Source organism: Nuphar pumila, chromosome 1 (genome assembly GCF_984573655.1).
Source record: "Nuphar pumila chromosome 1, dmNupPumi1.hap1.1, whole genome shotgun sequence".
Classification (NCBI taxonomy): Eukaryota; Viridiplantae; Streptophyta; class Magnoliopsida; order Nymphaeales; family Nymphaeaceae; genus Nuphar; species Nuphar pumila.
Window position 1 is genome coordinate 27,129,235 of NC_143249.1, and position 72,089 is coordinate 27,201,323.

The 72,089-nt window shown below is 37.2% G+C and overlaps 1 protein-coding gene and 1 non-coding gene across 2 annotated transcripts; both read left to right on the top strand.

The window, feature by feature from the left end:
• Window positions 1–11,513: 11,513 nt before the first annotated feature.
• On the top strand, window positions 11,514–36,629 carry LOC149848479 (protein ROS1A-like). Its single transcript, XM_089995718.1, has 19 exons — window positions 11,514–12,234; window positions 12,323–14,692; window positions 15,515–15,605; window positions 15,701–16,397; window positions 16,963–17,556; window positions 18,440–18,519; window positions 18,596–18,680; window positions 18,771–18,862; window positions 18,964–19,032; window positions 19,207–19,243; window positions 19,333–19,415; window positions 24,678–25,133; window positions 25,221–25,257; window positions 25,358–25,415; window positions 25,502–25,641; window positions 25,802–25,867; window positions 27,262–27,376; window positions 27,486–27,524; window positions 36,168–36,629. Exons 1-19 carry the CDS (start codon window positions 11,628–11,630, stop codon window positions 36,290–36,292), a joined length of 5,841 nt encoding a protein of 1,946 aa, XP_089851844.1. The 5' UTR covers window positions 11,514–11,627; the 3' UTR covers window positions 36,293–36,629.
• Window positions 36,630–68,165: 31,536 nt separating this feature from the next.
• Window positions 68,166–68,268, top strand: LOC149848480 (small nucleolar RNA R71). The gene has a single exon (XR_016426506.1). It is a non-coding gene; the product is annotated as a small nucleolar RNA R71 (small nucleolar RNA).
• Window positions 68,269–72,089: the final 3,821 nt, after the last annotated feature.

Here is a 72,089-nt window from a genome sequence, read left to right on the forward strand (position 1 = left end):
CAAGAAGATGATGCAGAGGCGGATGTTAATTTACCTGCAGGCCATGTTGAGCAGGAAGAAGTTAGAGAACAACCTCTTCCAGAACCCCAACTGAGAAGATCTTTTAGAGAGTCACAACCTTCCAGAAGGTATTCTCCACATGAGTATACGATGCTTACTGATGCAGGTGAACCAAAGAGTTACTAGGAAGCATAAGAGTGTGAGCAGAAAAAGCAATGGCTAATAGCTATGCACGATGAAATGGATGCATTGCAGAAGAACTACACTTATGATTTGGTGGAACTACCAGAAGGCAGAAATGCCTTGAAGAACAAGTGGGTTTTCAGGTTGAAGACTCAAGAACAATGTTTTTAACCAAAGTGCAAAGCTAGATTGGTTGTGAAAGACTTTGGTCAAAAGAAGGTATTGACTTTGAAGAGATTTTCTCTCCTGTTGTTAAAATGTCTTCATTCATGTTGCTCTAATATTGTTGCTAGCCTGGACTTGGAGATTGAGCAGCTAGATGTGAAGACTGCTTTCCTTCATGGTGATTTGGAGGAGGAGATATACATGGAGCAACCAGAAGGCTTTAAAGTCAAAGGTAAAGAAAATCTTGTATGCAGGTTGAAAAAGAACTTGTATGGGCTGAAGCAAGCTTCAAGACAGTGTTACAAGAAATTTGATTCATTTATGGTTGAAAATGGATATAATAGATCGGCTGCAGATCATTGTGTCTACATAAAAAGGTTCTGTGAGAATTTTATTATTCTCTTGTTATATGTTGATGATATGCTTATCCTTAGAAAAGATTTGTCTATAATTGACAGGCTTAAGAAGGAACTGAGTAAGACCTTTGCAATGAAGGACATGGGGCCAACAAAGGAAATATTGGGCATGCAGATCTCTCGTGATAGAAAAACCAAGAAGATATGGTTATCACAGGAGAAATACATCGAAAAGGTGTTGGACAGGTTCAGTATAAACAATGCAAATCTAGTTGGTTCTCCTTTTGCAGATCACTTTAAGCTGAACTCGGAGCAGAGTCTATCAAGTGATGAGGAGAAGGAGAAAATGAAGAAAGTTTTATATGCTTCAGCAGTCGGAAGCTTGATGTACGTGATGGTATGTACGAGACCAGACATCGCATATGCAATAGGTGTTGCTAGCAGATTCCTTGCAAATCCAGGAAAATTGCATTGGGCAGCAGTAAAGTGGATCTTTAGATATCTCAGAGGGAGCTCCAAAGTTTGTTTAAGCTTTGGTGGTGGATCACCTGTCTTGACAGGTTACACAGATGCAGATATGGCTGGAGATATTGATACGAGGAAGTCCACATCTAGTTTTGTACTCACTTTTGCAGGGGGAGTTGTGTGATGACAGTCAAAATTGCAAAGGTGTATTGCTTTGTCTACTACTGAGGCAGAGTACATTACTCTTACAGAAGCTTGCAAAGAGATGTTGTGGATGAAAAGATTCTTGATGGAGTTGGGTTTTGAGCAAGACAAGTACTTGGTGTACTGCGACAGTCGGTGTGACATTCATCTCGCCAAGAATCCAAGTTTTCACTCAAAGTCAAAGCATATAGATATCAGGTACCATTGGATCCGAGATGTGTTTGAGAAAAAATTGATTCATCTTGCAAAGATCTCCATAAATGATAATGGTGCAGATATGCTGACAAAGGCCTTATCGATGGAGAAACAAAATACATGTCGACAACTGGCCGGCATAAACTTCAGTTGATTAGTTGAATTGGAGTATCCCCTTGGGCTGGAGAGGGAGATTGTTGGGTTCAGCCCTATCCCTCATTAATGGTGTAGGGAAGTGGAATAGTCACTCACTTCTCATTAATGCAGAAGAAGTTTAAGGGTCGGCCCTATCCCCTCATTAATGATGTGGGGAAGTGGAATAGCCACCTAACTCCCATTAATGCAGGAAGTTGAAGGGCTAAAACCCCTTCGGTTTCTGGAATGAGTCTAGAAGGCTCACTTCTAGAAGATTCATATCTAGAAGACTCTATGCCATCTATAAATAGGGGTGCAGAGGCTGTGTGCTGGAGGGAGAAGGGTAGAGTGGTTGTGTGCAGTGTGCAGAGAGAGAAGAAGTGAGAGAGAGAGAGAGTAGAAAGAAGAAAAGAAAGGAAGAAGGTTTGTCACCACGCATTGATCCTCAGAGAGAGGTGTTGGTTGTGGTGTGGGCTTTGACTCGGGTTGTGCACCCGAGAGGTAATCTTGTATTCATTTCTTCCTGTGATTTCTTTGTTGTTATTATCTTTAGCTTTGGGCAAGCTATTGGATGTTGTACTCTCTACATTGTACTCTTTACTTTCATTATAGTGGATTATTCTCTTCGTGCCCCGTGGATGTAGGTCGTGTTGACCGAACCACGTAAACCCTTGTGTTGTGATTTGATTGTGCCTTTGTTAGATCCTATATTGCTTCCGCATATTTTTTGTTATCTTAATTTCTCTACACAAGGTTTGGGCTTTTGTGACGAACGGCAGTGGGGCATGCTGCTATGACAAGTAGTCAGGGAGTGGAGAGACATCCTTCTAAAACCTTCCAACCATGAGTGGCTCGGACTATGGTGCGAGACACTCCGAGAATGCATTGATTCTCTCAGTACGGTTTTCGATGTGATTTTCCAAAAGTTTTTATGTTAGATTTTTTCGCAAGGAATTTGGCTTTTTTGGGGCGAAATTTGGAGAATTGGAGTTCTGGATTGAAGCAGTAGCAAAACATGTTTTTTTCTTTCCCATCAATTTGGATTTTTAATGGATATTTGCCTGTTTTGTTTGTTTTCTTGAGATTTTGATGATGTTTGTCCGGTGGATGAATCTAGATCTTCATTTTTTTTCTTTCTTTCTTTTTTAGTAGAGATTTCCTACGTGATGACTATATCTTCAGGTAGCTAGCTTTCTTTTGATGATGTCGAATTTTCATTTTATTTTGTATATAGTTAAACGATCGTCTGGTTCTTTATGTATTTTTCAGAATCGATTACATATAATTTTATTTATTTATGAAAGATAATAGCTAAATTTTTTTTATTTTACATATAGTTTTCATTTTACATATAATCGATTACATACAATCAATATATTTTTCAGAATCGATTACATATAATTTTATGAAACGATCATCTTCTTCGTCAGTCCATCGGCTGGTGCACAATCGGCAGTTTTTATTGAACGCGTGGGAGTCACGGCGAATCCATCCTGCAGCACCAGAATATTGTAAGGTGAAAATGGATCTTTAAATTAAAACGTCAAGTTGATGGCTCACTTGAATGGTACAAAGCTTGCATAGTAGCCAAATGATACACTCAAGAAGCGGGGGTTGATTATTTTGAAATTTTTATCCCGGTGATTAAACCCATCAGCATCCCCACCATTATTGCCATTGTTGTTTAGTTTGGTTAATTAGGACATTTGTCAGCTTGTTGTGCACAATGTCTTCCTTCATGGTTGTCTAAATTAAGAGGTTTATATGACCCAGCCACAGAAATTTGTGGATCTACAATATCCACACCACTTATGTAAGCTTAACAAAGCTCTTTGTGCTTGGTTTCATTGGCTCAACTAATTTTTTCAAGAACTTGGATTTGTGGGTGCTTGGTCTGACACTTTGTTGTTTATTTTATCAGCATGAATTACATTATCATTTATGTGGATGACATTTTTAATTATTATGAATTCTATGGCATTTACTAATCAACTTATTCCTCAACTCTAAAGGATCTTGGTTAATTATTTTTTGGGAATTGAAGTTATTCCAATTGAATGTGGCATTCTCCTTTTCTCAATTGAAATATTTGGTTGACCTTTTCAAGCGTACGGGCATGGATGGTGCGAAGCCTGTCTCCAGGCCACTCGCCTCAAATTGCATGTTAACATGTAGCCGGATCTCACTGAGATTATTAGGGCTCTTCAGTATCTTACCCTCACCAAGCTCTTCAGTATTCTGAGTTGTAATGTAATGATTTAATAATGAACCTCTCTCTCAAGCAAGGTGAATGTGAGAGCATTCGATGATTTAAAATCCTATTTTTGTTTTTTTCTGTGTTCTTTTCCATCTCTGGTGCTCGTTTAAGATAGGATCTGTGGAAGTGATGAGACTATCCAAAGGGTGCTTGTGACAAGTCAGTGTAACAATACCAGTGATCGTATAAATTCAAGGTTCATGGTACATTTTTCCTTTTTTCTTAAATATAATACTCTTTAAGGAATGCATATTAAATAAGATTAAACATGTTTTTGTTGGAGTTATTGAAAAATCTTTATTGCTTGGTTGTGGATTACATTGCTCTGCAATTCAATTCAATTCAATTCAACATGCTTATTTGTTTTCAAAATGAAAGACATCTTGCATTTTATATGTCGACAATAGACCTGTTGTTGTCGAGATTTGGAAGCCAATATGGGAAGTTGAGGCAAAATTAGCAATGGATCGCCTACATTATACCAACCAAAACTAAAGGTACGGTTTATGTTAAAATGAATATTAAAACTATTTAATTGTGTGACTATGTGACGCATAGATTATAAATACGAGTTTTTAACATTAAAGATAGTCATGCTCTTCTTCTTCTTTTTTGCTTTTTATATATATATATATATATATATATATATATATATATATATATATATATATATATATATATATATATATATATATATATATATATATATATATATATATATATATATATATGCTAATTCTTCATGATTTTAAAAGTAAAACTATATGCAAACACTCTGTGCTAATTCTATGTGCCTCGATGGCTCCAATTCTTTGAAAAATCCATCAGTATTATCTCAGGTGATGCTCTAGCTGATGGAGCACTATGATGATCTAAGATTTGTTGACACGAGGACACATGATGTGAATTCGACTCAAGTTCAATTTTTTTTAGAAAAATATGATGCAAAAAATTAATTAATTAAAAACTATTTTTATTAAAAATATCAACAAGTTTTAAAATACTATTTAAATTATTAAAGTAATCTCATACATTTCAGTGTTTGTGTCAGCGTATTCGCTGGTGTCACCATAGACACGCATCCAAAATGCCGTGTCCCTGTGACATGTTTCAAAGAAACGAGCAATGGTAGGAGAGAGAGAGAGAGATTAGAATTCAAAGGTCTCCCATTAATGGTTAAGAAAAAACCCATAGGTTGTTATGCAAATAATGAGAATTAGTTATTGGGAAAGCAAGGTTATTTAGAAAATCTAATTATGTCTTGCTGTCAAGAGCAAAGTTCACTAAATCAATCAGTTTATCAAAAAATGAATAAATATTGGTCTCAATTGAATTGAATCTAATCACTACTTCTGAATCCGACCATTTCAAAGATTATTTTCTATCTAATTTTATTTTTTACAAATACATTTTTTAAAACTATTACGTGAATTGATTGAGGTCAAAATGGGCTGATTTTTTGAGGGGCGCTTCATCATTATGGCAAAGGGCGGTGGCGGTGGCGGTGGCGGTGGCGGTGGCGGTGGCGGTGGCACGCCTTCCCGGCCTGACCATCGCCTGCGACCACCTCTTCGCCTCTACCCCGACTCCCACTGGCTTCTCGGGTCCGCCGCACCCGCTGGCTTTTTGGCCACTACCACCGATGCCTCCTTCTTGATGATGAACGCATCCTCGCCAGGCACCACCACCGATGCTGACTCGTCGAGTTCCTATGTATTCTGACGGTCGAAGCTCCTTCACCAGCCACCACCACCGACGTCACGGCAACCAGGTGCACGCCCGAATGATCAAAACCGGCCTCGGATGCGACTCTTTTGTGGCCAGTAGGGTCATCGTTTTCTCTGCAACCAGAGACTCCGGCAGCCTCGACTTACGCGAGGTTCATATTCTCCAGCATCAAAGAGCCCAATTCCTTTATTTGGCACACCATGCTCAGAGGGTTCATGAAGCACGGCCTCCCTGAAGACAGTTTCTTTCTTAGAATGATGGGCGGTGGTGTGGTGGGTGATAATTACACGTAACCACTTGTGTTGAAGAGTTGCAGCGGTTGGAAATATGGGTGTTGAAGAGTTGCAGTGGTTTCTTTCTTAGAATGGTGAGCGGTGGTGTTTGTGCTGAATTTGTTGATGCATTTGTACGCCTCAGTTGGAAATATGGGTGTTGCGCTCCAAGTGTTTGAACGGAGTTTCGAGAGAATATATCGAAGGGGAAATGTATATATCGAAAAAATAACAAAAATTAATAGTTTTCCAAAAAAAAAAGTTAGCCCTAGTTCCATGAGTACTGGCAACCTTATTCTGCATTTAGTTGTGATTTCAAGTTTGTCGATACAAAGCCTGAGCATTTTGTTTTCTTAGATCTCATTATAATTTTTCAACCATTATTTTTTGCTCATAGAACGCAACTTTTCAGATTCATCATGATGCAAAATTTGAAACATTAAGATGTTGTTGCCTAACTAGAAAACAGAATTAAAATTAATTTTAGTAAATACATATATAGATGATGTTATGTGTCTTAAGATGAGGTACCAAGCACATAAAGCATCCAAACCTTAGAAGTTACATTCCTCCAAGAAGCCATCTTTCTCTGAAGTTATTTTGCAAAATCATGATACCAAAGCTTTGTCACGAAAACTAGAAGTTTACAAGAAACACATGTAATCTTATTTGTTTGTTTAACTATTCAAATTCTAGAATTCACATCTATATTTTTGTTGTGGCAAAGACTACGGCTGTGTTGTGCAACTAATGAACGAAAATTCCATGTGCCCAGATTATCTTGAGCTTTTCTCTCATTGTCTTCAATATGGTTGCTTTTCTTCTATAGAAGAAATCATTGCACCAATTTTAGATGGTAATCCTTCTTTGCCTGCTAAAGATGATATGGTCTCACATTCAATCAATATGAATAACAAGTTTCCCAATTAGGCAAGCAAAATAAGAACCACCAACAGTTGATCTGCTCTCATGCAATACAAAGTTTGACAACAACTCGAGCGCTTGGAATGGACCTAGGAACAAAGCAATTTGTCCAAATGTTCGACATTACTAATTAATATACAAGCGCCCATATTCAGGGCAAAGCAAAAATTCATGATTTTAGATATAATTTCGTAATTGGATCTAACTATATCCAAGCAACAAACCATAATAAAACTTGTTAAAACATATAAAATGGTTGATGGATCAGGTCATACAATCCAAAATGAAGTAATTCGACCCAATATACATGACTGTCCAAGTTGTCTGCACATCATCATCAAACAACGGACATTTGGAACATAATATTTGAGTACTGTCCAAACAAACGTTGGACTTGGAACAGTTGTTACCGAATGAACAGCTAGACACGCTATCAAACATACTCTATAGGGTTTGGTCCGGGTTAGGTCCCGGCAAAACCTTCCAGTTGACACCCCTAGTGCACAGTTCCACACTTCATTCCGACAGTGGGAATGCAAATCAGCCTGAATCCGATTCGCATCTTATAATAAAAAAAAATGCAAAACTGTTTGTAAATAATTTTAAAATATTTTTTGTCATCTACTGGTTAAAAATTGGCCGATTCAGCTGATTCCCTGATCAATCATTTTCAAAATCGATTCAAGGTCCCGTAAGATTGCAACGATACTGTTCATTCCTCTTCGGAAGCGCGTGAAGCATAACTAATTAATTGTTGATGTGCCCACCCTTTTGAGGTCCTACGGAAGAACCGCCGCTAATCTTAATGTGTAGGTCAACGGCTGACCCTCTCAAGTAATGGCATTTTCACGAAAGTGCAATCATTTTTTTTTAAATAAATTGCCTTTTGTGATCAGATAAACCTAAAGTCCGAATGCAATTTTTATAAAGTAAAAAATAATGTATCATTATAATTTTATTCTTAAAAATGAGTAATATTTTTCTTACCTTAAAAAGTAAAGAACATTCAAAAGCCCAACTTTCACCTCATATTCTAAAATGAGCCATGCTTTTTGCGAAAACCTCTTAATTAGGGCCTATCCATATAAAATATCATTTTTAAGATTCAATAAAAATGTGGGTTTTTTGCCAATTTTTATTTTTTTAAAGGAAAGCTGGGGTTAGGCAGACCCCACAAGTTACTATTCAACGTACCACTGGGTTTTGAACCTGCAACATCTCACCACAAGAAGACGTGCACTGACAGCTCCTACCAACGCTGAGCCCTGTTGGTGTTTTTGTCGATTTTATTATGTAATATGAATAGTTTAGTAATTTTACTATATATCTATACAACGTACAAATAATCTGAGCTAGTCTGTTTGACTGAAAAGTTAAGTCTTGAGATGTCTGCTTGAAAACATGAGTTTTTTTTTTTCAAATATTAGGCTAAAGGTGGGACTGAATGGAGGTTATATATATATATATATATATATATATATATATATATATATATATATATATATATATATATTGCCACCATTTTGGTCATTTCCATCAATTGAGCGCCAATATTAATGTAAGTTTTGTTTGTTTTTTTTTGCAGAAAATGGCCTTCGCCTTTTTAGCGATTTGCAAATCGGTCCCTGCCTTATGGTGTGGTAAAACTTTGACTATGGTTAAATGTCACGTAAGATGACTATTTTGCAAGGGTTAATGAAAAGGCAAGATAGGTTATTTTGAGGAGAAAGAAAAGGAGTTTATAAATGACTGAATTATAAATAATATAGAAATCTCTCTCACCGTAATTGTGAGTGTGATAGAAGCCTTACCGTGGACGTAGATCTTAGCTGGATCGAATCACGTAAAAATCTTGTGTTCTTATCCGTTGTGTTAAGTGGTTTGATATCTAGTAAAATTTTTCCAAATAAGAAAGAAAAAACGTTCCATCCAGAAGAACAAACCAACCAACCATCAAACGCTCGATATCCGTTCTAGTTTTTTTTTTGTTATACCTCATCTTATAGGACACCATCAGCCGGAGGGGTCGACCCCTTTGTCTTTTGATGTCATTCATGATCTGAGTGGCGACCAACAGAAGAGTTTTAAACATGGACAGCTCCCAAAAGTGGCATGATCAGTTGCCATCGCATGGTACACTTTGAAGTGTGCCGCTGCACCTGATGCCTTTCATCTTTATCTGACAGTTGTGAGGCTCAATAGCGTGTAAGGCACACTCAAAGTGTGTCATGTGATGGCACCTGATCCGGGCTCTTGCCAAAAACCGGTCAAACAATATAAGGCATGTCTAGCTGCAAAAGCTGTAAAGGAGACCTTGAGTTGATATGTTCTCTTAAGGCATGTTGGAATAGTGGGATGCATCATATATATATATATATATATATATATATATATATATATATATATATACTCAAAATAGAATCATTATTGAAGTTTGGGTAAATTTCTAGTGGCACTTAGGGTACGTTCTGCTCAACTAGAATTAGAATCAGAGTGATTTCAAATCTTTTGAAATCCCAGAAATCTCACGAATTGCCCTGAATTCTGATTTGAAAATCACGGCTGCCTGAAATCTCATATTCTGTTGAACTGCTATTCAGGCTTCTTTTAAAATCACTCTCTCAAGGCCTTGAGAGAGTGATTCTAAAAGATGCAACCCAACATGCCCTTAAGCTCCTTTTAAAAAACACCCCATTTCAGAACAAATTGGAGATTGGATGGGGAATGCTGTTTATCTTGAGATGAGAAACTTACAAACCACCTTGGGTGAAAATGACCATTCTTTGGATGGGCTTCACTTCGGTGGTACGTTGAATAAATAACTGGTGGGGGTCCGGCTAACCCCAGCTTGCTTTTCAAAAAAAAAATGAAAGGCATGGAGAAGGACCCTTGAGGGTCGCTAAAACCTAAGCAATCAGACCATGATCGTTGGATGTCATTCCTCGCATGGCCATGTCAGGTCAGAGGTGCCTCGGATGCCGTTCAATCTCCAAGACCACCATTTTTTTTGTACTTTGGATGGCATCCATCTACAAGATGAATGGTTCTGAAAATTTTTGTGGGACCCATTTAAGAGGCAAAGTATCCAATCATGGTGTTTGGGTTGTCGTCCATTACATGGATGAACGGCATCCAATCCATCAGATGTGCCGTGATTCCAATAATAAAGGCTATCTCACTGTTGGGCCCTACAACTGAGCGGCAGCCAAGTGCAGCGGTATACTTTTAGTGTGCAATGTGATTGCACCTGATCCATCCTCGAGATTAGAGCAAACTGAAAGCAAGGCAAAAGAGTAGCCTTCACTCACGAAAACTGTGCCCTCGTGAAAAGACAACTTCCGCATGTGGGCGACAATTCTGTTACCCTGCGGAATGAGGGAAGGTTATTTGGTAGTACACAGCGCAGGACAATGGAAAACACAAAAGGAAGATATCCAACTGATGATGGTTAAGAGGCTGGAGATCCTCTTATTATTTCTCTAATTACTTTATAGTATGCACTTAAAATCTCAATCCCCACCAACAAATCCCCAATTTAACTCCAACAGATCGCAAACTAATCCCTGGATTATGCTACCAGATACCAATCTCATCGAACCAGTGTGCCAGATTTGGCCTCGAACTTAGATTCATCAGGTGGAGTTTAGAGAGAGAAAGTGAGATTTATGATCATCATCATTATTGATTACAATACTTAAAAAGAAAATTTTATATATAAACGAGCATGGACTTTCAAGTTCCAACGCCTTGATGCTTAACCTGTAACCGTAGGGTTGGGACTATGCTTAAGGACGTTCAGCGCACTTGCCAAGTGTCCAGAGAGTTCCGAATGGTCAAGGCAACGCACGACCTTGGGGTTTAGTCAAGTTGCTCGGTGACAAAACTCTCAGAGGATTCTTTTTTTTTAACGATAATCTTCTCGTTATCAATGCACTAATTAACTTGTAATCGTATTAAATATTTTGTTGAAGAGGGTGGTGAAGGTTTAAAGGAAAAAAAAACACAGAAAGATTACAGCATCCCACGTTAAAAGGACAACTACTGTTCCTTCAACGCTCTCTCTATCTCTCACACACAAAAGGTTGAGGAGAAGACGACGACTCTGCACGAGTCTCACACCCCACAAAGTATGATATGAACACATCTCAATTTTCTCAGCCTGCATTGTCTCTAAGCGGTAAGTAGTCTCTCTCTCTCTCTCTCTCTCTCTCTCTCTCTCTCTCTGTGTGTGTGTGTGTGTGTGTGTGTGTGTATGTGTGTGTTAGCATGGTTTTCATGTTTTGGCTGTTTGACTAAAACCCACACCGAGAATTTAGTTGCTTTTTCTATTTCCACCATTTCAAGAGCTTCTGAGCTTAGCTTTTTGAGTTCTGTTTCAGGAAGTGGTTGAGTTTTCGGGCCTTTTTTTTGGATCTTAACTTGTGGCTCTCTCAATTTTTTTGGGTTTTTGGTAGAGATCTGTTGGTTAGAGGAGAGGATGGTCAAGCCTTGGGTGTGATATCTCGCCTTTTATCTCTCCCCTCCTGGATATTTGTTCACATTGGCTACCGGAAAAGAACGAAAAGAGCATAATGGCGGTTTTTGAGAAACCAAGTTGAGAATTTTCAGGTGAGAGGTGGGAAGAAAAAAAAGAAATGAAAAAAGATTGTTATTTTGGACATTGTACAATTTGAGGATCTGCCAGCAAGATTAGATGCTGGAAAGATCTGAACTTTGGCAACAGACGAGTTCTTCTGTTTGGTGATGGACCTTGGAGGAGGAAGACTGCCCTTCTTGGAGGAGAATGGGACCAATGGGTTCCCGGCTTTGAATTTACAGGGCAGCTGGATTCCTGCGACGCCCGTGAAGCCTGTTCCGGCAAGGCCGCAGACAACTGAAGGTGATGGCCAATTGTCCTGGCTCAAAAGCCTGGGAATTTCTGCTACCCTCTACAATCCAGGGGTCTCTGTGCAGAATGCTGGTCCGGCAGAGTCTTCTGTTTCAGGATCCGCCGTGACGACAAGTTATCAGGATCAGCTTCTTAATGTTCCGGTGAGTGATGGTGCCAATTGGCAGAGGCAGGTCTATGGGAATGCAGCCGCAGCAGTGTTCATGGGGGACTCTCATGGAGCCATTGATGCCTATAGCTTCACAGATTCAGGTTCTGTTGTGACACAAATCAGCAGCAATTCCACGCAGCCGTCGTTGACCGCGACACCTCACCCTCAAAGCAGCAGCGGGTGGCACAGTAGCAATGTCCAGCATTCGTTTCCTGTCATGCCCCATTTTCTGTGCGACAGTTTGTCGCAGCAGAGATGCTTTCCTGTGACAAATAAGTGGAATAATGGTTACTCATCACAGATAACCCAATGTGAGCATTCAATCCATGAAACCCCTGTTTCTGTTTCCCCTTAATGTCTAGTTTGGTGTATACTGATTTTTTTTTGTTCTTTTTGCAGATGGTTTTCCTGTTCCCTACAAGACTCTGGTATATGGTATCCAATCTCCATCTGAGAGAGCAGCTAATTCGAGCACAAACAAAGCACTGTGTTCTCCTGTAGCCCCTGTAACACCAGAGAAGGCTTTAAGGAAAGAGATAGTAGTAGACAGCGGAGCAGTTGCACCTGTCGATCTCTGTACACCTGGTGATCTCTTCACAGATGAGAGGGTTCATCAGGAAAGGCAGCAGGATAATGCAATACCATCAAAGATCTCTGATGTTGATAACCAAAGTGAACTTGGTGTTAAGCAACAAGGTCTTAAGTGGCCTGTAGATTCTCAGCAGAGCGTCACACATTCACCAGTGGAGGAGAATATCGGCACTGGGAAGGTTGATGCTGATGGCATAGACCTGAACAAGACACCACCACAGAAACCCAAGAGAAAGAAGATAAGACCTAAGGTGGTTAGGGAGGACAAGCCCAAGAGAACTCCAAAGAAAGAGCAAGTGAAGCAGACACCAGCTGGAACTCCTGTACAAAGGAAGAGGCGGATATCTACAGGTAGAAGGAAAAGCAAACCTCCAATTTCCGGCTCAGTAGATGCAAGAGAATCTGATTGTTTGCCCCCCAATGCTACTAAGATCGCTTCATGCAAACGGTCACTGAATTTTGATACTGACGCTGAAGCATGCAATGGCCATGCTTGTGTGCAACCAGAATCTGATAAATTTGGTCCAGTGCATCAACACCCTGTGGAAAGAGAAAAATTGACTGCAGAAAACTCCAAAGAACCTATCATATTTGATCTCGATTATTCCTTGAATCACGTATTGGATTCACAACCTGCAATACCTGAGAATCCTTACACGCCTTCTCCACTCAAGAGAAAAGCTTCGTCGTTGGAAAATCCAAAGAACGCGTCTCGAAAGGGAAACAGTATAGAGAATCAAAGTATTAATGAAAAACATCAGGAACTTTTAGCAACCATGGTGTACAATCACATTCCTGCGGGCATGATGAGACCTAATCTCATACCTGTCTACAATGCCAGTCAGAAGGATGAAAGAATCATGTCAACCACACTGGAGAGCAGCAGCCAAGCACCTGCCACTTGCTCTGGTAATGTGGAGACCAATCTACAAGGACCATTAGCTGATGTTGGACCTGAAATTAGCCCAAAGTTTCCCATGGATCTGGTTCAGGCACATCCCTATGCGAGCCATACAGGGTCTCTTTTGGAGTTGCTTGAGGAGCATATGAGACAGAGTCAAGTAAAGAGTAACAGTTACAGAAGACATCTATTGCAAGAAAGTTTCGGGAACCAGAAGATGGAAATAAGGCCTGAGGAACTCCAACCATATGGGTTTTCTACCAGCGCTTCCAAAGATGATTGTGCTAGGAGTGTCAATACAAATCATCTCACAATAGAAACCTGTCATGAGGCATTGCTCTCACAGTCTGGTAGTACAGGGGAAAACCAAATAGTAACAGAACCAAATGAATGCATACATGATGAATTCCCTTTGCTAGAGAGCGAGAAACAGCACAATTATGCAAAACAGAGCTATCCGAGGGGGAAATGTTTTGGCATTCACAATGTGCTAGAATGCAAGGATATGCTTGTCTATATCGAAGGAAAGAGAAAACGAGGTCCAAAGAAAGCACCAAATCGCATTCATCATCTTACCACTCTTTTCTCTTCTGGTCATAGCCCAATGCCAGGTTGTACACAAGAAAACAATGGCTACAGACCTCATACATTCCAGGAAGCCTTGCTTGCAGACAGGCTTGCCCAAAAATCAACTACGAAGCGTACAAGAAAACGGATTTCTCGTGCCATGCAGTCTGCACCTTCCACTACTCTGGATAAACATGAAACTTGCACTTATCAGGGTCAAGGTTCTCAAGCAGTATCAAGCAGTAATCTTTTAAGGAAACCAGGGAGTCTGGAAATACCAGCCATGGATTCCATTCATGACTGTCATAGCAGCAGCAATTTGCAAGAAAATTTGCCCCCCAAGCCCCCATCACGAGCTGTATCAGTTATGGATCCTATAGATGAAATAATTCAGAGGCTAAGATGCCTAGACATTAGCAAAAAAGATGTTTGCACAACAGCAACAGTTCAGAATGCAATAGTGCCTTATGTTGGAGATGGAACGATGGTCCCTTATGCTGGAACTTTTGAACCGCTGAAGAAGAGGCGCCCACGACCAAAAGTTGACCTGGATGAAGAAACAAACAGGGTATGGAAGCTTCTGATGGGAAATGAAACCAGTGAGGGAATAGATGGAACAGATGCCAATAAAGAGAAGTGGTGGGAAGAGGAAAGAAGAGTATTTCGTGGAAGAGTAGATTCATTTATAGCTCGAATGCACCTCATACAAGGTACTCAACGATTGTGCTCCTTTATTGCAAATTGTCCGTAGATGGTAATGCATAACCCTGCACAGGATCTCTCTCTCTCTCTCTCTCTCTCTCTCTCTCTCTCTCTCTCTCTCTCTCTCTCTCTCTCTCTCTCTCTCTTGCACACAAAGTTACCTTTTATGTGTTAATCTTCTAGAAGAAACTCCCCCCAAACATTCAAACTAACAACTGGACTTGACTTAGCTGATCATTTATTCACATTAAACAAACTCCAGCTCCTCAGCATTCATATTCCTTTAAATCTGCCTACTGAGACATTCATGTTGCCAGCAGTCCCTTTGCAGTGGTGCAATACTTAAGAGCAGGCTATTAAGTTCTTGAATTAAACAACCAGAGATATTTCTTTAGCTCCTACAGAAAGTGAAAAATAAAATAAACTAGCAGAAAAGTTCAATAACAGATGCCAGTGTTAACAAGCTCCAGTGACTTCATCAAATTTAATTGGTTATAACATAGATCACAGTGTGCAATTTGGATACCAATGCTCTTAACTGGCTGGATATCCACATAAATAATAGAATTGGCCTACAGACAAACTTGTACACAAACTAACTTCCATAAATAAAAAGTCCAAAAGCTGAAAATCAAAATAGAATTAGTGCTTCTGGCACCATTCCAAAGCCAGGTTAACATATAGGACCCTGCCTTGGGACTAGCACAGAATCATTGCAGTTTATGATCATATCATTGAAAATCAAATTTATAATATATATCTTTACATCCGAAGCTTCATAACTTTTGCATACATTGTGACTACTGAAGGAGGATTGTATGTTTTTGCAGGTGACAGGCGTTTCTCCCAGTGGAAAGGATCTGTAGTGGACTCAGTTGTTGGTGTGTTTCTTACACAGAATGTTTCAGACCATCTCTCAAGGTGCATTGGCTGCTTTAAGATCATCTCCTGGAAGCCCATAACATGGAAAGTAAAAAAATAAATGCTAACCCTTGATATTCTCAATGTTTTTGCAGTTCTGCCTTCATGGCTCTTGCAGCACATTTTCCTCTGAAGGAAAAGAGAGAGTGTGCAACTCCTAGCAGGAATGAAATAATGACATCTGCTCAGGCGCAAGACTTCTTCACTAGAGATTTGCATGAAACAGTTATCTGCTTGGATAAATCACCCTCTAGAGACAATCCTGAGCGTGATTGCATTTCCTTGAAGATTCAAGATTCTGAACATAAAGAATCAATTCTTCTGGATATGAATAACAGAAGTGAATCTTGTGCAAGTAATGCAGCAGGCACAAGAGAAAACCACATAAAGGTCATAAATTCTATTGACAGCAAAACACTTCAAGACTCATCTGGCAGCATCAAATACTTCCCATCCAGTGCTGAGAGTGAGGGAAGATCAGCAGAATATGAGGATGGGAATTTGCTATCCTTTTCTGTAATTTCCTCTCAAAACTCGACTGACTCTACTATCCAGGCTACCGACCAAATTGCATCAAGTCTGGAATCCACCCCTTTGGTAGAGGAGCTTATCAACAAAGGTGAACAAGATTATTTTCAGCAGCCATCATTCTCAGAGCTTTTGCGCATGGCAGGATCACCCATGTTCAAAGATTTATATGCAACCGGGTGCCTTACCTTGTCACATGAAGATAAAGTTAGAAAAGCATCTGACAAGCTGCTACATGAAAACTTGAGAACCAACCTGGATAATGTAAGTAGGAATACTTCATGCTTGCATTCAATTCTTTTCCATCATATGCAACAATAGCACTAGAATTCAAAGAATTTAACCCCATGAAAGTTTCTGGGAGGTACTGAATGTAATCAGCCTTTTTACACTAAAATTAAGCCAGAGTGCTCTTGGATAATGGTAGGGGAAACTAATGGGCGTTTGGATACCAGTCTGATCTGGTATGGGACCCAAGCCAGATCAGAAGGCCTTGCAAATGAGAGATCTCAAACTGTGGTTTTGAGATCCTCCTAACAGCCCAAAATACATGAATCTCCAGCCTGATGGGGAGGGGACAGGCCAGAGATCTGTGCAATCTAAGATTCCCTCAGATCTCAGATCCTAGGCTATCAAACACACCCTAAGTATTCCTTGAATTTTATTGCTTCTGAAATCCCAGAGGGTACTATGCTTGACCATGGGAGAAAAGAAAAAGGTCACAAAAAGGGATGTGTACAGAGCCTACAGTTCCACTGGCACGACTAATTCCATTAAAACATGAAAATCCAACATATGTTGTAACTGAAAACCAACTAAATCCTTGCAGGGTTCAAAAGCAGGGCCTTCAGTTGAACTTGGCAATAGCATCATCACAAACAACATCACCAAGAGTTCATCGGCAGAAGCAACATCCTACATCACAACATTGCGCACTCTCGGATTCCCAGACGAATCCAGAGCAACAGATTTGCCAGTTAGAAGTCATCAAACTTTCAAACCAAGTAAACCCAGGGAACTATGGGGAGCAAATTGCATGGTGGAACAAGCTGGTAAACATTCACCTAGCAAATCAAAAGAGAGGGCCAATGTGGATTCCTTAGAGCACACAGTACCAGTGGATAACCAGAAACCAATGGAAAACCAGCTGGAAGTGAGTTCAAAGGACAAAACTGCTGGGAATGGAAACAAATCAATCAGAAAGGTCTTCAAGTCAAACAAAGGGAAAGGTGACATACTTGGTAGAAAGGAGAGATGGGATCCCTTAAGGGGGCAGGTGCTGAAGGAATTTGGCATTCAAGGAAGAAGTCCCGATAAAAATGATTCACTGGACTGGGAAGCAGTGAGGCGTGCAAATGTTAATGAAGTAGCCCAAACAATCAAAGAACGAGGAATGAACAACATGCTAGCTGCACGAATACAGGTACCGTTTAGAACACCAGCTTTTCAGGGATTTGAAATTTAGTGTTTCATTTTTCCGTTAAGCTTAAGCTGTGAAAGAGCCTTTTATATCTTTTGAGTTGACAGACAGCTTTAACCATCCTCTATGAGATCCAGTAGCTTTGAAATCAACCAATGCTTGTAGTTTGCTGACATCCATGTAGACTAAAGGATTGGAATACATTAAATTGCTAAAAATGTTGAAAAAAAAAACTGAAATAGATAAACTTTTCTTTAGCTAAAGCTAGGTATTCTATTGAAAATACTCACTATAGGCCCAGAAAGGATACGCTACCCTAGGCGATGACAGTGCAGGAACCATCTAGACTCCACATTGACAAAAGTACATGCACCCAAATCAAGCACCAAGGCCATAAGCTGCTGCCAAAAGCTGCACATCAGAATAACTATTATCAATGCTCATAGCACCTACATTGATCAGCTTCGTCTTTTGGTATTTGGCAATGTTTTGCAGCCAACTCCTAACTGATGTGAACCCTCTTGCATCCAAGCTTGGGACCTGCATAGAAGTATCTTGCATGAGGTTTTTGCATGACAAATTCAGTTTCAATCTGAAAAAACATGGCATTGTTACAAGGCATAAATCAAACATACATAAAGCATCACAATGAGCATCCATCAGTGCAACCAAATGATCTTGAATCAGATGCAAAGATGTTATGCTGGAACTGACATTATACCCAAATGAAAACCGTCCTCAGGGCATTAAGGAGTATAACCTCCAATAACATAGTACACCTTTTCTTCAGAATCTTGAATTGCTTAACAAAACTAATGGAAAAAACCACCTTCCGTATGGAAAACGTTTCTGCATCATTGACTGGCTACAATGGTTACCTGTGCAGGAATTCCTTGACAGACTGGTCGAAGATCATGAGAGCATAGACCTGGAGTGGCTAAGACTTGTTCCTCCTGACAAGGCAAAGTAAGCAAGTCAATATAATTCACCCTTTACCCCGCATGTACCAGAGCATAATTCTATTCCTTATCCTCACATGCAGGGATTTCTTGCTGAGCATAAATGGATTGGGACTCAAGAGTGTTGAGTGTGTACGCTTATTGACGCTTCACCAACTTGCATTTCCTGTAAAACACAATCCACATACCTTGATTAATTGTGACAGCATAACAAATAAAATAGGTCCTCATACAATCTATTTTTTTCTCTTTGACAAGGTTGATACAAATGTTGGTCGGATATGTGTTCGACTTGGGTGGGTACCACTGCAGCCACTACCAGAGTCCCTTCAACTGCATCTACTGGAACTGTAAGAACTTTTTGTCTTCACATAATCCTGACAATGGAACCTTCTTAAAGTATAAATTTAGCCACTTGGATAATCTTTTGTTTTACTTTCACATGTTCAAGGTACCCCATGCTGGAAACCATTCAGAAATATCTTTTCCCAAGGCTGTGCAAACTCGACCAGCGAACATTGTAATTGCAGAACATAACTGCTAGTCATACATTTTTGTAATGTCTAAATAGAATTAGTAGCATATGACTCCCAGAAAAAGTAATTTTGTTCACTATTTCCTGGATTTCAAACTGCTAGTTTGTTTCAACTTTCATATATGCCAGTTGCTCTCTAATTTTCATATCCGAACGCAGGTATGAACTCCATTATCAGCTAATAACCTTTGGGAAGGTATGGTTGTATAATCATCAAGTATGCATTTTCATGCAAATAGAACTATAAGTCACTGCTTGATAAAGTGACCGTGAGTGCTGGTGCAGGTCTTCTGTACAAAGAGCAGACCAAACTGCAATGCGTGCCCTATGCGAGGAGAGTGCAAACATTTTGCAAGTGCATTTGCAAGGTTAGTGAGTGTTCTATACCCCCACCCACAACCCACCTCATCATGTAAAAAATAAATTCAGACTATTCTACACTGACATGCATATCTGATCAGTGCACCAGTATCAGTTGCATGGGTCAAAATACTCAAGTATAGCAAAATGTATTCCTTCAAGTACAAGAAATAACTGAGAGATTCACCATAAAAAATAAAATAAACAGCGACAGACTGTGCACAGTACAATAATTAAAGTGAGAAAGCCATTACGTAGCATCATTCTTTTAACAGGAAAATGATGCATCTGATGGGCAATTGGAGAAACAACTTGCAAATTTGAAGTACTAAAGAATTTAGTCATGTTGTTTAAAGTGTGCAACACAACTATCCTGAACCACCATCAGACATAATAGAACACAACCAATTTGCCATGTGCCACAGAAATCTGGGAGTAATAATTAAAAGTTGATTAGATGTAGAACAGTTGGTCATGACAAGCAAAAACTCATTAATTGTGCCAGTTCAAGTCCCAAACCATTTCATCAGCTTGCAGAAAGTACTAAACTCTTTTATCCTTACTCAAGACCTGGTTCTCCATTTCAACAGTTTATCTGAATTTTCATATCAGTCCCAATTTTGAGGTAAACAAGGTCTGGAACTGCAAAATAGACCATTTTTTATTTGACAAGCAAATGCATACAAAAATCTCCTGGTTTTGCCAATAGAGTAAGTTTCTGAAAGTATGTTTTTACACAGACATTTGTACATACAATCCAGTAGAACACAATTTTTTTTCAAATAGTTTGTCAACATGTAAGCAAGTTTCTCAAGCTATGTCACATGGGTGTGGGTGCGGGTGCAGGGGTGCGGCACTTTCAAAAAACTTGGGTGCGAAGGTGCGGCAAAATATATATATATATATATATATATATATATATATATATATATATATATATATATATATATATATATATATATATATATATATATATATAATTTTTAAGTTTTAACCGTTAACAACATTAAACAATTATCACAATATCATCAAATCAATTCATCATCATGCATGCAATAAATCAAATTAACAATCTACAATTATATTCTAAATCATAAAAACCAACACCACAATTATAAAAACAATCAAAAAAGTAAAGCAGAAAAGAAGTAAATTATACAGTATATTAACAAAAGAAACAAAAAAATGCATAATTACATACCAAAATTATATCCTACACAACGTATATGACGATGAGGTAATGGATCCTAATAATTTTCTTCTTCATCATCAAATGCATCGGTAGAAGGAAGACTGGGCTCAGATAAATTCATGTTTGTAATGTTGAAATCATGCTCTCCCTCTAAGGCACACTCTTTTGGGTTTACATCTCAAAATTTGGATGATCCTTGTCTGCATTACAAACCCAATTTGAAAATGTTAAATACAAGTATATTTAAATGAAAAAACTAAAAAATAGTTAAATAACTAAGAGATCAAATTAGTACCTGTATTCATCATTGGTTTGCGAAATTAGTCGAAGATTTGAATGAACATATACTAAATCCTCTGCACGCTTGCTGGTGAGTTTGTTTCGCTTCATGTTATGGATTTGAGAATATGTGCTCTAATTTCTTTCACAACATGATGAACTAGCAGGCTGGGATAGCAATCTCAATGCAAGACGTTGGAGAAGAGGTGTTTCTGATCCAAATGTTGACCACCATGTAATATGATCTATATTATCCTCCTCTCTCGTGAGTAATGCTTGTCTATATAATCTCAAAGATGCAAATTTTTCAAACTCTTGTGTAACTTGATTTAGAACATGTGATTCTGGGTAAAGTTTTGTTATACACATATTTTTATGCCTTGATAGCTCTGGGTCTAAATTTGGAGGGACACCACCAATACCACATTTCTGCCACTTTTTGCATAATATTTTAGATTAAGAGAATGTGTCATATAATACAAAGGAGTGTTGCTCTTATCTCATCTTCTGACTAAAACTGAATGAATATGGTTAAAAAATTCTGAATCATCCAATGCAGGATTTTTTTCTTCATGCTTGAAAACTACAACTTATATTTTTTCATTCATATTATCCCATATTTCATAAACTTTATGAAGCATGGGCTTATCCTTATCAACTTCTCTCAACATTTCCTAAATAGGTTGAGTAAATTGAAGGAAATATACGACCCTGTCCCAAAACTCATCATCAACAATAAATTTATTAATTTCTTGAGTCTTGACATCATTATCAGCACGATAGAATGTCCAATCATCATCAGTCACCATGCTAACCAAAGCATTCTTCACTTCCTTAATCATCTTCACCATCACAATGATGGACGTAAAATGCGTTTCAGCGACCTTCAACAATTTCATGTCAGAATGCCTATTAAATATAGCATTAGCATGATGATGGTTGACAACAAAATTCCTAATGCTTTTGACATTTTTTCTAATTCTTTAATCCATGAACATAGAGCATATGTTGGTGAATTTTCTTCTTCTTTGGGGTTGCTGATGCTCTTGAGGGCCAAATTCAAGCTGTGTGCTACACAGGGAGTCCAAAAAATATGAGGATACTCACTCTCCAAACTCAATATTGCACTTTTACAAACTGGAGCATTGTTTATGATGATTTGTATTATTTTTTGATCACTCACTTTTTTATTACTTCTATAAACAACCCCTTCAAATACTCAGCATTTTTATATTCCCCCAATGCATCAACTGCTTCAAGAATATTGGACCACTAAGCGAAGAAGCAATGAAATTGATTAATGGACGCCTTTGAATATCTGTCCACCCATCAAAAACAATGGAAACTTCATTTTGCTCCTATGAATATTTTTTAATTTCTAGCAAACTCTCAACATTTTCCCTCTCTTCTGCAAGAAGTGTGGTTCATATTTTTTCTAAACTCAGAGGTACATAACCACTAAAATTATAATTTGCCAAAGAAGTAACTAAATCCTTCCAATAAGAATTTCTACCTGCATTAAATGGGAGTGAACTAGAATAAAAATACCCCACTACTTTTTTATCCATCTCCTCCCTTCCATATGTATTGAATGATGTTTGTATTGTTCCTCTTCCTGTACTTCCTATATTCACTTTTCTTTTCTTTTTTGAGCATCTTCTTGGTGGCTTAAAAATGACACACTAATTGCACAAGAATCACTCATTGTCTTCCTCTTCTCATATTCTTCCTATATTTTCTTATATTGGTTTCGTATTGCCTCATCAACTCATCGGCATCCTGAAATGCCATGTCATGGTGTCTTCAACAAATGAGCCTTAACTCTTGTATAAGACCCAACAAAATCTCTTTCACAGAGCTTGCATCGAAATCTCTTGTTTCCACCATTTTCTTCTCCAGTTTTTGCAAGCTTATCTATATGTACCCATAGTGGCCCCACATTATCACTCCTACTACAACTATCAGCAACACTAGCAACAAAACTCATATGTGAGGATGAAGATGACGCAAGTCCTTTCCCTTTATCCATCATTTTTGTTCTGAAAACACAAAAAAAAATTATATTAAAATCAATTATGCAGACAATCAAGATTTATCCATGCACCCTCTTTGTGCAGGGGAGAGGCCGAAGAGGAGAGCAGAGGGAGTCGGAGAGAAGAGAGAGTACCTAAGGAGGAGAGGTTCGGCGGAGCGGTCGGCGGCGGTGGCGGCGGGGTCTGGCGAGGAGGTCAATCGGCGTCAGCTTCAGGAGGAGAGGAAGGGAGGATTAGGGCAAAAAAAATTTGCCCTAATCCTCCCCTCCGCAGCATATTTCATCGGGCAGATTTTTTTTTTTAAGTCTAAAAATTGGACACAAATGACCCTGGGTGCATTGACCGCACCCAGGGTCAGGTTGACCGCACCAGGTGGCGCACCTGCATCGTGTCGCGTCGACGCAGGTGGGGCACCCGGTTTGCCGAGTCCCTGTGACATAGTTCTCAAGGGCTTCACAAATCAATGGTCTACTGCCAAAATTTCATGTCTCAAAAAAAACATATTTTTACATAAAAAAAATATGATAAAGGTGTGACTCCTAGCAAACAAACCATGTTGAACACATCTAGGAGGTCAGATTGCTTAGATACAACTTGCACCTATGATTTTTCAACTAGATTGTACATACTGTAAACAAAAGGCTGTATATATATATATATATACACACACACCATTTGGAACTCAAAACTTCCATTTCCCAAATTATTTCCTTGGTCTTTCATAAAAAAAATAAACCCTTGCTCTGAGTTATCTGAGATAAGACTAGCAAACTCTAGCAAATAAAGCAAAGCTGCAAAACATAAATCTTATACTAAAGTTTACAAGGGCATAAAGCTGCCACATCTTTACTCCAATGGTCAATAGAACATGCTATGGAGTCAACTAGAATGAATGCCTTGATGGTGTGTTAACAGAATCTACTATAGCATATTAAAAGTACAAATAAATAGGCTTGGCTTATTCTACATAGGTATTCTGGAATTCAGATCATTATAAAACGATACCTCACAGCACACCCAACTGACAAAAAAGGGGCCTATGCATTCTTAGTGTTGGGGGGATGGCAGGGTTCGTCTTTCTTTGATGCAGTTAAACTCTTTTTTTTTTGGATAATCGGGGAAAACCGCCTCACTCATTCACAAGCTGGTATAAAAACCTAAGTTCCCCTTTGCCCACCAGGGAGTACACCCAGCTTCAGCCTTGCAGCAAGGGATGCACACCCATGACTCTCAAACTCGAGACATCCCTTCAACTTGGTGACGCTCTTGTGATGCAGCTTAACATTTGAAAACTTGTGATGTATACATAAACTGTATACATTAGCAGCACCTTGGTGTTCTCTTTCTTTTTCCAAGTATTTAAGCATTCAACCTGTCACCTGGGTGCGGGTGCGAGTACGGAGGGTACAACACGGCAATTTCAAAAAATGATATATATATATATATCACATAAATACAAAATAAACTGAGTATAATCTAAATATATATGTTATATCTAAAATATATATTATATACTGAAAATATAAAGTTATAAACTGGAAATATAATTATAAATTAAATACAAATTTGTATGTGTAGAGGGTAAAATGGCGTGTCTGGGTGTTGAAGTGTGCCGACACGGGTACGGAGGGCAAAATGGAGTGTCCGGGTATCATAGCATTCAACACTCACCTTACAGTATTCCATTTTAGTACTGGTAGCCTTCCTTTCTGGATGACATTCAGTAGATAAATCAATGATATTAACGGCACAATATGTTGTTGCAGTGCAAGGCTTTCTCTCCCAGCTCCGGAGGAGAAAAGTTTAGTAAATTTATCTGTACCTATCATGGCTGAGCAAGAACAGAGAAAGGTTGCCATCCCTGCATTACCTCCACCAATTGAATTACCTCCATCAATTGAATGCCCACCAACACAAAGGCATTCCAGCATCAATACCTGTGAACCAATCATTGAAGAACCTGCAACACCAGAGCCAGAATATGTTGAAAGCTCAGAAAGTGCGATTGAGGACTTTAATTATGACGATCCTGATGAGATTCCCACAATCAAACTCAACCTTGATGAGCTTACATTGAATATAAAAAATTATATGCAAGACAAGAACATGGATCTCCAAGACTCGGATATGTCAAAGGCCTTGGTTGCCTTGACACCTGAGGCTGCTTCAATCCCAACAACCAAGCTGAAGAATGTGAGCAGGCTGCGAACAGAGCATCAAGTGTAAGTTAGACCCATTGTTGAATAGATGTAATGGCATCTTTCTCCACATGCTTTGCATTACAGCACTCCTATTCTCTTCTGCTGCAGCTACGAACTTCCAGATGATCACCCTCTTCTCAATGGGGTGAGCTAAATCCCTCTGAATATAACCTTTGGCTCTTCTTTCGTTCATTTACATCTTCAAAATTCTGGCTTAATTCATCAAAATGCTCATAAAAATGCAGTTGGACAAACGAGAACCAGATGACCCATGCTTCTATCTTCTTGCTATATGGACTCCAGGTGATCAAACAATGACCGTTGGTACTTATAATTCACATGGCCATTTTATCATCATAGTCTAATGCTTATCTATTATAACACATCAGGTGAGACTGCAGAATCTATTGAACCACCGAAGGCATGCTGTGATTTCCAATCTTCAGATGGACTGTGTGATAAGCAGGCATGCTTCTCATGCAATACTATTCGTGAGGCGAATTCTCAAATAGTCAGAGGCACATTACTGGTGGGTAACAGATAATACTGAAAATGATAAACATCCACTTCTAGGTCTCTTTTGTGCATCTGTGTACTGATACTATGGACAAGTAATTACACTTTACTGTTGAAAACCGTAATGCTGTACTTGCTGTCTAACATACTGGCAACAAATGTTGAATGTACAGATTCCTTGTAGAACTGCGATGAGAGGAAGTTTTCCACTCAATGGTACTTACTTCCAAGTAAATGAGGTAAAATCTCATCCACCTTCAAAAGTAAATCCCTGACAAAGGGAATTAGATAGCATGATAACCATCAAGACTTAAGAAAGCTCATACTTGTTAAAGTGATAATTATTGTTCATGATACATGAAAAAAATGGATGAGCACACACAGAAAGAGGCCCCAGACTAGATATGCTAGAGAAGACTTAGAGTTCTAGACATGACCCACAGCCTCAACTGCAGCTGCTACTGGAGCCAACATCACAAAATATGAAATTGACTTTGCCTTTGGTTTGCAATTTTTTGATTGATATGTTCAACCAAGGTTGTCTGTATTGTTACTTTTGGGGTTTGCGATACGATACATACTCGTATTGTGATACAAGTATGTATCGTACTCATATCTGGTATATCGTACGATACACTCATGTATCGTACAATACAGGGTGTATCGTACAATATACCTTCGGCGCAATTTATAAAGGCCAAAAAATAATTTTTTTTCATTTTGGGTTTTAAATACTTTTTTAGGGCCAACTTCTTCATTTGTCTAGAGACCATTAAAAGTGCATTTTCACTTAAGATAAAAAAAAATGCATTTTCACTATTTTTTCACTCAAGAAAATGGGTTCAGGTAAAAAAATCTTTATTATGAGTAAAATTACAAAGGTACTCTTCAAAAAAATTCTGCCTTGAGAGGGCGTTGCCCCCCTTAAACCCTGCCAACTTACTGCATGAAAATTAAAGATTTATATGAAGGTAGAAATCAAGCTTCACATTCCTCCAACAAAGATGACATTAGATGATCTGGCATAGCAATGAGGCACTCAAGTAATAAGTGAAAATCAAGTGCAATTATTGTCATAATATTTTTGTTTATATAGTATGAAAGTAGGAGTCTTGCGGCATGTTCTTAATTGCACAATATTTAATATTTTGCATTGTTCTTGTAAGATAGTTGATGTTTGATGATGTCTTATGCAGCTCATAGAGACAAATGCTTTATATATGATTTTATGGTTGTATTTTGTGAAAATCATCATTATTTGATGTGATATGATTTTTTTAGAATTTTTACTAATTTTTTCTGATTTTATAATTTTTTATTAAAAATTTATAATACGATATGATACAGTGTTACTATTAGCCCGACCGATACGCATAATGATACGCAACTTACAACCTTGTGTTCAACAACACAAAAGAGCATAATATGCTGGCACCTCAACATTTTGTAAAGAAGGATGAATCTTGTGGATGTCTGTGTGCACAAGTTTAGGAGTGTGCAGCTCTATGGTGTTGTGTGTGTGTGCAGCTAGTTTTGTCTTTTGAAAAGATTTTCTACATTCTCTCAACCAATTCTTTCATGTATTGGAAGCCACATCAACGGACTCACAAAATTGAAATTCTCCCTCATACAGGTATTTGCGGATCATGAATCTAGTTTAAACCCCATTGCTGTACCAAGAAAACTGATATGGGATCTACCAAGAAGGACAGTTTATTTTGGAACATCAGTTACAACAATTTTTAGAGGTAAAATTCATAGAAATAAATATTGGCATGTTTTCTACACAAGGCTAACCTTTTGATTATTCTCTGTGATAATAAACTAACATCTGTTAAACATGGATATCTTGGCAAGGTCTGACAACCGAGGGAATTCAATACTGCTTCTGGAGAGGTATGATATTTTTTCCTGCTTATTGGTGGAAGCATAAATGTTATAGCATTCATGCAAACGCTGAACATTAAATAGCAGTGATCTTCATTACCGGTCATGATGCCACAATGCATAGCGATCTTAATAATATAAGACAACACACAAGGGGGGGGGGGAAACGATTTTTAAATGCAATTTCGTGCATCTAGTAAGCATCATTAGTTCGTGTAACATCTACAAAACTCAAAAACATGGACTCTTCATAAAGTTCAAGCACAATCTAGCTTAGAGGAGTATAAGATATCGGTTATGCATGTCCACATATATTTTTTATGAAAGAAAAGAACATCCCAAAAGGGAAAAAAGCCAAAAACAATTTCATGCATCTATTAGGTATCATTAGTTTATGTTATATTACAAGATGTCAGAACTTAACCATGAACCCTTCGTGTAGTTCAACCACAATATTGACAGAATAGTTTTTTCAACTTAACCAGTTGAATCCTAATTAGGGATGGGCAGTGGGCCAGCCCAGCCTGGCCAAGTTTTTTGGACTGGCTGACCGGTGCATTGACAGGTATGTCTAGTGTCAAAACCCTGGCCCAAGCTCTACCCAAGCCGACTAGGCCATGGCCAGTAAATGGGCTTGCCTTATTTTTTTGGAAGCGAAAAACACAGGAGGCCCCTACCCATGCCTATTTTTTACCAGGTCGAATGACCCATTGATAAGCCTGGTCCGAGCAATGTTGTGACTCAAAAAGCTGGGCCATGAGAGGCCTGTGGGCATCCCAGCTTTAGCACACCTTTAGTCCTAGTAGGTTCTAGCTGATTCAAAAGGTTATAATTGCCAATGACATTTTGTAAATCAGATCATACAAATGCAATCCCTATGGTTCATTTAGTGAAAATATGAACTTTTTTGTCTTGACAGTAAATATATCCAAAAACCACTCAGTATCGCACCATCATAAAAAAAACATGTTTTTTCAACAAATAATTCAATTCAGAGCATATTTACCTAATAGACAAGCTAAAATAAACATATTACATGTTCAGATTAAATATAAAGCACCTGCAACGGTAACCTTTTCAACTATATATATAGGGCCACTAGAATATGTTAATTAGAAATATGTAAACCTGAGAATTAACCAAGATTTTCATGGTTTTTTTGTTTTTCTTTTCTAAAATTTCATTGTACAAATGGGATCTACATGCTCTTGGATCATCCGATCACGACACATATAAGGCTTGAAAAATCAATGACTCAAAATTTTTGTAAATTATCAAGCATCCAGAATTCATATTTTTTTCATCAAAAATCAACAACCCAACAGTCAGTTCATAGCAAATGGACCGTTCCGAACACATCTGCAAGGTCGGTTTTGCAAAAAAAGCGAAGGAAATGCCTGGCTCATACTCTGGTTCACACGTTTCTAGTTAATTGTGTTACATGGATACTTCTAAGCACCCAAGATGTCAATGTCAGACACTACTAAACACGCCTTAGACACGAAAGTTTTTTTGAAGTGCAGGTGTCCAAAAAAGGGACACAAGTGTCACATGTCTGACATAGGGACACAATGTGTCCAACACTTGGAGACGAACTATCTATTTTATGGCATCCGGTGTCTGATGCTTGGACACGAAGTGTCCAGTTTATAATTATAATATTTGTCCAATTCAATAAACGGAATGTCCAATGCCTTGAACACAAAGCATCCAGTTTAGGACACTTTTAGGTGTCGTGGACACAAAGTATTCAACTTAAGACACTTTGAAGGTGTCTTGGAGATGGGTGTCCAATGTCTAGGACACTCTTAAATGTCTTAGACACTTTGTGTCTAAGTTTACGATATGTTTAGATATCTTGGACACAAAGTGTCCTATTTAGGACATTTATGTTCATGAAAATCTTCAATGATCAAAATCAAATGAAAGCTATACATTTTTTTATTTGATTTAACACATTCTTTTGGGGGTTTTTTCATCTCTTTTGTCTTCTTATATACATAGCCATGCCCAAGTGTCTAGGTTTTTAACACTTGTCGTGCCCGATACTTCACATCCATGTCCAGCATCAACACTTGTGTCCAAGTAACATAGCTAGTTCACATACTACCCTATATATATATTGGGCATATCACGAACAACATAGGTGCAAACAATGCCCACCCAAAAGAAACTCGCAAGAACACCTTTTAGCATACAAAATGTTAAGTCTTGTGATGATGAAATATATCAATTTCCCAATGAGTCTTTGATATTTCTTACTTCATATTCATACGGTTCTTCATTTGACAAATTGTGTGGTTTTGCTCCATAGAAATATTTTGGGGCTTATACTCAACATGCCAGTTTCTTTCAAAAGGTGTAGCGCATACTTTCTTTGGGTGATAACTTTCCCCTTTCAATACTTTCACATTTAAGTTCCAAAAAGTACCTTAATGACCCCAAACCTTTAATGCCAAACATTTGTTGAAGTAATGTTTCAACCTTGTGATTTCTACCTTAGCATCGCTTGTTTGTTACCACTATATCCACATATAGAATAAGAATGCTAACATGTCACACCCTTTTCGTAAAAAAAGTTATGAACAATTTGATACCATATTTTGTCCAATCCTTGGTAGAAAGCCCAGTGGAAGAGCCATGTATACTTCCTTTTGAAGATCCCCATGCACGAAGCCATTTTTTCACGTCTATTGGTATAATTGCCATGATTCATGAGTGGAAACAATTACTTGTATAGGGTTCAATTGACTACTGATGCACGTCTCTTGATAATTAACCACATATGTTTGTGTGTAGCCCTTTATAATCAATCTAGCTTTATATCGTTTTATGGTTCTATGACTCAATACCCTGTTCGCGAAAATAGTTTTGTAATCGTTGAGAGAGGTTTTTGTAAGACAATCTAAGACTCAATACCATGTTCACGAAAATAGTTTTGTAATCGTTGAGAGATATTTTCTACAATTGTTGAAACGAAGTATCTTTAATGATGCATGGTGCTAAATAGGGAAGATGGAACACATCTTGACTTAGATTTCAACATGTAAACTACAATCATTCTACAAAAGTCATCTATAAAAAATACAAAATACTTATAAAAAAAATGTTGGGTTCGATCCTAACACATCATAATGGATCAGTTTAAAGGATATTAACTCATAAATTCAATATTGTCACGATACGGTATGATACAGATCTTATCATATTGATGCAAGGGATGTATCATAAGTGTATTGCATGTGTCATGCGATACAGTATCATATCGTATCATATCATACAATACAATGTCTGGAGATTTAAAAATGGGCAAAACAATGCTTTTATGTTTTTGTGTTTTAAAGAGCTTTTGAGGGCTGAAACCTTCATTCGTATAGAACAAACTGGAGAATTTTCCACGCACCCTAATAACCGTGAGACCATTTTGGGGGGCGATATTTGCGACTGAAAGAGGGTTTTCGTGATTTCATCAAGAGTGCATTTTTATCATTTTTTTCATCCAAAGAAGTGAGTTAATGTAAAAAAAATGCATTTCCACCATTTTTTCACTCAAGAAAATGGGTTAAGGTAAACAAATATTTATTGTGAGAGTAAAATTACAAGGCTACTCTCCAAAAAAAATTGCCTTAAGAGGACGCTGCCGCCCTAAATCCCCTTCCAACTTAATGTAAAGTTGGATCCACGAAAATTAAAGATTTATACCAAGGTAGAAATCAAGCTTCACATTCTTCCAACAAAAATGGCATCGGATGATTCTGGCATGGCAATGGGGCACTCAAGTAATAAATGAAAACCAACTAAAAATCAAGTGCAACTATTGTCATAATATTTTTGTTTATGTAATATGAAAATGTGCATCTTGTGGCATGTTCTTAATTGAAAGATATTTAATATTTTGTATTGTTCTTGTGAGATAGTTGATGTTTGATGATGTCTTATTCCGCTCATAGAGACATAAATACTTTATATGTGATTTTATGGTTGCATTTTGTGTATTTTATCATTGTTTTGTGTATTTTTTTTTGAATTTTAATTTGTTTTTTCAAAATTTTATAATTTTTTACGATACAATACGTATCTTATTTTGGGCCCGACCGATACGGGTTACATGATACTTACAACCTTGCATAGATTGACTAACTAGGCAAAATACTTTTTACTATCACTCCCTCACAAGTGTTGCAATGTATAACTTGACCAATTGTAGTCTTCACTACATCAAGGTCCAAAACTTGCATTTTGAATAGTGACAAAATGCAATAACATCAACCACGACATGCAATGACTAGGGGTGTCAATGGGTTATGTTTACCCGAACCCGACCCAGACCAAAACCCCATAGGGTCCCGGTATGGTGACAAATAAGAAGACCCAGTCCAAACCCAAAGGTTCGATTAACACATGGACCCAGGTATAGTTTGTGAAATTTTATACCAGACCTGGGTCTGACCCGAGTTTTGATTAAGACACGCAATTTTTCAATGTAAAAATGATAAAAATTATTATTTTACCGGGTATGGTCCAGGTCTGGTTCATGTAGTTCTTATCAGGTCCGGGTATGGTTTCTCTTATAGTAGACCCAATTAGACCCGAGTCTAAACCCAATACCATACCCAAAAATCTGGTTCAAGTCTGGTTCCACCTGGGTCCAAACCAAACCCAACCCGTTAACACCCCTAGCAATGACTACTAGTAAATTAATTTTTGAGGTGTCTTCAGCATATACAAATTCTTGTCCTCATATCTACAGCCAAAGACTTTTCCTGTTGTCAAGTCTTGAAATACAAAATAAAAAGGATAAAAGGTTACCGAACAACTGGGATCTTTGGTTATGAAACGAACTAACAAAAGATTTACTAAAAACTTTGAGATATGAAAATAAAGTGATATGAAAAATAATGGGTGTAAACAGTTCCTTCCCAAGAATTGTAGATAGAGATTCATCAGCCAATTTCAAGTTCTTAATTAAATTAGAAGCATCATATCTCATATCAGACATGCAACTTGTAGCACTTGAATTAATGACCCATGCACTAAAGGCTAGTTGTAAAAAGACATTAATAACTTGTTGTGCATGACATGAAGTGGAAGGAGTCGTGGATGTTGCATCCTTGCCTTGGTCTATGCTTCCCAACTCGAACTCTTCTATTTTCTTTTTGAGGCCATAATCTCATCTCCATAACATCTTTCATGTGACTTGAGGTGCTTGTAAAAGTGTTATATGCAAGATTTTCTCTAACACTTGTCCATCTTACTACATTCTAACATTGGTCTCTAGCAAGTCGATTCTTTCTACAATTAGTGTACTTAATTATCTTTCTCATCCATACCAAGCTAACCTTTGCTATGCTGCCCTCGCACACGTGCTCAGCCTCTTCCCTTGTCTCTCTCAACTGGCATTCTAAAAGAGGTATAATCACCAAGGAAAGTGGATCTCTACATGGCTCATTAGGTATCATTAAATTCTTCTAGTCTTCCTTCCTTTGATGGTGGGTATACACTGCCATAAGGGATGGTAGCTCCGCTCTTCCTATGATTTTTGACTTAACATTATCTAGCTCACACAAGAAATCAAACACCTTTTGCTCTTCTAATTCCTCCCTGTGCTCCTTAACACTATGTGAACACTTGGTTCTATCATAATGGCTTAGTTGCTCCAATAGCTTCTTAATCTCCTTGTAGTACTCAATTAATGGTTGACCATTTTGCATTCATCTCATTATCCTATTCTCATCACATTTATTGGCCACATTTGACCTTTTTGAATATGCATCAAAAGCGACATTTCATTTCTTTTGTTGCCTCAAAACTCACAAGTGTCTCTGTCAATGGTATTATGGGTTGAAGACAATCCTCTTCATCAAATATTTTTCACTTTCCTACCAATATAACCAAGCTTTCTTCTTCTCATAATTGATATCTTAACATAGTGGAACCAGGATCATAGTTCTTCTCTCAAATTTAACATTGGTGATCTCAAAGCTAGAGTGGGTGATCCTCCATTTAAGGGTTTTGACACACTTGATATATTTTCCATTGATATAATGGACTTCTTAGAGGCATTAGTTGTGGACAACTGGACATTTACCTTTTTAGTAAGCTCTCCTAGTGTTGTCAGTATCGTATCATATTGTATGATACGGTATGCTCTATCAATGTATCAGTAGGAGAACTGATGTGATATTGCCCCTGTATCAGAAAAATTATGATTATTATTCCATATCTTATTGTATTGTATGATACATGTCATATAGTAAGGTACGGTTAATTTTTCACTTTTTTGGTTGAAAATTTTCAAGTAATTTATTTTGGATTCTTTTTCATTTTTAATGAAATTTTTACATAAATAAAGACTTTATTAGTCATATTCACTTATTTCATATGATATATGAACAAGAAAAAAATGGAAATTTCTTCTTAATCTATTGTGATTAGTGAAGACAAAAGGAAGATAAGTATTATTATGGAAGAGCACACATCATTCAAGTTCAATTCTTGTGCTTATTGTAATTGGTGAAACCATTAATGAAAGACATTATGAAACTTAATTTTTTAATGCTTATTACTTAGAAATGACATTAATTTCTTTCTTTTACTTTTAATGTTTAATTTCATGCTCTTTTGATATATGTAATGGATACATCGTTATAACATCATAATTATAGCTTTTTTATTTGATAATTGTTACATATCTATTCATGCTCAATTTATATCATAATTAAGTTTACTGGATATTGTAGTTTGACTACTTAAATGTGTTTTATTTCTCTTTGTGTTCATATTTTTTATTTTTTACAGTAATTTTAAATTTCATTTTATTTTTGTATTATGTGATTGTTATAGTTTGTTTACTCGAAACTTTTTCCTTTTGTTTGTTATCTAATGTGACTTTAATAGTTTGTTTTGTTAGTTGTTAGTTTGTTACAATATCGTTTCACATGTTATAGTAATACATGTGCATGTTTAATTGTTCATAATGCTTAAATTTGATTTCCTTTTTTTCTATTTTATTCTTTTTTTTTACTTTTTCTGACTTTTTCTGTTTTTTTATTTTTTGTGATTTTTAAAATGGGATTTTTTTGTATTTTAGGGTACAATACACCCATATCATCAGCCCTTCTTATACAAGTTCTAATAAGATAATTACAATATTGGTCTCTCCTACCTTGGAGCATATTCACTCCCTAGGCCCTCACAGCTCACTTTAGGACCCTTCTCACACAGCCAGCATTTCTCCACCTTCATTTAGGTGTTGCCATCACCAAAAAGCTTCTTACTCATTCAAACACGACCACTCCACCAACTTACTTATACCACTTGATTTTCATACAGTCTCTAACAAGTAAACAACAACACCTCCAGCCCTAATACCTAGGCAATAACTCCTTACAATCTCAAAACCTTGAGAAAACCAAATCTGGTCTAGTAGTAGGATGTTCAATGGAAAATTTATGCCTCACCAAATCTTTATAAAAAGGGGGAAATTATAAAAAATTCCATAAATTCCTATTATTTAAGCATAAGCAAACATAACCAATGTTAATACTCTTCCCTCAGGCTAGGCATGACTTCACCAGCTAACGTCACCTGGTGGCAAGTCAACCCTACCTCAGCTCAAAAACTCATATGGCTTTGATACCAGCTCAAGAATGCTGAATATACATCTTAAACAACTTTTTTTAGTACCTGCAGCAGAAAAAATAGGAGAAAAAGAAAGTAAGAGAGAAGAGAAGAAAAGGAGAGCGAAGGAGAAAGTTTAGGGCATCAGATAACCCCTTTTTGCTTTTATTAAAACTCAAAAGGCTGATTACAATGACCACAATGCCCTCTAGTGTTCTATACTGTACATGTACAAGAAAAGCCAAACCTAACTCATGTAAATCAGCTAGTGTAAGATGAAACTGTCACTTTTACATCATGATCTAATATTTGATCAAGAACTATCCCCAGCTTGCCTATCAAAGAAAATAAACACTAGCTCAGTCTTACCCACATCAAAGTAGGCCAGTTCAAACTCATTCATTCAATCTAGAAATCAAGAATGAAACAGGTCGGATATTAAATTATATCATAATAAAATTTTAGCACAACACTGACCAAATATTGAAAGAATGTTTTGAAGCCAAGCTACAGACAAACAGTTGAAGACTATCCTAGAACAATTCAATGGGGACATAATGCTGTCAAAACAAAGAGGGGGGGGGGGGGGGGGGGGGAATAATTAGCCAAGTAGCAATCCACCACAATGAAAAAGATAATAGAGATGGATTTACACATAAATATGCATTATGAGATCAACTTCATTCAAAATTCACCTCAATATTTTTTTCTTGGTACATATTTTTGGCAGCCAACAATTTTTTCTAATGGTTGAATAGCAAATAACACAATATTTTTACAGGTTCATTGCCCCCTCTCCAGAACTCATGGGAGAGACTGCTGAAAAACAGTTAACTTTTGAAATGATTGACACTAGTCTACATACAAAAAGGAACTTTTGTTGTTAAAAAGGATAGCTCGAATAAATAAATAAAACAAAAAGAGGCCATGTTGGTTTATGAAGACATAAACCTAACATCGGATGGCCGATGGACAACCATTCTATGCATTCATTTTCTGTTTGAAGTCTCACATGGCAAGTTCAATCTGCAGGATTTGTGTGCGTGAGAGGATTCGACCAGAAAACTCGGGCACCACGCCCTCTAATGGCCAGATTACACTTCCCAGCAAGTAAGCAAACCAGAAACAAGGTGATAGCAAGAGGTTTAGATGAGTAAGCAGCAGCACAAAATTGGGATGACATATTGAACAAACAAAATGTTCGCCAATAATAGGCATTCTGGCAAACAAAGCTGCCAGATTTACAACACATTCCAACTGAAGGGTTCACCAAAAGCCAAATTAATCTTTACTCATTCAACCACCTGTCCCATGGAACATGGGGGTTTGTATATTGTTCATTATTTAAGTGAACGCTCTGTAAAGAGCATTCAAAGTCCAACTCAGTGAATGGGTTTCGCACGCATTTAACAAGTGCGAGACAGTGTATCCTGTAGGTGACATTGTGAGAGCATCATTTGTACAAACAGAAGAATAAATCAGATGAGTTTCCTTCCATATTGTTCTTGTCTTCATGCCAAACATGTACCTGTTGTTTCTGATAAGCATGTTCTTGCTCTTATAAAAATAAGCATGCAATGTAGCTGTGGCAACACTGTCTCCTTTTCCCTATCGCCATGGGTTTCAAATTGCAAAACTCTTGTTTGTCAGACAAAACAGGAGTTATGAAATGTGAGTTTTTTGAAGAAATTGCTTGGAGGCTGAATGTCTTAATGTTGTGATCAATGAATTGACTCTTTTCAGTTGCACCTATAACTCTGCATGAGGTTAACCAACAAAGAAAAAAACTGAACATAACATTACAAAATACTAATAGGCGAAGTGTTAATTTTTACCGTCTTCTAGCAGCATGAAATGTTTATTATATAGTTATTATGACTAAATTGCAACCAAAAGTAAGAGTTCCAATAATTTATCCAGATTCTGATGCTTCTGCACCAATTCATGATAGTACTGTTCAGGTTAGCATGCCATATACAAACTCCAAATTATGCATGAATACCAGAAAGCCGAAAAGCATGCTAAGAGTGATTGGCTTCTTGTCGAGAAACTGCATCAAAGGCATGCTAAGCTTGTTTTATCATCACCAAAAACATGTTAGGAATAAGCGGGCACTTGTCCAACTTAAATTTATCCACGAATTAACGCAATTGGCAGTGTTGACATAATAAATGAAAAAAATTAGAAGATTGTAGAGGCGTGAGCAACTTAAGAAAATGGGTTTAACTATCATTAACCATTATGTCTTGAGAGAACAGATGATCTTTCTTTGCATGAATGAAATGAAAAAGACTCACACTCGTGCTCCAATTTCGGTTGTGATGTCTCCCTTCTTGCAAAAGCCTCTATCCAATGCCAAATTTGGGCTCACCTCCCTGTGACGAACCCATCATTCTTTATAGTTTCTTTTTTTCATGACGAAATAAAACTCTCACCGAGAACCAGGTTACTTAATTGGCCCGCCTCCCTGCCGGGTTGAGGACATGACCACCCAACCTTCTGCGCCCAACCATGATAAAGCAACGGCAGCCCTCATGCACCAATCAAGAGCAATCCCGGCCGACTCCAAATCAGAGGAAGAGTACAAGATCTCTGACAGTAAAAAAGAGTAACTGACAGCTATAAGAGGAAATGCAGAGAGAGGGGACTTCTCTTGCAACAAACTAGAGGACTGCATGAATTAAAAATGTGCTACTGACTGAAAGAGTTGGCGAAACGCGGAAACGGAATCGGATGATGAATTCCGGTGAGTTGCTTGATCTTGTTCTCTTCGTTCTTCCCCAACCAGGGAAGGAAATGAATTTCTCCCTCTCAGTGATGCCTTCTTCAAGTCCCACCCCACTGGCCATCCTTCTCTGCCTTTGCTTTCCTTTTTTCTTTTTCTTTTTGTGAGGCTGAAGTGTGAAAGGGTGTAAACAGAGCAAGAAAGGAAGCGAACAGGTCGTTGATTGCGTTGCCGCCTTCGCCTCCCGCCCTTTTGATTGTAAAACGATTTCAAGTTTCCAGTACTCGCCGCTTGCCTTCGCCCCTGGGGAAGTAATAAATAAATACGGCAGGGACGGACGGTCCAGATTGTGTTGATGATGCCACCCCCACAAAGTCTTCTCACGAGCGCAAAAATCGTGGATTATGTTCAATCTCCACCGCACATCTCACTTGATGAAAACATACGTGGCCTCACTATGGTGCCAAAAATCTATACAAAACGAGCTGAATCAAGTTTATTTTAAAATATATATAATTTTTTAATATTACTATAATATTTTTGGCCCGTGTCATTAGCTGGTCAAATTTTGTTCGATTCAGCTTGATTGGTTAAGAATCGAAATCGACTGATTCCTAAATCGTTTTGAAAATCAATTCAAGGTACTTTAAAAATATATATAAAAAATCAATTCAAGGTGCCATACTTCTAACAACATCAGATTTAGAGTTGAGAAATCAGACAAGCTGCTTGTGGACCTATGTTTGACTCATAAACAGCTCATCGGAACTTGGAAAATAAGCGTGAAAAGCCAAACATGAGCAGATAGCATTTGGTCCAACCTGGCTCATATAAAATAGTTAACTAGCAACATATATATGTCATGTCATAGTTACCAAAGTTTCTTACCGGAAAAAACTCTTCACGTCACTAAAAGAAGGATAAGTTTTAAGAAACCCGCTTCCTAAATATGAGAAACTCGATTGCCTTTAGTTAGAAACCTGCTTCTTTTTTCTCTTTTGCTTTTTATCATTTTCTCATTTTCTTCTTCCTCACTTACTACTCTATCCATATTAAAAAACAATAGCTTCTTTTAAAACAAGCTTGCATGTTGGTTTTATATCATTTCATATTTGTTTGTTTGTATCATTTATTTCTTGCTTATGTTTGCATTTCATCTAGCGTTCTATGTGTTTCACTTTTTTTTTATGTGTTTGCATGATCACTTCACAACCGTACCCAATTTCTCACTTCATTATACTTTTTAACACTTTTTCCCACTTTCAATTCACATATTGCTTCTCGTGTTCATTTTGTTTTTTGGTAACTGTGTTATATATAAATTTTATCATAGAATATAGATGGTTGAGGTGGTTTAGAGTTCAAATCATATTGATAAGGATATAAACAATTTAGATTCAGTTCGATGTAGCCAATATCAAACTTGAGTAATTGGATATTGGCTAATCGAACACAGATTTGGATAGAAGAAAAACTAACACCAAAATGGAAAAAATGAATGTAAGCCATTTGGGTATCTGTCAAAATACGATATCCCTTAAATACAGTAGTGAAATCGTAAACTGAATCTGATTACTAATCGGATTCAGTTTCTTGACTAAATCCGACTAATCAGATTTGGAATCAGTCGGGTTACAGATATATCTGATCCATTGACATCCCTACTTACTGCTTACAACTTTGGAAGAATGTTTTTATTTTGTACATGTGATGAAGTCTCGTATAGAGCAAGAGGATGATTATCACCATGGCTGCCGAGGTGAAGTCGGAGAGCTTCACGAACCACAACATTTTTCAGTGGGCCTTCATCGGACCGTGATGTACCTTAGGTTGATGGGGAGTTGTATGATAATCACTTGACGTTCGCCTACCTCTGGTCTTTGTACACCCCTAAGTCTTCATCTAACGATCGAGATTTCGCCTCTCTTGAAATCAGATATAGGAACAACCGGAAGTAGGAAACTTGTGGTGTCGAGGCTCTCATTGTAGAAGATGTTCCTCCTCACCATATTCCATAACATCGGGATCGTCGATCTACCATCATCCATGCCAGAGGATGCGATGAAAACCATCATGATGCACTCAAGGACCTTGAGGGTACAGGCGATTAGGGTTTGGTGGCCCACAGACAAGGAAGCTCCATGAAAGAATGGTGGTGGCCCCTCTACTTCTCCTAACATTGACTACCATTGAACATTTTAGTTTCCTCTGGCGGTTCCAAACGGGAAGGAAATGGCAAGTCTCCTCTTATTATTCTGCCTCCGACCTCCGGAGAAGAAACGGGAAGATTTAGGTACCTTGATTGTGAATCAAGCAAAAAGTAGTATGATTTTCGGCAATGGGACAACCCAAATTGGGCAAAAGCAGCATGTTTCTCCTAAACCCATCAATGTGTGATGGCCTCTACTGCTTGGGCAACGACATTTTTCTCATATCCCCAACAAGGCCTCACATTTATCAGATTGTCACCCCCACAACCAGAATGAGCAAAAGTGCTTATAGTTTGCATAATACCTCCCAAAACTTTATTCAGACATGTTTGGATCAAGTCAATACAGGCAGTTTTTTATAGACCTGGTTGGATCTAGTAAATTTTTTTTTTACCCCGTTATGATCTACTTTGGATCTCCACCATGATATGAGAGATTTGTTTTTTAACATATATTTGTCTTTGGATTCTTAAATATTATGTTTGTATATTATTTTTTGATATGCTTTAATATTGTGTTCATATTTTGGATCATATTATATTTGAATTCAGTATGACTTTTTATATGAATCAAGTTTAATTGGATTATGATCCATTGGATCTGATGTTTAGAGCAAAATTAGACATGATCAGTATTAGATCAAATATTTAGATCTAGTAAGGTGACATAGACCTAGTTTGATACAGTAAAACAATGTTGGATATGGTTAAACATGTATGAATTTGGATAGATCAAATTAATTGAGTATATATCGAGTTGAATGAGTTTAGATACAGTTGAATTAGTTTTTGATCCAAAGAATGTTACTGGATCTTGTTGAACTTGAATGTGTCTAAATATATCTAGTTAATAGGATGTGAATCCAGATTTAATCTAGAGACTGATTAAGATACTATTAGATATGAGATATGAAACTATTTATGATATGGGTTTTATTTGGATAGTATCAAGACTAGATATTGGATCTAATAATAATATGTTTTGTATGGGTCCAAGTTTGACCCAGATAGATCTAAATAAGAATAATGCTAGATGTAAGATGCAGATCCATTTGAATTTGAAATATAATAATATGGATTTGTATTATAGACGAATCCTTTTGTGATACGTGTGTTTATTTTACATGAAATCTATTTAAATTTTAATATAGATTGTGTTGGACTTGATGGATAACATCTCAAGTCATATTTGAATATAGACTCATACAAATCCAATATATTTGGATCTACATTTTTTTAGTAGATCCAATAATGGATTTGAACTTATTGATTAAAGCCTTGAAATTGGCTTGTCATATTTGGCATATCCAAATAGTAATGAGATAACCCTCATAGGATTTGGATATATCAATCTAAAATGATTATGTGGTAATTAACCTGATAAGAATTTAACCATGTTGCATGTGATAATGCAAATGGATAATAAGAATATAAACTATTATGAAAGTTTAAAAAGTAAGAGTATTTGCTATGTTTTGGCAAATCATACTTTATCATAGATCCATGAATTGATAAAATCCATTATACTCTACTTTTATGCATGTGGACTTTGTGTAAGGTTATTAGTACATTATAATGTCCTATAATATGGTCATAGAAGAGCAATATGAAACTTTATGACTATGTGAGACCCTACATTATGATGTATTCAATTTACTCTAGAATTATGAATTGCATACAATAAATGATGAATACTAAAAATAAATTGTTGCACATTATATTACACATTAAAGGTTATGATACAAATTTTGACATGATGAGAAACCTATATAATTATGTGAAATGAGTGTATGAAAGGATCATAATGAAAAATCAACCTGGTTTGTGAATATCGTGATATTTCATGAAAAAAAAGTCCAGCTAGTATATTCAAACCTTATAATATGATGACTAAACTCATACTATATCTGAAAAAGAATTATGATTCATATAATGATGAAAAAAAATCATATGACTATATGAAAAATAACTCATAACATATATGAAAAAACTCATACTTGAATATAATAATAAAAGAAATCAACATGACTATGGAAAATAACTCATAGCATGTATGAAAACACCATACTTGATATTGAATGATGAAAAAATTCACTTGATTGTGTTGGAAATAACTCATAACATGTGAGAAAAATATCATTGATATAACTCAAGAAATTATTTGGTGCATGTTATATCATGAAATACTATATGTGATACATGATGCACCGGTTGTGATACAATGTGGGTGTTTGTCTCGCCAAGTGAAAGATGTTGGATCTTGAATTTAGATCTAGCATGTCCATAGGGTCTCACAAATGGGACCCCAATAACAACAAGATTAGTGGGCTCATTAAGCTCATTATGAAATATAATTATATGACTTTATGGATTGTATGTAACATAAAGAATTGTTATTGAGGGGGTTATTAGATTTTATGGAGCACTGTCTTTATTTAGTGATGGATTAAATTCAATCCCCTAGAATGCCTATATATGAAGACTGTAGCTTGAGTCCGCTTTTTAGCAAGTATTTTCACATGGAGGTTTGAGTCGCTGAAATAGTTCAATCGAGATAGCATGTGTTTTCACATAGATGGAGGTTTGAGTCCTCCTTCAAGTTATGCCTCATTCAATTCAGTGATTCAATTCATATTGAATTTCAGAATAATCGGGTTCCAACAAACTTGTTGTCAAGAAAGGGATCTAATGTCTTAAGATTTAATATCTCCCCATCTGCTCACACACCCAAAATCCTCCAATCTCCAATCTCCAATTCCATAGATAGGGGCAGACTAGAGATCTCCAATCCATATCCCTTGACGTGTCAAAAACACTCATAGGTTGCAAGGAAAATGTATAGTTCTCACTTTAGAGACAATTGATTATATACAATATGATATGGTGAAGGACTTAGTAATCAAGGAGTAAAGCCCCAAGGGGTTTGGCACAGTGGAAGGGGCCTTTGCCACTATAGGAGTGGTCAGGGTTTCATTCTCATAAGTGTCAACCCCTTACATTAAAATGAGCAAGGATAAGCCTTACTCAACCGAAGATGAGTGACTTCCAGGGGGCAAGGGGTGTGTCATAGGTTTAGATCATCAAGACAACGATCGTAAGTACGATAGGCTTAACCAGCATGACTATGCCTTTGTTTCGAGGGTGGTTTCTCCATTCGTCGTAGAAAAAAACATTGATCTTGATTACTATAACGAATAGTAGAAAGATAGTGTTAAAACACGGTGATTCAGGGTGGACATTGGATTGGATACCCATTTTAAGATGAGTCAGGTTTGGTCTACCCATATAGTTTGAAGTTCAATAAAACATTTATTCGAGTCTGACCCGACCTGATTAGTAAACAAGTCAAAGTTTCAGGTAGATGATTAAAACACCATTTCAATAGAGTTCGATATGGCCTTGCCGGTTTACTTAATTGTGCTTAGAGGGTCGGACTCAAACCCGGCTTGATAAGTCTTTGGCTAAAACCAAAACTGAGGGTTGTACTTTTGCAATGATATTTTTAAAACATATTTTTCAATAAAAAATTTGGAAAATTGACAACCAAATATATAAAAAACCGAGTTTCCACTTTCGTGGTGAGTACGGGTTGAATCCACAGGGAACAGGATGATATTTCAATTAAATCTAAAAATTTCAATTTATTAATATAATAATTGTATACAATGAATTAAAACAATTACAATTAAGTCACAAAATGAAAATTAACTACAACTAATTCTAAATGTGGTTGCTCAAGCTTCATTCAGGTCATAGGGGCATTTTTGTTATTTCACCAACTATAACTTTCTTGTACTTGACGTAATTAACCTTTAACCTATAGGAGACTTGTCAACCTAAACAACATAAAATAACAAGTCAGTAATGAAAATACTGCAATTAATTCAAATATAAAACTAGTTCTAATTCAAAAAATGATTATGAAGAACTAAATTGTAATTAAAATAAAAATGAGCAAAATAAGAGATTCTAATTAAACTAACTAACATATGCTAAAACTAACTAAACTAACTAGTGTAATTACGCTAACTATTTTGCAAAAAATATATATATAATTATAGAAAACTAACTAATTAGTGAAATATCTGTTTCGCCCTCGCTACAATGTACAAATTACTTTCTAATAGGTTTTTGAAAACAGGCAGTTTGAGAAAACAAATGTAATCCAAAAATGATGAAAAATATTTTGTTGGATTTCTGACATGTGCAAGAATCTGTCAGTTTTCACATAATTCAAAAACTCATCTAGAAACTCCAGATATAAGTGTTTCAAAATCAGTCAAAATCTGGAATTTTACCTGTCCCAAAATTATAACTTATGAAAAACTGGTTTTTGAAAAATGTTTAAAAATCCAACCAAATCAACTCTGATTGAACTGATTTCTGGTCTGTAGATAGTCAACACACAAATGAAGAGAAGAGAACCAGTTTTGTTTTAAAACTCAAAAAAAAATTACATAAAATAACAAGTGCAATTGACTGTAAAATTCTGTCCAAAAGTTCAAATCGAAATCAATTAAAATACATTTAATTTATGCACTATGGATTTAAACTCATGCATTCACAGATCATTCACACCTAATATGCTGGTAAATTTAGTAAATAAGATTTGAATTAAACTAACTAAGCAAACCTAGCAATAAACCTAAGTACTTGAGGCCGTTAATGGTAAATCAATTCTAAATCAAAGCTAAAATACACACAATTAACTAAACTAACTTAAGCTAAAGCACAATTACGAATTAGAGTATCTAAATTAATGAAAGTACTAACCTAATATACTCAACTTAAAACGAACTTTATAACTCATATGGAATTTAAAACTTGAATTTAGAACTAAGGCAACTTAAATCTAAAAGCTAATTTAAAACTAATCTAAATTAACTAACCTAATTAGGTCACAAGGGGCTGATTTTGGATTGGATTCAAAGTTGGATGTTCACCCCCCCCCCCCCCCCCCACTAAGGTTAAGTTAACTTACTAAAAAAATAAATTTAAATTAAGGAGTAAATAAAGTAATGAACAACTACTAAAATTGAGTCAACTACTAAGAAAGGAAGCATTGAAAATTAAGAATGAAAGAAAGGAAAGAACAAAATGTCTACTCATTCTCACTTTCCTAAGTTACTCACTATACTTTAAAATAAAGCAAACACAATATAGAAACTATCCTAAGGAATTAAAACCAGCAACTTACCTAAGACTAGAAAAGAGAATAAATAAATTATCTAATTTATCACAATGGGAAATTTCTAGGAAAGAGACAAATCACAAACCCTACTTACTAAATTAATCAAGTAAAATATGGACATTATACTAAGCAATTCAAAATAAAGAATCTAACCTAGGAGTAAAAAAATGAAAAGTAATTTAAAGCCAAGGAATAAGGCAATTAACTTACTAACAATACACTAGCTAATTTTCATACAACCCTACCTAAAAGTCTAATTGCTACTTTAAACCTACCAAAATGAATGCTTACCAAAAAAATTAAAACAAAGTATCAACGTCTGGTAATCAACCTCATAATTCAAAATGTAAACTTTACCTAAGGCTAAAGGAAACAATCAATTGAACTACCTAAAACACCCTACACGGTTTTGAAAATCTAATACAAAGTCAAACATGCTAAAAAAATGACATGAAAAATTGCCTATGCTATTCTACCAAAATTTAATATATACCAAAATCAACACAGTAATCAAAGTCTATTAATTAACATAGCATTTCAAAAATATGAAAATTACCTAAAGCTACAGAAAGAATTCAAAAGACTTAACTAAAATACAATTCACGAATTTGAAAGCCCTATGCAAAAGTCAAGACACTACAAACAAAATGCATAATTCGTAGACCACTATATTAAGTAACGAGTCAATGACTTGACAAAAAAAATGTTAACCTAATTACATGATTGCTAAAAAAGATTTACTTAAGTCTAAGTTAATGCCACGATAAAAAAATATTGAAACCACTATACTACTCGACTATTAAAAAAATACCGACTATATGCTCACATACTAACTAGATTTATTCTAATTATATGACAATCAAATAGATCTAAGTACTTAATGTTAATTTACTATTAAAACACTATAAAAAAATATATCATAATTACAACTATACGACTTAATGTTAAATGGAATTAAATCAAGACTCACCTAATGAATAACCTAGTTAGATTAACCCTAGCCGACTAATGCTATGAAACCGATGGTTAATCATCGGGTCTAGCTGCAGTTGGATCATGACCTGACCTCAACAATGTTACAACACTCCTGGTTTGATTAATCTGACAACAATTAACAATTTAAAAAAATAATCCTATGTATATGATTCAGTCGGCTGCATCTTTTAAAGGTTGAAATCAATATGCTTGATTCAATCAGCTAGTTTAAAAATGATGAAATCAGTTCTTGCTCATGCAAGAACACAATGTCATAATGATTTAAAACAGTAATTGCAACTTGATTTTGACTCGCGCAGATTGACTCACATAGACACACTACTAGACCAACTACTAGACCTGGCACATAAGGCTTGACTCGATCTAACTAGAAGAAGGGGATGCAAAAGACAAACCTCAAGGGACGTTCGATGATGGAGGGGAGAGAAAAAGCGATTAGTGGGGTTGGAAGGCACACCCAATACATTCTTTGAAGGTCTACCACCCTCCTTTACACCGCTGCAAAGCCAATTGGAAGAAGAGGTTGAAGAAGAGAGAAAGAGAGCCACGATGGAGGGAAGAGCTCGGCTACCCCTCGTTGATGTAGATGCGACACACCACTGAGAGGAAAGCTCCCTTTTTTATCTACAACACCTGCAAATGAAACACAACAGCCAACAAAGAATAAAACAACATGAAGTGAAAAAAGATGGAAAAGAAAAGAAAAAAGGAAGAGGACACGCAAGGGAGGCCTGCGAAGGAGAGAGGAGAGAGGAGAGAAGATAAGATAAGAGAAAGGGGGGCGATTTTCCCAAACCCAAAAATGTCAGTTCCTCTTTTTTTAGACTATTTATACTACCTACATTGTTGCCTAATTCTAAAAATCACCTAAATGCAAAGTTAATTCTCATAAATGGTTAAACTATGTATTATTTACCTATAACTACCTAAATGCATTAGAAAGAGGAGATTTTTAGAAAATATTATTAAAAATACTTTAAATCACGTGAATTTGGGGATATGTAAGGTTTGGATTCAGTACAAGATCCGAATTTAAGCTCTTGGGTCGGATCTGGATTCAATTGGCCTTGAAATCTGCTCTAAAATCCTGAAAAAGTTCTAATTTCTTCGTTTTAACTCTGATTCGAGTGAAATTCGAATCGTGACCTATTTGTACCTAAATGCATTAATACATGAGTTCTAAACCTTCAAAACACATAAAAATGCATGAATATTCTATAAAAATGATGTACATTTCATGCATCATCACGTGACAAGAGTTAGGTTGGGCTTTTCACATATGGTATAAATTAAGCCAGTTGGACCCTGATGAGCCCCAAGTTACGTATGGTAGCCGCAACATCCACCTTTTTTTTTGAAAGGCAAGTTGGGGTTAGGCGGACCCCTAACAGATCAACAACCGCCCCATGTGGCAGAGGGATTCGATCTTGGCCTTCAGCTTGACACAGGACCCCACTTACCACATGGGATACACCTCGGTGGTGCCATGACATCCACCCTTAATGGTGGTGTTTTATCACCAGCAAATGGTAATAATATTTTTAGGGGGTGCAATTTTTTCATACCCTTTTCCCCCAAAAGTGACTCTCTTTCGTAGAAAATATGGCTTCTTTCCTACAAATGTTGAAATAAACATGTTTATGAGAAATATACGGTGGGACCCATATAACAAATGAAAAAAAAAAACTGTCCTATCAAAATGTATTCATATCTTGCTGGGGGGGGGGGGGTTACTTTTCCTTTAAAGTGACTCTTTCAAAGGAAAGAAGACTCTCTTAAGTGAGAGTGTAACAAATGCTTCAACTTAGATCCAACTATATTTATTTACATGATTTTCTTTTTCTTTTTTTTCGACAGAGAAAGCTGGGGTTAGGCAGACCCCTACTAGTAATACAATTATACCATTGGGATTTGAACTTGCAACGTCCCAAACACATGGTGATGTGCACTAACTGCTCCTGTCAGACAAGCTGTGGCCCCGATGGTATTTATTTACATGATTTTGACACCAAGCTTAGCCATATTTTTTCCTAATTTGAAATGGATTCGGATATATAGTGTCTAGATCTGACAATATGTATCAAATCTTGTTCAAAATGAGTCGGGACTCCAATCCATTTGGGATTCCTAATACCCAAACCCGCATATAAATGAGTTTCATATCATTTTAGGTTTAGGTCTAATTCTAGACTTGATGTAAAAATTGAGTTTAATTGAAACTTAATCCATTTAAGATTATCCAATATATATAAACATCTTAAAATTGAGGTAAGGATGGTAATTGATGAAGACATCAAAGGGAAGTAACTTTGTTTTTCCTAACGGCAAAGATATAATTTTATTTAAACATGAAGATAAGAGCTGAATGCATCTTGTTAAAGGTAAAGTAAGATACTAAAATGAAAAGTTCAACCCATAAATTAATGCTAACGCATGGTTAACAGTGATTTAGAATTGGGGGCATTTGTTTAAAGGTGACAATGCTTTGTTAGGCATTTGAAAGGTAAAAAACTTTGGTGTTCATATTAGCAATAAGGAAAACTTTGGTAGTTATTTGAAAATTACCCTGGTTTTTAATATTCCGATAAGTTTTTTTTTTTTTATAAAAAAGGAACCCTCACAGAGAACCAGGTCAATTAATGGGTCCGCCTCTCTGCAATGAAAAACTTCGGGTCTAGGACATGACCACCCAGCCTTGCGCTGGTACAGCAACGGCAGCCCCATGCACCAGCAGGATTTGTTAATGAGCCTTCAGCTTGACACAGGACCCTGCTGACCACATGGGCAACCACCGCAGTGGTAGGCTCCTTAAGAACTCATCAAGATTACACACACATTCTCAAACAAGCATTTCATTGTATCATATTTTTATTGTTTATAGAAAAAATTTCTTCACAAACTAAGTTGAGCCAAAATTGAACATTATTCCTAGTCTTTTCCCTTGTATTGTAAGGAGATCAGAAATAGAATGTTTGAAAGAAAATCACCCAATCTCCTCTCTCATCATATGAGGCTGACTGTACTAATTTTATATAATACTTCAAAAAAAAGGCTATCAATTTATATAGACTTACACAAGATTTTCCTTATCCATTATGGAAGCCAATGTCACAAGATAGAGCCAAACGTGGGATTATATCCCCATTTAATAGATAGATGCATTACAATATAAAGAAATACTACAAAACAACTTTCCTTCGCATTCAATTCAAGCATTACCAAGAGTAACTTGCAAATGTGATTTGATTTGGGGATATGAGAGGTTTTGAAGAGTAATTATGTCAAAATAAGGAAGGTGATGGCATTCGGTGGCAGAATAATGGGAAAAGACTTGATGGGGTAAGTTAGGGATGTGCCTTTGGTTTTTACTCATTGACGATGAATTATTTCCATGGAATTTGCATCTCTCTCCGTTTTGGAAATGGTCTGCTCTCTCACATTAATGCCTAAGAAAGTAGGCGTCCACAATGTATGGTTTGTTAGAAAACCATATATCTGAAAATGTATAAAAAATACCAACTGGGCTTGGTTGATAGGAGCTGTCAGTGCACGTCGCCTTGCAGTGGGAGGTTGCAGATTCAAAACCCAATGTTATGTTGAGTAACTGGTGGGGTCTGCCTAACCTCAGTTTGCCTATCTAAAGAAAAAAAGAAGTATAAAAATTTAAACAATGGGTGAATTGTATAGGTCAAATAGAAAATTCAGACCTCTCTCACACTAGTTATAGAGTTTACGTCCGAATTTGAGGCAGGATACAAATCTAGACACACATGATCCTAGGTATCGCTAGTTGGATCTGGATTTGACTTCAGCTTTTTTCCATGTCAAGCTAAATATAAGTATATAACTACGGATTTGGTTATGCAGTATCCCATCGGGTTGGATCTAGTAATGCAAACATCCCAACTGAATCTGATCCATTTACACACACAAGAGAGAGAGAGAGAGAGAAAGAGAGAGAGAGAGAGAGAGAGAGAGAGAGAGAGAGCATTCACCATTCAACATTACCAAAATACATCCAACAGAATATTGGATGGGAGAGAAACATAAGAGCAAAACAGCCACAATCTAGATGGTGATTGTGCATAGTTCAGAGAGAGAGAGAGAGAGAGAGAGAGAGAGGATGTGCCTTTGTTTTGTTTATTTATGACATGTTAGGATATATCACTAGAAAGCGGGTTTCTGCAAATTTAAAGGTCTGTTTGGGAGAGGATAGCTGGGGTAGAAAAGATGGAATCCACAAATTTGTAAAGACAACAGTCAGAGTTTGTGGAATTAGTAAATTCTACTTACTTGTTTGGGAGTGTTCTCAGTTCCGTGGCAATATATAATTGTCATTTCCTACATTAGGTTGTTTAGGAGACATTTGAAAAGTGCAAAATAGTTCGAGTACCCGTTGCCAAGTCTGTCTAGAGGTGGTCAACAGGTCGGGCAGCCTAGCAGTCTAAACCAACCTGGCTCACCTAGGGGTGGGTATCAAGCCTGCTCGGCCAGGCCCAAGCCCATTTAGAGCTCGACCCAATGGGTTTTAAGCTCAGCTCGGTTCTTAATGGGCTCGGGTTTGAAGAGCAGCCCACGACTTGGCCCATTGACTCGGAGGTTCATTCAGCCCGACCTAAACCCATTTTTAAGTTATTTTCGAATGAAGTTTATAAATTAATTTTTATGATACCAAAAGTAATTAATTAAATGGAAGATTAATGCATACATCTAATTATCTTTTTATTTTTCATATAATCAATACAATTAATTAGGTAAATAGTAATAATTACCAAGTTGCTATATATGCAATCAGCTACTAAAAAATTAATTAGGTAGCTTAGGTCCATCAGGTCGGTCCGCTAACCCCTTGTGCTGACCTGACCTAGCCCATGTATATAATGGGTCGGGTTCCGGCTCAATAGCTAACGGGTCAGGACCTAAAACCTTGACGCAAACCCTGCTTGGTGGGCCGGGTTGGCTTGTCCCACTAGGTCGCCCGGCTCATTGCTCACCCCTAGGCTCACCACTAGTCAAGGTTCAAACCAGGGTTTTAGGCTCTGGCTCATTAACTACTTATATAGTGGGTCGGGCTCGAGTTGGCCCACGGGCTATAGTGAACTGACCCCGATGGGTTTGAGATAGCTAAATATTGGATATGATTAGTCTTTGAATTTATCACATATTAACTGTCATAAGCACCACATTAAAGAACTTATAATGATAACATTAAATCAAGTAGAGATTATCATGTGTTTTTAATACATTGATAATTAATATTTATTTTGCCGAGGTTTTCTCAATATTTTTGTGAAGACAGATAGTTTCTTCGTCTCAACAAGAAATAACAGATCTAAAAAGATATTTGTGACATTTGGCATGCATGCACTTGATTTTCCAATACACGTTATCCGCTTCATTTTGCTCGGTAGCTCCAAAAGATTAACGGCCTGTTTGGAATCTTGGCGTTGGGATGGGCGTTCATGCATTTGGTGGTCCCGAGGTAAAATGTTAGTCAAACTACCTTAGTGGTCCTGTTTGAAATCTCGGCATTTGGATGGAAAGTGTGGCCCTTTCTCCTTGGATTTGACAGCTGCCACTTCTTCAAATACATAAACTCCATAAACGCCCATCCCAACTACAGATTCCAAACAGCCCTAACTACAATTCAACTGGTTTTACTTTTTCTATGTCAATACTAGAGTCCCTTGCATGCAGAGTTAACCTGTGAAAAATGCATGAAATATGTTGCATTTTCACTGGCCCTTACCGCTGCAACACAAACTGTGGACTCATTTTTGCCAAGAAAACGTACGAGCCTCGTTTGGTGGCACTTGGTTTCTATGAAAGGTGGCTCATGCCGTAGAGCCTCCTTCCTTGACAGGCAAACATGCCTTCAATGGGAAACGGTGGAATTAATATAGCCTTACAATTGTTGTCAAATCTATTAGGTAAAGAATAAAGGGAAACCATATATATATAGATATATATTAGGTGTCATGCGCATTATATGGTAATACGATGCACATTTTTGGACATAATAAATACACATTATACGTTTACCAAAGTTCAAGGGTGTAAGGCACAACATATGGCAATACAATACACATTTTTAGGCATAATTAAATGCACACTACATATTCACAAACTGTAAGAGTCTCCAAATACTCATTTGGCTTTAATTTTAATGTGGAGTTTGGTGGCCTGTACCAAAATTGCAAGCCTCGTGTTCTGCAACATTGTTTATGGATGGTAAGTTGAAAAGTCATTGACAACTGTAACCCATTTGGTCTTTTTCTTTTTTTTATAACCCCAAGAAACCACACCCAGCATGACCTGACCTCACCGTGCTAGTTCATCTCGCCATAACCATCGTACTGGGCGGCCTAAAACTCCGACGCTAATAACACCCCGTCCTTGAGGCCTAATTCCACTTGGAGTTTCCTTCTGCTCCAACAGCTCCAGTGATTTCGAGTAGTCTATTGTAGTGCATAGCCAAGAACCTCATAATTCTCAACAGCGTACCATAGCAATTCTTTCATTAATAGGGATGTCAATGGATCATATCTGGATTCAGACTTTGGATTCGGTAGCAAATTCCATATATTCATATTTAAAAACTTCAAAATCCAATTCAGATCCAAATAACATCATAATCCACCCATAGCAAACCAGTTAACTCTTATGTTACAAAGACACGGGTACAAACAACTTTAGTTTGAGATGAGTTTGAAATTGGTTCGGTAAGTTGAGACTTCATGAATCAAATGTCTGTCTGACATGACCTTTCCCACCAACTTCATTAGTTGGATTATGGAGCTGGTCTCTTGGGCCAAAATTGCGGTATCCGTTAGCGGTTCATTGTTTGAGATAAAATGTAGCCTTCGTCAAGGCTGCCCTCTCTCATCCCTATTACTTAATGTGGTGGGTGAGGCCCAAAATGTCATGTTCAAGAAGACCTTGGCTTCTACATTTCTTCAACAACTCCCCCATTGACGGACCAGACGTCAATTGGTTATGAAAAGGAATGGTATGAGGATTCGATCCCTCGACTCGGGCACAATTTTTGGCATGGACCTTGCTAATTGGTTATGTTAATACTCTTGATCATATATCAAAACATGGGGTGTGCGGTCTCCAAATCGATGTTCTATGTGTGAGAATGACTTCGAGACATTTGAACAAATGTTCTGGTCATGTCCTTTCTTTCAAAAGAATTTCAAGTCAACATGGAGGGACCTGAACATGACAGTACATTCATACACAAGCCTTAGGGCTTGTTTGATGGATTGTCCAGAATTGGACAAAATCAACAAAAAAAATGAACAGAACAATAGTTGTTTGGATTGTACTAGGATGCTGTGTTCCAAATGTCCGTTGTTTGATGATGATGTGCACACAACTTTATAAATGTCTAGCATCATAACAACATTTATAGTTTAATTACAATAACTAAGCAAACTTGTAGTTTAAAAAACAACTAAAGTCGAAAAGAGATCATTTGATCGAATGACAACAAACAATAACGATGCAACACAGAGATGATCAAATGAACAGATTAAACAACAAAAATTCTGAAAAAAAAAAACAATGATGTAGCATAGAGTTGATCAAATGGACAAATTAAACACCAAATTTTTTGAAAACAAACAAACAATAACGATTTAACATAGAGATTATCAAATGAACAAATTAAACACCAAAAAATCTAAAAAAAAAAACAATAACAAAAGAACTGAAACTACCCAAACACCAATTCGTCCATCATTGTCTTCTCAGCTCAAGTGGCCCCTGGATTGTGAAGGCAGGAGATCGCCACCGCCGTCTGCATCGCTGGTTCATTCGTCGCCTTCCAATCGGGGTTAATGAAACATGTCACGTGCCCCTTGATATTGAAACTAAAACCGCCAAAGAAAACAAATGAAAACGAAAAACCAATCAATTAAAACACGAAAAAAGCCAAAAATTCCTAGAAACCCAAAACCCTAATCGGAAAGTTTTGCAGGTTTCTGGCGGCCTTTCTAACCAATGGTCCGGCTTGCCCAAATACGTATCTTAAGAAGAAGAAGAAAAAAGAAAGAAGAAGGGAGGGAGAGAGAAAGAACCGTAGGTGTCGCTGGTGACCTTGTCAGTTGTTGTTGCCCTCGCTTGGACTGCATGAGAGAGAAAGAGTTGGGGGTACACCCCTCTTTCGATTTTTTTTTTAAGTTTGTTCTGTTGGTGTATTTGCAAAAACAAACTGGAATGCAAATATGTACCAGTAGACATCATGGATGCAACGTACGGGTGCTCGACGTTCTCCTCAACCTATCGACGCCCACAATGAGCCCAAGCCTAATTAGGTCGATGGTGAGCAGAACTATGAACCCTGTATTTGAAAGAAGATGATGCATCTTATGGTTATTCTCATAATGCAACCAGACCCCTTCTTATAGGCTTCTAAAAGAAGCCTGTAGTGGGAGGCTGAAATTGGTGGTTATCACTATCAGTGGTTGCCATATACGTGCAGTTGCACCAACTGCCCTGTAACTCCACCCCATATACCTATGTCAAATCGGGTCACATCAAGTTGGATCTGATTCATATTTCAACATTCTCCCACTTGACATGGAAAAACATTATATCAAAGTTTTAATATTATCTTGATTCAATTTTCATGAGGATTTGCATGTTGTCCTTTATCACAATAATGAATCATATGAATCACGGAGATGAACACCTCTTTATGAAATGCATATTTTCATGTACTATAATATAATTCATTAACAATACTTTAGTATGTTAAGATTATCACTATGAATAGGTTGGTCTCTAACCCATTCTATTGGTCCTTTAATATTGTTATTCTATTATTCATTCTAATCAAATGAGAGATTCTTTATGCAAAATCAACAATACATAAAGTCATAGAGAATTAATTAATTTTTATAAATATGATCACATAATGTATTGTCATACATCAAAAGGAATAAAAAAGACCCATCTCCTTTACATGTTGAGAATACAATCTCGGTGCTAGCCCTTTAGTAAGAAAATTCATAGTAATTTCTTTCGTACCAATTATATCAATACATATCAGATGATTTTCAGTCCTTTCTTTGACAACAAAATATTTTAACTCCATGTGTCGACACGAGGTTGAGCTCTTGTTGTTATTTGAAAAGGACATGACTGTTTCATTATCACAAAAGATCTCTAGTGGTCTCTAATAGAATCCACAATACCAAGACCCATAATGAAGTTTTTTATCCAAATGACCTTAGATGAAGTCTCATATAGAGCAATAAATTCTGCCTCCATGGTATGAGCAACAGTTGTGGATTGTTTTACACTTTTTCATGAGATGGCACCACATGTTAATAGGAAGATGTATCCAGTAGTAAATTTTATACCGTCGAGACATCCTCCTAAGTTCGCATCAGAGTATTTAATGACCTCTAGGTGGTCAACTTTTTTATAGGTTAACATGTAGTTCTTCGTTCCTTATAAATAGTGTATGACCTTCTTCACTGCCTTTCAATGTGCAATGCCTGAATTTGACTGACATCTACCAAGCATTCACACAACAAATACTATATCATATTATGTGCAGGTCTGCACATACTGCAAACTCCCAACTACTGAAGTATATGAGACAGTTGTTATATGAGACTTTTCATTATCATCATAAGGACAGTCTTTTAAGCTCAATTTATCCTCTTTTACTATTGGTGTCAAACCAGAAGAATAATTCTTCATCACATATCTTTTAAGAACTTTAAAGATATATGATTTCTAAGAAAAGCTAAGGGCACCCTTTATTTTGTTACGATGGATCTCAATTTCAATGACATATGTGGCCTCACCCATGTTCTTCATATAGAAATGAGAGGAATTAAAATATTTTATCTCATATAGTAAACTCAAATAATTAGTCGCAAGAAGAATATCATCAACATATAAAACCAAAATTATGAACTTACTCCCACTAGTCTTAATATAAATGCACCAATCAATAATGTTTTCAGTGAATCCAAAGTTCATAATTACCTAATTGAACTTTTTATACCACTGACAAGAGGCCTGTTTAAGTTCATAAATTAACTTCTTCAATTTGCAAACTAAATGATTCAAGTCATCTACACTGAAACTAGGAGGTTGTTGCATGTATATCTCCTCTTCCAAATTCCTATTCAGGAAGGTAGTTTTCGCATCCATCTGATGTAGCTCTAAATCAAAATGAGCTACGAGAGCCATAATTATCCTCAATGATTCCTTAGTTTAGACAGGAGAAAAAGTCTCATTATAATCAATGCCCTCTGTTTATGTAAAACTTTTTGCAACAAGCGTAGCCTTATACCTCTCCACTTGATCTTTAAAGTCTGTCTTGATCTTAAAGACTCATTTACAATCAACAGAAAAAGGTACAAGATCCTACACTTGGTTTTTTGCCATAGAGTCAATTTCTTATTTTATGGCATTGATCCAATATGTTGATCTTTTACTTTTAATGGCTTCTGCAAAGGTGAATAAATCATTATCAATATCTCTAAAATTATTAGACTCTTAAAAATACACCACATAGTCCGGATGGATAGCAGATTTTCTAGTTCTCGCAGACCTCCATACAGGTGCTACAGGTGGTTCAAAATAAACTTTTGTATCTTGTTGTTGTTGTATATCTTCATCAACAACTTGCTCTATTTGAGATTGATGTTCATTGATCGGACTTTTCCTGACATTATTCAAATGGACAATGATAGGAAAAACAAGGTCTTTATCCTTCACATGTATAGAACCTGAATCTTGCATGTTCTCAAAATTAATATTTTGAGATGTATTTATCCCAATAGAACAATTTTTAATAAATCTTGTTTTATCTGTTTTCATTATCTATGGTGTATGAGATGAATAATAAAACCTAAAACCCTTTGACCTTTTTGGATAACAATAACAAATCCACTAGTCGCCTGGTTGATATTTTGGAATACTCTTTTTAAAACAATTATTTTCAATAAAACTTTGGAAAATCGTCAACCAAAAATATAAAAACCGACTTTCCACAAAGTGGTAAGTACGGGTCGATCCTCAGGGAACAGGAATTAAACACAATATTTCTATAAAATTCAATTTATTAATGCCAAATGTCAACCTACAATTACAAAGTTAATACAAATACAATTAAACACTAAAAGAAAAGTAAACAAGCAATCAGTCTTCTGCTCCACACCAAGGGTATTTCCGTCGTTTCGCCACTTAAAGAATCTTCTCACTTGGACAATATCCCTGGACACTAAATATGTTTTTCAACCTAAAAATGCAGAAAAATACAAAGTTAGTTTTCTATTCTAATAACGAAAACAATAACTAAGACTAGTTCTAATTTTACGAAAATTGTAAAGCAAATACTAGTTATCAAGCAAAAATTAACTAAAATACTAAATTAATGCTAAAATTAATTAAATTAACTCTACTAATGCTGTATGATGATGATGCAACTCCTAAAATGCAGAAACTACTAAAAACAAATCTAAAAGGCCGAAATTAAGAAAATTACGAAACTGCCCCTAACTAGTGTAAAATAGCATTCTGACAGGTTATCGGAAAACCACTGTTTGACAGGGCAAACGAGGTCCGATTCTCCCGAAATTTGTTCTGTTCTGCAACTGACAGATTAAACAATTTGACAGTTTTTACAGAATTGAAAAACAGTATCTGGAACTCCAGATATAAGCGTTTCAAATCTGGGAAAAATCAGGATATCGTCAGTCCTGTAATTTAAAATCCAGAAAAAGCGGTTTTCACAAATCGCTTAAAAATCAAACCAAATCAACTCCGAATGAACTGAAATTTGGTCTGCAGTTAAATAACACGTTAATAAAGTGAATAGAAGAAAAAAATTTGGAAAACACAGAATTTTTGCTCAGAAAATAATTCTGTTGCGACAGGGCAAAAATCTGGTTTTTATTTGAGTGCACTATTCACTTTATGAACCTATTTACCCCCTATCAAATGTAATCTACACCTAATGCAATCTAAATGACACTGTATAACAGTGTATATGCAGATGAATATTAGGAAAACACTAAATGCACGACGAACAAAATACTACAAGCAGTTTATGACTAGAACGAAGTTAACTAACAATGGAAATGCAACTATGCTCAATAATAAAATACAATCTAACTACTAAGTTAACTAATATCTAACTATCATTCAAACCACAATGAAACACATTTCATACACACTAAATAAATATGCTATACGTACACACACTTCTACACTAAAACTAAATTAGATAAATAAACTAATTAATATAGAAATCAAAAGAAATAATAAGAAATGACTTACTTAACTAAAGAACGAAGGCTAAGGTTAGGTTTCACTTGGTTGACTCGACTAGGATCGGTTTCGACTTGAGTAGGTTCAGTTTGGGTTTGGATGCACTCGGATGGGATTAGGTAGGCTCGATTTGACTAGGTTGAAAGAGATAGGTTCGAGCTAAGGTTGACTCACTAATTGGATTCGGTTTTGAGTTACCTTAATCAACTAGGTTCGGTTGACTTAGGTGGACTCGGTTTGACCTTAGTTAAGGTTGGGTTGGGTTTGGCTAAGGTTGACTCGATCTCGGATTAGGGCTAGGTCTAGGTTTTGTTTTGACTTTGACTTAGTCAACTAGGCTCGAGTTGACTTAGGCTCGACTAAGTTGGACCCAGCTTAGGGTTTGACTAGGCTCAAAGGGCTAAGGTAAGCTCGGGTTGACTCACTAGGTTTAGACTTTGACTTGGGCTAGGCTAGGTTTTGACTAGACTCAAAGGGGGGTGTAGACTAGGGGTTGACTCGACCTAGGCTCGGTTTGACTAGGTTAGGTCTAGACTAAAGTAGTAACCTCCTAATTAAGCTACAATTAATCCAAAGTTCACGATTTTAATGGAGGAGGTTGGAAAAAGGAATGTAATCATTACCAATGTTCAAACTTTGAAATGCTTGGGATTCTCAAAAATCGCCCCATTTAAAGAGGGAGTTACACTCCTTAATTGCCTTTAATGCCTTTTTGGAAATCTGAAAAGACCAATCTAAAAATCCACGATTTTTGCTTTTCAAGATGGAATTAAAATGCTTTTAATGCTCTATGAAAATCGTGTAACCTAGATTGGAATTTTGGGTTTAATTGCAAAACACTTTCCAAAGTTAAGGAGTAACTCCTTCATTAATGCACATTCAAAATTCAAATCTTCCTTAAATGCCTCACACGATTTTTGAAGAATATCCTTTTTCCAAAAGCTTTCCAATTTTCAATTACTTTAATTACCTCCCTTCTCAAAAATCGCCAACTTCAATGGATGCTACTTTCTAAACTAATAGACTTAATTATACCTAGGGAACAAAAGAACATAAATGGAAAATCGATTTCCTAGGAGTTAATGCTAACCTAATTCCAAAACTTACCTAAATACAACCCTAAAAACGGCTAAAGCAATAAACCCTAATACATTGAACCTAGACACCTTCCTAACTCAACTAATGACCATTAAGATTTTCTAAAAATCGACCAAGAGCTCAAGGAGAGCTCTAATGGCTGCCGCCCACCTTGGGGAAGAAGAAGAACTACACGAAAATAAAAAAAAAAATATATAAAATTATAAACTAACGAAAAGCAATAAAACCAAGTAACTACTATTTTGATAAAACTAAGTTAGAAAATACTAAAAATGACTCCTAATTACACAAAGGCTAACAATAACATCACTATGCTGGACTTAAAATCATAAAAATAAAATAAAGAAAACTTGATTTTTATAATTTTCAATAATACACTCAAACACCAAAACGAAAAATAATTAAAACAATTAAGTAAATCAATCCTAAAACAATGGAACGACTAACACCAATTTATGCTACTGTTAACACACTAAACACACAGCAAGCAACACAACTTACTACTCTAAACCCCATTTTAACAAAAATATAAAGATCGGCTAGAATATCCCTAGCCGATTTTTTTTTTCTTTTTTTAAAAATAAAATCAAAACGAAACACACGCACAACCCACTACTTAGAATAAACTAAAATGAAATTTTCGAATGAGATTTTCAGCAACACAATACAAGACACAAGCTGGACAAAACAAAAATAGCAAAACAGAAAAAATATTTTTGTAGAAATCAAGAATCGGCTAGAAAAAGTCTAGCCGATTTTTCTTCTTTTCAAGCAAAAACAACACCCAAACAAACCTAACGACTAAGATGAATCAAAATGAAATTTGTGTCTGAGATTTTCTAAAAAGAAAACACCTATAACACGCTGGAAACAAAAACCCAAATCGACTAGAAAAGCCTCTTGCCGATTTGCACGTTTTAGATAAAAACGATGGAAAAACACAAATCGAATACACAACCAATGAAAGAAAACCTAATCTAACGTGCTGGTCTGTGCACGCATGCTATTCTAAGGTTGAAATAAAAAGAAAAACAAGAAACATACAGAAAATAACAAAACAAAAACCACACACACAAATCGGTTTTATCTAGAAGAGAAGGAAGAAGAAGACCTACCTTTTGGAAGATCCGACGACCGGGGGGGTGAAGAAGAGCGGACCGTGGCTGGATGTAGACGTCTTCTACAGTTCAAGGATGCTGTACTTCACCAAAAACGGCACCTATTGCAGCTGCTACACGTTGGAGATCCACCGATGATGGCATGTGAGCCGATTCGCGATCGGAGGGTGTAGAAAGCCGGATGGAGGTAGGGCCGGCTCACCTTGGTGGTGTGTTGCGCACTCCCGCCCAAGGTTAATGGTCTCCACCTCTGCTACACCTGCAAAAGTACAGAAAAATGGTGAAAAGACAGCAAGGAATAAGAAAGAAAAGAAAAGAAACCAAAGAAAGCTTGAAAATATGCTTGAAAATCAAGCATAGGTCGATCTTCAATGGCCAACACTTGGGGAAGATGGAGAGGAAGGAGCTGCTGCTGTAGAGTCACTGTAGGGGGCGTCCAAACACAGCCAAAGACCCCTAGGGTTCTTGAAAAAAAACTATTTATAGTTTTGACATTTTTCAGAAAGAGTGTTAAAAAATAAAATATTGCTAGGCGCCACTTTCTGGGGGGTTTTTAGAAAAACTTTTTGAAATGGGTATGGATAGGTGTGTGGGTTGGGTTTTGGGCTTTCTAAGAGTTGATCCAAGGTCCAATTGACCTAATTGGGTCGGATATGGATCCGATCCACCTCGAAATCCGTGCCCAAACACTGAAATAGCCATAACTCTCTCATTTTAACTCCGATTTTTCTGAAATTCGAACCATAGCCCCTTACTATCAAAACACATCTAAACATGGGTTTAAAACCTTAAACTTGATACAAAACGCATGAAAAACTTGTTTACATGATGTGCATTTCATGCATCATCAAATACCCCCATGCTTGAATGTTTGTTAGTCCCTTAACAAACCCTAATCATGATATGCACTGAAGACAAGAAATGCTAAGCATGAATGCATAATACTACCTCACTTTCGTAGGAATCACGGTTGCATTTAGCGTATGCAACAAGCCCTTTAAACCCCTAGCTTACACTAGTGGACGAGTAAGGTCTCGTGAGGGTTTGCAGCGATGCTACCCACAAACATCAATAAAATGCAAGGATGATCTTTCAAAAATATTAGGCTCTTAAGAATGCAGTTGTAACAAATATTTCATGTAATTGACATTCTCAAAACAAGTTTAAAAATCTCATGCCTCCACAGTAAAAATTCTTTTCCTTCACTTTTCTAATATTGTAGCTAGTTCATGATTTTTCTCCGAAAGTCAAGTATTCTCATGTTTTACTCATTTATTCTCACTTGTATATTTTCTGCACAGTAATGCACCTATATACTTAAGCAATGAAAATTTTCTCATTCAGCACATTCTTTTTCTTTCATTTTCAACTTTTGATCTCTTGTGCATTCTTCTCATATGAGCACTATTTCGAATAGTCAGTTTTCGTGACCCGTGTAGCGAGCTTTGGGTCAGTGACTCCCAAGTCGGCCGACCTTAGGGCACTAGATACAGAGTATCCCTCGGACTTAATTGCTCGAGTCACTAGACCTTCTATTCTAATAGTTTACGTATAGTCTTCCTCTTGTCATGTGCAATGTCTCTATCTCTTAGGCTTTCTATGCAGTCCATGTAACAAGCTTTCGAACCGGTGGCTCCCAAGTCAGTTGGCTTTGGGGCACCAGGTGTAAAACACCTTTCAGATTCTACTTACTCGAACTACAAAGGCCACAAATATAGACTTAGACAAGAAGATGATCTCCTTCGTTATCCTTTTCGTTAAGACACTCAAACACTTCATCTCGTGTCTGAGTTCCACTACTAGGATTCACGAAGACATCAACAACTAAACGTAGCTCTATTCTTTTAAACTCATTTTTCAAATATATCTTTCCATTGCTTATTTCTTCCTCAAAACATACTGTGCATACTTATACAAAAGTGATTCAAAATTTTCTAACAATCAAATACTATCTTTTCTTTGAATTATCTCATAAACAACTACTACATTTGATTCAGTTCAGAGAAAAAAAATTTTATGAGGCTTAAAAATTTTTAAACTGTTAGATTATGCCAAAAACAATCATATATGCTACACTTTGTTCTTAAATGCCTACTTTGATTACCAGTCATACAAAAAAAAAATTGTGTATTTTTGTGTGCATGCATCTAAACCACCCCCCCCCCATGCTTGAATGACACTGTCTCTAGTGGCATACAAAATGAATAAAAATGTAATGCAAATGCACACTAAAAACACTAACAAAAATATGGGAGAAAGGATAGATACAACCTGCTTTGCTCTGAGCTTTTGAAGTTGATTTTCCTCTGATTCTTGAATTCTTTGAAAACTCTTCTCTGTACCTGGTAATTGACACACTAATTGTTAAGTTCATCCTGCATACATCAAAACACAAATTAGCACATGTGAAATGAAATACTAAATAAATAAAAACTCTGAAATGAAAAATAAATAATGTACATATGATACATCCCTCTGGTCGAATCTTCATGCCTTCGTGAGATGCACTATCTCACACTCACCATCCTGTAAGGCATCTGAAATGAATGGCTTCAGTCTTTGCCCATTTACTTTGAATGTACCTTGGGTCATAGGATCGAATAATGTCACTGCTCCATGGGGAAATACTTCTTTTACAATGTATGGACCTGTCCATCTTGATCTTAACTTCCCTGGGAATAAATGTAAACGAGAATTGTATAGCCACACTTTCTGATCTGGCTCAAACACTTTTCTGACAATATACTTATCATGAAATGCTTTAGTGCGAGCTTTGTATAATTTGGCATTCTCATAAGCATCATTCCTGAGTTCCTCTAATTCTGAGAGCTGCAGTGCTCTCTCTTTGCCAGCCTGGGTGAGGTCAAAATTCAATTTCTTTATAGCCCAGTACGCTCTATGCTCTAGCTCGACAGGAAGATGGCATGCTTTCCCGAATACAAGGCGATACGGAGACATGCCAATGGGAGTCTTGAATGCAGTTCTATATGCCCAAAGTGCATCATCTAAGCGCTGGGACCAATCCTTGCGGTCCGGACGAACTGTCTTTTCTAAAATTCGCTTAATCTCCCTATTGGACACTTCAACCTGTCCACTAGTCTGCGGATGATATGGAGTGGTGAATCTATGATTGACAGAATATCTTCTCAGCAGAGAAGCTATCTGAACATTCCTAAAATGCTTGCCACCATCGCTAATCATCGCACGTGGCACTCCAAAACGACTGAAAATGTTGTGCTTAATGAACTTAAGCACTACTCTGTGATCATTGGTCTTGGTTGCCACAGCCTCGACCCACTTGGACACATAATCAACCGCCACCAGAATATATAAATTTCCGAATGAGGGCGGAAATGGTCCCATGAAATCAATGCCCCAAACATCAAAAATTTCGACTATCAAAATCGGCAGCAAGGGCATCATGTCCCTCTTGGACATGTTTCCAATCTGCTGACATCGCAGGCATCGCCTACAGAACTCATGAGCGTCCCTGTGGAGTGTGGGCCAATAAAATCCTGACTGCAAAACCTTTGCAGCCGTCTTCCTACTACTAAAATGCCCTCCACAGGCTAACGAATGGGAAAAATTCAAAATGGATTGGTATTCCTCCTCCGGAACGCATCTCCTAATGATCTGATCTGCACAGTATTTGAACAACTCCGGTTCATCCCAATAATAGTGTCTCACCTGAGATAGGAACCTCTCACGCTCATTCTTGTTCCAATGCTCAGGTATCTGCCTCGAAACCAGATAGTTCACAATATCTGCAAACCAGGGTAACTGCGATGTACTGACTGACATGATCTGCTCGTCGGGGAAAAAATCACTGATCGGTCTCTGATCCTGCGTGGTCTCCACGATCAGTCTGGAAAGATGGTCTGCTACTACATTCTCGCTTCCCTTCTTATCTCGAATCTCGAGATCAAACTCCTGTAGTAATAGGACCCAACGAATTAATCTCGGTTTGGTGTCTTTCTTATTCAACAAATATTTCAATGCAGAATGATCAGAATAGACAACCACCTTCGAACCGAGTAAATAGGACCTAAATTTATCCAATGCGAAAACTACCGCAAGTAGTTCCTTCTCTGTCGTAGTATAATTCATCTGGGCATCAGACAGAGTTCTACTCGCATAGTAGATCACATAGGGCTTCCTATCAATGCGTTGTCCTAAAATGGCCCCCATAGCATAATCAGATGCATCGCACATAATCTCAAATGGAAGAGTCCAATCTGGAGGTCTCAAAATAGGTGCAGTAATCAAGGCCTCTTTGAGAATCTCAAAGGCCTTCATACAATCCTCACCGAAAACAAAGGGCTGGTCTTTCTCCAATAACGTGCAAAGCGGTCGAGAGATTTTGCTGAAATCTTTTATGAACCGCCTGTAAAATCCCGCATGCCCTAAAAATGATCGAATCTGCCTCACAGAGGTGGGTGGAGTCAAACGAGAAATGGATTCCACCTTCGCTTTGTCAACCTCAATACCCCGCTTAGACACAATGTGTCCAAGTACAATCCCCTCCTGAACCATAAAATGACTCTTTTCCCAACTCAGGGCGAGATTGGTCTCCACACACCTACTCAGTACTCGAGCAAGTTTATGGAGGCAATCTTCAAAAGAAGAGCCATACACTGAAAAGTCGTCCATAAAAACTTCCATCACATCATCAATCATGTCCGAGAAGATAGCAAGCATGCACCTCTGAAAAGTAGCCGGGGCATTACAGAGCCCAAAAGGCATACGTCTAAATGCGAAGGTGCCATAAGGACATGTAAACGTGGTCTTCTCTTGGTCGTCAGGATGGACAGCTATCTGATTGTATCCTGAATATCCGTCTAGAAAGCAGTAGTAGCTCTGTCCTGCGAGTCGCTCTAAGATCTGATCAATGAATGGCAATGGGAAATGATCTTTCCTAGTTGCCACATTCAACTTCCTATAATCGATGCAGACTCGCCATCCTGTAGTGGTCCTCATCGGAATTTTCTCACCCTTCTCATTCTCAACCACAGTGAGTCCTGACTTCTTTGGCACAACTTGAATCGGACTGACCCACTGACTATCAGAAATAGGGTAAATGATTCCGGCATCCAACCACTTCACCACCTCTTTCTTCACCACTTCCTTCATGTTGGGATTTAGCCTTCTCTGCATATCCCTAAATGGCTTGATTTCCTCATTACAATGGATCCTATGCATGCAGAATGAAGGATCAATCCCCTTTAGATCAGCAACTCCCCATCCAATCGCTGCCTTGTGCTCTCGAAGAATAGTCAGTAATTTCTGTTCCTGCTCCTCAGTGAGCAAGGACGAGATGATCACAGGCAGAGTCTCATCATCTCCGAGGTATGCATACTTGAGTGAATTCGGTAAGGGTTTCAACTCAAGTTTCGGAGGTGACTCGATCGACGATTTGGCGGGGGTCTCCGCAAGTGGTGGAAGAGGTTCCCTGACTGCTCCCCAAGGTGGTCTCTCCGACGACACTCTAGACACATCTACACTATCTACACCTCTATTCTTCTCTATATGGTACAAATCTAAAGAATCCTCAGTAATGTACAACTCGGGCTGCTCCTCCACTAACTCCTGTGCAATGTCTACATGAAAGCAGTCCATGTCTCCTGCTGGTCCCATCGCGGCATTGAAAATATTCAGCTTTACCTTCCTATTGCCGAATGAGAGATCCATGGCTCCGGTCCTACAGTTGATGCATGCATTGGCAGTCGCCAAGAATGGTCTGCCTAAAATAATCGGAGTCTGGTGCTGGCTGTCTACTCCTTCCATATCAAGGATAATGAAATCGACTGGAAAATAAAAGTCATCCACTTTAACTAGCACGTCCTCCAAGACACCTCTCGGTACCTTGACGGAACGATCTGCCAGTTGAAGTGTAATCGGAGTCGATCTCATCTCACCTAGCCTGAAAGAATCAAAGAAATATCCGGGCAGAATGTTCACGCTTGCTCCAAGATCGAGCAATGCGCGTTCTATCCGGATGTTCCCTATAGTACAAGCAATGATAGGGGCTCCAGGGTCCTTGAGCTTTGGTGGTGTCTGATGCTGAAGTACTGAACTCACCTGCTCAGTCAGATGGACCCTGTTAGGAACTCGCTCTCTGGATTTCCTCTTTTGCGTACATAGCTCCTTCAGGAATTTGGCATAAGCCGGCACCTGCTGAATAGCATCGAGCAAAGGTAGGTTGATCTGTACATGCTTGAAGATATCAAGCATGTCCTGGATCTTCGCACCTTGCTTCCCTCTATAACCAGGAGACTCTAATGCTTTGGGATAGGGTGGTGGGGGAATATACTCTGCTGGCTCCTCCTCTTTGCGAGAAGGCTCACTCCTATCCTTCTTCTTCTCTGAGGATAAAGATGATGAAGGTGATGATAGGGATGGGGATGATGATTGAGCCGACGTAGGTGAAGCAATGGTCTCTGGCTCCTCTATCTTCTCTCTACTCTCAACGTGATACTCATGTCCACTCCTCAAGGCCATAACTGATTTAGCCTGCTGCTGTGTCTCAGTATGAAATAGGCCTCCAGTCATCTGGTCCTTACCCTTCGGGTTCATGACAGCCTGACTCGGCAATGTACCCTCGGGTCTCCTACTAATAGCCTCAGCTAACTGTCCCATTTGCGACTCTAACTTCGCAATGGACTGCGTATGCGAGCTCAAAATCTGACTACACTTCTCGAAGGCGTTCTGATTAGAGGTTTTCACCTCTTGAAATGCCTGGAGAAGTCTCTCCTCAAAAGATGTCTGCGGGGCAGACTCCTGCTGAATCGGGGAAGGAACTGAAGAAGAAGAAGACTGAGAATAGTTCGGTCTTTGAAATGGCTGAGTAAAAGATGACTGCCGAACTGGCTGAGAGGAAGAAGGCATCTGTATAGAAGACTGTGGATTCTTCCAAGAAAAATTGGGATGGTTACGCCAACCCGGATTATATGTCGATGAAAATGGGTTATTTGGCGGTCTGACGTAACCCTGAGCTGCCTGAACTTGTTCTTGAACAAATTCAGGGTACTGAGCTGCCGAAGGGCACTCAGTGATCTCGTGTGTCGGACTGGCACAAAGAGTACACACCTGCTGTGTAGTGGATGGTCCTGAGAGAAGCTGGTCCAGCTTCTGAGCAATCATGTCTACTTTACACTGCAGTGCAGTAGATGGACCAATCTCAAGAACGCCAGCTTTCTTCTGAATGCTGGGTGTGGCTCTATCAGAATGAGAGCTCGAAGCATGGTGGAGTGAATTCTCGGCCAATGTATCAAATAGCCTCCATGCTTCGTCCTCGCTCTTCAGCATGAATGTCCCACCGCATGAAGAGTCGATCATCTGACGATTCTTGTCAGACAATCCATCATAGAAACTCTGCACCAGTTGCCATTTCGGCACCTGATGATGGGGGCATTTCCTGAGGAGATCCTTCATTCTCTCCCAGGTCTCATGAAAGCGCTCACCATCTAGCTCTGAAAAGCTAGTGATGGCTCTACGATATTGGTTCGTGCGACCAATGGGAAAGTATTTCCGAAGAAACTCCTGTTGCAACTGATCCCAGGACTCTATTTCTACAGAATCTAAGGACTTTAGCCAATACTTGGCTTTGTCCTTCAATGAAAAAGGGAATAGAGTCAACCTCAACGCATCATCATCGAAATTCTGTATCTTAACAGTAGAACAGATTTCGAGGAATTCATCTAAGTGTCGATAGGGATCCTCATGACTAAGGCCATAAAAGGATGGAAGCATTTGAATAATGCTGGCCTTAATCTCATAATGTGGCGCTCCTACATCGGGTCTCCGAATGCAGGATGCCTGAACATAGTCTGTGGGGATGAAGTATTCCCGCAGAGGGCGTGAAAGAACTGGGGGTGGAGGTGGAGGATCCATGTCAGCCATTGTTGCCGAACTTCGATGAGAATGTAAAATTCTCTCTGAGTTGTCAACAAATGGGTGTAATGGGGTTCCTAGACCTCGTCGACCCTGCATACACTGATACTAAGACCAGATGTAAGCAAACGACCTAACTAAAAAATTAAACTAGCACAGATACTAAAATGTAAATAAGCAAATAACAGTAACTAAAAACAAACAAATATGCTATATAGCTATGTCAGAATTCTATACTAAATAATTAAATACAAAGTAAACTATTCTAAAATGCTAAAACAAATAAATACAGGAAATCACAAACTATGTTTTTCTAAAACCCACCTGTCTAATCGCTCCTTGCAGAATGATAATTAAGTGAATCCTAAAAAGAACAATATGTGAATCCTATATTTACTAACTATGTTAATCCTATATTCACTTACTAATCCTACTAACTAAAAAGAAAACAACTAATTAACTAACTAAAACAAAATAATAATAAATTAAACTCTAAGAAATAAAGTAATTAATTCGCCGTTCCCCGGCAACGGCGCCAAAATTTGGTTGATATTTTGGAATACTCTTTTTAAAACAATTATTTTCAATAAAACTTTGGAAAATCGTCAACCAAAAATATAAAAACCGACTTTCCACAAAGTGGTAAGTACGGGTCGATCCTCAGGGAACAGGAATTAAACACAATATTTCTATAAAATTCAATTTATTAATGCCAAATGTCAACCTACAATTACAAAGTTAATACAACTACAATTAAACACTAAAAGAAAAGTAAACAAGCAATCAGTCTTCTGCTCCACACCAAGGGTATTTCCGTCGTTTCGCCACTTAAAGAATCTTCTCACTTGGACAATATCCCTGGACACTAAATATGTTTTTCAACCTAAAAATGCAGAAAAATACAAAGTTAGTTTTCTATTCTAATAACGAAAACAATAACTAAGACTAGTTCTAATTTTACGAAAATTGTAAAGCAAATACTAGTTATCAAGCAAAAATTAACTAAAATACTAAATTAATGCTAAAATTAATTAAATTAACTCTACTAATGCTGTATGATGATGATGCAACTCCTAAAATGCAGAAACTACTAAAAACAAATCTAAAAGGCCGAAATTAAGAAAATTACGAAACTGCCCCTAACTAGTGTAAAATAGCATTCTGACAGGTTATCGGAAAACCACTGTTTGACAGGGCAAACGAGGTCCGATTCTCCCGAAATTTGTTCTGTTCTGCAACTGACAGATTAAACAATTTGACAGTTTTTACAGAATTGAAAAACAGTATCTGGAACTCCAGATATAAGCGTTTCAAATCTGGGAAAAATCAGGATATCGTCAGTCCTGTAATTTAAAATCCAGAAAAAGCGGTTTTCACAAATCGCTTAAAAATCAGACCAAATCAACTCCGAATGAACTGAAATTTGGTCTGCAGTTAAATAACACGTTAATAAAGTGAATAGAAGAAAAAAATTTGGAAAACACAGAATTTTTGCTCAGAAAATAATTCTGTTGCGACAGGGCAAAAATCTGGTTTTTATTTGAGTGCACTATTCACTTTATGAACCTATTTACCCCCTATCAAATGTAATCTACACCTAATGCAATCTAAATGACACTGTATAACAGTGTATATGCAGATGAATATTAGGAAAACACTAAATGCACGACGAACAAAATACTACAAGCAGTTTATGACTAGAACGAAGTTAACTAACAATGGAAATGCAACTATGCTCAATAATAAAATACAATCTAACTACTAAGTTAACTAATATCTAACTATCATTCAAACCACAATGAAACACATTTCATACACACTAAATAAATATGCTATACGTACACACACTTCTACACTAAAACTAAATTAGATAAATAAACTAATTAATATAGAAATCAAAAGAAATAATAAGAAATGACTTACTTAACTAAAGAACGAAGGCTAAGGTTAGGTTTCACTTGGTTGACTCGACTAGGATCGGTTTCGACTTGAGTAGGTTCAGTTTGGGTTTGGATGCACTCGGATGGGATTAGGTAGGCTCGATTTGACTAGGTTGAAAGAGATAGGTTCGAGCTAAGGTTGACTCACTAATTGGATTCGGTTTTGAGTTACCTTAATCAACTAGGTTCGGTTGACTTAGGTGGACTCGGTTTGACCTTAGTTAAGGTTGGGTTGGGTTTGGCTAAGGTTGACTCGATCTCGGATTAGGGCTAGGTCTAGGTTTTGTTTTGACTTTGACTTAGTCAACTAGGCTCGAGTTGACTTAGGCTCGACTAAGTTGGACCCAGCTTAGGGTTTGACTAGGCTCAAAGGGCTAAGGTAAGCTCGGGTTGACTCACTAGGTTTAGACTTTGACTTGGGCTAGGCTAGGTTTTGACTAGACTCAAAGGGGGGTGTAGACTAGGGGTTGACTCGACCTAGGCTCGGTTTGACTAGGTTAGGTCTAGACTAAAGTAGTAACCTCCTAATTAAGCTACAATTAATCCAAAGTTCACGATTTTAATGGAGGAGGTTGGAAAAAGGAATGTAATCATTACCAATGTTCAAACTTTGAAATGCTTGGGATTCTCAAAAATCGCCCCATTTAAAGAGGGAGTTACACTCCTTAATTGCCTTTAATGCCTTTTTGGAAATCTGAAAAGACCAATCTAAAAATCCACGATTTTTGCTTTTCAAGATGGAATTAAAATGCTTTTAATGCTCTATGAAAATCGTGTAACCTAGATTGGAATTTTGGGTTTAATTGCAAAACACTTTCCAAAGTTAAGGAGTAACTCCTTCATTAATGCACATTCAAAATTCAAATCTTCCTTAAATGCCTCACACGATTTTTGAAGAATATCCTTTTTCCAAAAGCTTTCCAATTTTCAATTACTTTAATTACCTCCCTTCTCAAAAATCGCCAACTTCAATGGATGCTACTTTCTAAACTAATAGACTTAATTATACCTAGGGAACAAAAGAACATAAATGGAAAATCGATTTCCTAGGAGTTAATGCTAACCTAATTCCAAAACTTACCTAAATACAACCCTAAAAACGGCTAAAGCAATAAACCCTAATACATTGAACCTAGACACCTTCCTAACTCAACTAATGACCATTAAGATTTTCTAAAAATCGACCAAGAGCTCAAGGAGAGCTCTAATGGCTGCCGCCCACCTTGGGGAAGAAGAAGAACTACACGAAAATAAAAAAAAAAATATATAAAATTATAAACTAACGAAAAGCAATAAAACCAAGTAACTACTATTTTGATAAAACTAAGTTAGAAAATACTAAAAATGACTCCTAATTACACAAAGGCTAACAATAACATCACTATGCTGGACTTAAAATCATAAAAATAAAATAAAGAAAACTTGATTTTTATAATTTTCAATAATACACTCAAACACCAAAACGAAAAATAATTAAAACAATTAAG

Excerpts from the sequence above, each read along its gene's own strand:
- LOC149848479 (XM_089995718.1), top strand. The coding sequence starts at position 11,628 with ATGGACCTTGGAGGAGGAAGACTGCCCTTCTTGGAGGAGAATGGGACC. Across the intron at positions 18,681-18,770 it reads TTCACCAACTTGCATTTCCT|GTTGATACAAATGTTGGTCG; the intron begins GTAAAACACAAT and ends CTCTTTGACAAG. Across the intron at positions 27,377-27,485 it reads AGTTACAACAATTTTTAGAG|GTCTGACAACCGAGGGAATT; the intron begins GTAAAATTCATA and ends TATCTTGGCAAG.